The 72,089-nt window shown below is 33.5% G+C and overlaps 5 protein-coding genes, 2 long non-coding RNA genes and 1 pseudogene across 10 annotated transcripts; 3 read left to right on the top strand and 5 right to left on the bottom strand.

Annotated features, from left to right (window-relative positions):
• Nucleotides 1-8,934: 8,934 nt before the first annotated feature.
• LOC123883837 (ABA-responsive protein ABR17-like) lies at nt 8,935-10,419 on the bottom strand. Its single transcript, XM_045932779.1, has 2 exons — nt 10,127-10,419; nt 8,935-9,390 (listed from the first exon to the last, which is right to left on the bottom strand). Exons 1-2 carry the CDS (start codon nt 10,305-10,307, stop codon nt 9,098-9,100), a joined length of 474 nt encoding a protein of 157 aa, XP_045788735.1. The 5' UTR covers nt 10,308-10,419; the 3' UTR covers nt 8,935-9,097.
• A 10,153-nt stretch (nt 10,420-20,572) lies between these two features.
• On the bottom strand, nt 20,573-24,477 carry LOC123883838. Of its 3 annotated transcripts, none has more exons than XR_006800473.1 (8): nt 23,758-24,477; nt 23,538-23,647; nt 23,374-23,445; nt 22,605-22,706; nt 22,357-22,433; nt 21,884-21,960; nt 21,139-21,766; nt 20,573-20,738 (listed from the first exon to the last, which is right to left on the bottom strand). It is a non-coding gene; the product is annotated as an uncharacterized LOC123883838 (long non-coding RNA). The 3 variants fall into 3 exon arrangements; XR_006800474.1 differs by having other exon boundaries at nt 21,139-21,238; nt 23,758-24,474; XR_006800472.1 differs by having other exon boundaries at nt 21,139-21,238; nt 21,884-21,955; nt 23,758-24,473.
• A 53-nt stretch (nt 24,478-24,530) lies between these two features.
• LOC123886671 (uncharacterized mitochondrial protein AtMg00810-like) lies at nt 24,531-25,114 on the bottom strand. Its single transcript, XM_045935967.1, has 2 exons — nt 24,983-25,114; nt 24,531-24,860 (listed from the first exon to the last, which is right to left on the bottom strand). Exons 1-2 carry the CDS (start codon nt 25,112-25,114, stop codon nt 24,531-24,533), a joined length of 462 nt encoding a protein of 153 aa, XP_045791923.1.
• A 3,236-nt stretch (nt 25,115-28,350) lies between these two features.
• LOC123883839 lies at nt 28,351-31,339 on the top strand. 2 transcript variants are annotated; one of them, XR_006800475.1, is made up of 4 exons: nt 28,822-29,203; nt 29,309-29,450; nt 29,536-29,717; nt 30,503-31,242. It is a non-coding gene; the product is annotated as an uncharacterized LOC123883839 (long non-coding RNA). The 2 variants fall into 2 exon arrangements; XR_006800476.1 differs by having other exon boundaries at nt 28,351-29,203; nt 29,536-31,339.
• Nucleotides 31,340-40,732: 9,393 nt separating this feature from the next.
• LOC123883840 lies at nt 40,733-41,501 on the bottom strand. Its single transcript, XM_045932781.1, has 2 exons — nt 41,060-41,501; nt 40,733-40,870 (listed from the first exon to the last, which is right to left on the bottom strand). Coding segments are annotated over exons 1-2 (417 nt in total). The 5' UTR covers nt 41,476-41,501; the 3' UTR covers nt 40,733-40,869.
• Nucleotides 41,502-42,346: 845 nt separating this feature from the next.
• Nucleotides 42,347-44,262, bottom strand: LOC123886672. The gene is made up of 2 exons (XM_045935968.1): nt 43,062-44,262; nt 42,347-43,014 (listed from the first exon to the last, which is right to left on the bottom strand). The coding sequence occupies exons 1-2, from the start codon at nt 44,260-44,262 to the stop codon at nt 42,347-42,349; spliced, it is 1,869 nt and encodes a 622-aa protein (XP_045791924.1).
• Nucleotides 44,263-54,843: 10,581 nt separating this feature from the next.
• On the top strand, nt 54,844-56,408 carry LOC123883841 (40S ribosomal protein S21-2). The gene is made up of 3 exons (XM_045932782.1): nt 54,844-55,077; nt 55,201-55,333; nt 56,134-56,408. The coding sequence occupies exons 1-3, from the start codon at nt 55,028-55,030 to the stop codon at nt 56,194-56,196; spliced, it is 246 nt and encodes an 81-aa protein (XP_045788738.1). The 5' UTR covers nt 54,844-55,027; the 3' UTR covers nt 56,197-56,408.
• A 3-nt stretch (nt 56,409-56,411) lies between these two features.
• LOC123886673 lies at nt 56,412-62,215 on the top strand (annotated as a pseudogene).
• Nucleotides 62,216-72,089: the final 9,874 nt, after the last annotated feature.

The following is a 72,089-nucleotide window of genomic DNA, read 5'->3' on the forward strand; positions in this document are numbered from 1 at the left end:
GATCGGATGGGTCATCCCGAATCTATTATGATGTGAAATATAAAATAATTTTATATGAATTGAAGGGCCTGAAGTTTCTTCAATCTAATAATTTTTATGTGTTACTAGTTCCCGAAGGAAGTTGATAAATTAAGTAAATGAGCATCTTTTTATTTTTTAGAATATATATAAGGTGATATTTGTAAATCAATACACCGATCATGTGGACCGATTAGATTCCTAAAATTTTAATTGATGCATCAACTAAATGGTCACATGTATGTTTGTTATAAACTCACAACCAGAAGTTTGTGAGATTATTTTTAAGAGATCGTTTTATATATATTATTCTAGAAAATATTTGATAAATATCATATGTTAATTGAAATTTATACCAAACATCTTGTGAAATATGTTCATACAAACAAAAATAATGGACCTGAAGATTCATTCTAAGTTATAGTTGGGAACACTCAAACATGTATGTTGAGATATTGAATAGCATCATGCCAACAAATTATTATATACATAAGCTCTCCCCTAATTTATTTGAATTTTGGTTTATAAACCTAATTTCCCATATATGAACATTTTTGGATGTGTTGGGTACGTCTCAATTGCTCCAATATAATGCATTTAAATGGGTCGTAAAAGAATATTGGGAAAATATATTTGATATAACTCTTCATCCCTTATAAATTATATTGAGCCAATAATTAGGGACTTGTTTATAGCCCAGAAGGCTAATTTTCAAGTGATGAATTAATTTTCCCAATATTAGGGGAGGGAATAAGCAGCTAAAAATATGAACCAGAAGTTCAAATGAATCACTTGAAATAAATTATTATTATTATTATTATTATCTCATCTTGATCCTCATATAAAATAGCTTGAACCAAATGTTCAAAAGATAACTCATTTGCAAAGTTTATGAAATCAATCAATAGCTGCTAATGCTCCGATAAAAATGAATGTCCTTGTCGGACAATCTAATATTGCAAATGATTCTTAACCACGCTTGAAGCATGGTAAGAAAATCGGTTTCAAGGATAAATTCCTCAAATAAGATAAGGAGCTAAAAAAAGAAAGATGACCCAAGTGAGGATATGAAAATCTCAAAAGAGCATTTGACATAATTGATTTTTCAGTTCCAGAAGAACTTATTAGGTACCTAAAATTTATGAAAATAAAGAGATCTCAATAAATTATGTCATGAATGGAATACGATGAAACCGAGATGAAGTCAACGTTGACAATATTTTTGCACATAATAAAGCGCTATATATGTGATAAATGACAATGAGGATCATAAATCAAAGTCTATTAAGGATTATAGACAATAAAATGATTGACTAAATAGATAGACGCAATTGATACAAAATTAAACTAGCTTTGCAAAGCGAAATGTTTTTGGACCCGTAGTCCATTTCATCTGCAGATGAAAATAATTCGATATGAATAAGTTTTCAAGAGAAAAATAATGGAAATAAAATATTTAGAGTTTGAGTTCTTATTCAAGTATATTGATAAATGTCTATCATTGATTTTCAAGAAGCATATTCACTTGAAGTGAATTCAAAAAATTAATTAAGTTGCGTAGCATATGAAATACTCAATTCATGTGAAATATGTGTTTTAACGTATTTGACTGGCTCACTTGATAATGATGATCCCGGAAGGATTTAGTTATATTTGACAATGAATTTTTTATATCTGAGGCTTATATTGATGATAAAAATATCATTAAGACTCCTGAAGAGCTTATGAGATATTGTTATTTTTCTTACAAAATAAGTAATTGAATAATGCTTCGTGAATCATGAACCTTATATAAAACATGATTCTATATGAAATTGTTGAAAGTTCATCAATAGTGAACTACTAATTGGTCCTGAAGTACCATATATCAAATGTTAATATATTTGTTGAGAAATATCATTTGCTATAAATATTATCAGAACTCCTGAAGAGTTTCTGAAATTTGTAGATTAAAGAAATATGTTGGATGCGCAAAGTTTATTTGGAATCGCAAATTTATAATAAAATTATATAGCAAAAGTATTAAAACAGTTTGACATGGACAAATCTGTTGTGTACTAAAATAGTTGCGATGTCATTTGATCTGAGCAAAGATAGTGTAATGCATTAAGAAAAATGATGAACAATTTGAATTGGTCCTGAAGTATCATATCTTAATTCAATTAAGGACACTGATATATTTTACTATATATAGTTATACATGTCGTGGTATTTTATTCAACTAACACAGATATTGGAACAAAGTCAAGCATAATATTTATACCTTAAAGAAACACCAATATCATTCAATCATGTGAAGTTTTCAGTACTACATCAAGCAAGTTGAGAAGGCATTTTTGTCGAGGTCTGTAATTCAACACATACAAGAAACTTGTTGTTTTTATTACAAAAGGGTGGTTCATGCAACAATTCAATATGAAGATAATATCGGACACACTGCTAATTTGGAGAAGAACATAATAAAGAAGATATGACAGATCTTTCTACAAGTCAACTTCAAGTAAAACTTTTGATCAACTAGTACTGAAGATTATTTGGTTTTTCATCTCTATATAATTGTCTTTATGAGGGGGAGACACAAATATGCACTGCACTCTTTTTCCCTTCACCATGGTTTTATCCCACTGGGTTTTCCTGGTAAGGTTTTTAATGAGGCAGTTCACACACAAATGATGATGTACTCTTTTTCCTTCACTATGTTTTTTTTAGAGAAAGAATATCCTTCATGGACATTCAAGGGGGAGTGTTATGAATAATATGTAATGAATGTCCATTATTGTGTAGGTTTTCTTGTCCCCTAATTGTGTCCTATAAATAAGACCCCTTTGTTACAATGTAAAGCACACTTGTGAATAGAATAATAACAATGGTCTATTCCTTTCTCTTATCTCTTTCTCTTCTCCTTCTATATTCTTGCTATTCTTTAGAAATAGTTCATAACAATTAGTTTTTAAATTTTTGTTTAATTATGTTTGACATAAAAACAGTTTATATAATAATTTGCTTAAAAAAAATAGTTTATATAATAATAACATGGACTGGCAACATCAACAAAACCACCCATAACGTATTCGTGACTTCACGGTCTTGAATTTGAATAGCATTCTTGGCGTTAACATTAAAACAATAGATATGTTGATTGGTTATCTATTTTTAACCTAACAGAAAATTTTTTTACGAGATTTCATATTCAAAAGTTCAAAGTCTTTTTTTTAATAGCATCTCTAAAATTCAAATATTTAAGAATGTTTGTTTAGTGTCGCAATTTTTTTTCTTAGATTCTGCCCAATTTATGTAAAAAAAATTATATAATATATCAATCTATTTAGATTAAAAAAAATGGTTTAGATTATAGTGTGCCTAACAATTGTATCTTCATGGTGCAATTTAAAAAAAAGCTATTTAAAAAAAAAGTAAGATACTGGAGTTTAAAAATTAATAAAAAGTGCTCACTCACTGAATCTGGCTTGGTTTTGATTTTTGTTTTTGACCGCATGAATCTGGCTTGGTTTAGTGATAGAGTACTTAATTATTTGTTAAAGAAATATCTATTGGACATTTGTGAATTGTGAGTCATTGTGACACAATAATGAAAGTGAACTTGCCTATGAGACTTTGACACTAATCCTCAATTCCTCATATAAATATTTGATATTAAAGTAGCTAAGATGCATGATATAAGATTAGTAAAAACATAAGAAGGTAAAATCACTAGGTTTGATCTAGTGGTAAGATGTTTGGATAGTATGCTATAGCTCTAGGATTCGATCTCAGCTCATTGTAAAAAAAAAAAAAAAAACAGAAGAAGGTAGCTAGACGATAAGAGATTTGAATTTGAGATTATATATAGACTTCTTTTTTATTAACTCTTTAGTTTCTATCTGTCTATATCAAAGATAATATTTAATTTTAGACTATGGGTTTGATGAATTATTCCTCGTATAAATGTTTTTGTGTTTATGGAGTTTTCATATTTTTTTATATTTTTTTTTGTGTAAAAGAGGGTTTAAGCCCATGGAGTTTTCATATTTAATCATTTAAGGAATGAACAGTTTTAAAATAGTATTGTAAGATTATAAGATAGTATGTAGTATAAAAATAATTTAGTTTTAGTTTTAAAATCTCTTCTCTTCCTTCTATATTAAACACATAATTTAGTTTTAATTATATTTTCATAATTTGGCGATTAAAATTAGTATTTGCCAATTGCTTCGTAGAAATTATAAGATAGTACGTAGTACAAAAATAACTTATAAGATCTAAATTGACCCATCCCAATTTCACCCCATTTTTGGACGGATTTTAGACGGGGTTGGCCTATTTTGGCGGACGGGCCCGTTTTGCCATCTCTACATGTGCATAGATGTAAAAGTCTATTTCCCTGTGTTTAGAAATTTTCTCATCCCACCTATTCACTTTCTCGCCTACTCCCCTAGCGTGTATAAAAAAATCAAAAAATACGTTCCGAACGGTTTTTTTAGTGTAAAATTTACACTATAAAATTCGAAAAACATTTTCCGAATTGTTAAGGGATAGGAGAGAAAGTGAGTGTGTGGGATGAGAAAATTTTTGGTATTTAGAGACGTGGTCATACACTCATACTCACCCTATCCAGGAAACTAATCAAATCATGACCTTTTTTTTTGAGTGGATGAAATCATACAGCATAATACACGTCCGTCCATATTCATTCCTTAAATCACGCTCATTTTGTTTTTTATCATTATATGTAGTACCGACTAGTATCTTTTAATTTGTATAAAAAAACTAGTATTTTTAATTTATGTCCGCAAGTCTAGTTTAATAACGGGTAAAAAAATGTCAAAATTGTTAGGTCGAATATTATATCCGATATTCGAATCACGACTCTTTCATTTATGTATATAAATTTATAACGACTTTGTCATTTCGCCTATATGAAAAAACTATCTTTTAATTTTTTTTTTGCAAAGTACAAATCTTGTTTGATTTGTTTTGATGAGTATTTTCAAAATATCAAGTTTTTATAATTTTTACTAATAGAGTATTAAAGATATTAGTGATCAAAATTGTGCGTTGACATATGTGCATTAGTCAAAGTAGTTCTTATATTAATACCAAAAAAAAAAGTAGTTCTTATATTTTGGGATGGATGGAGTATTTGTTACTTGTATTTAATAAAGTATAATTAATACTTGATTTGTCTATATTAGTGTGGATTAAGTGCAGTCGACTTTTTCATGCAGTCGTTTTATAGCTGTTAATGGTTTAGATAAATACATTCAACAAATAAAGCTTTTAAATCATGATTGTCTAAACTTGATCGAACAGCTAAAAATGGTCCGACTGCACGATTGCATTGAAAATGTGACTACATAAAATCCAGGTCCGTATTGTTAAAGATTTGGGAAAAAATATGTATTTTTGTCACTCAGCTACCTAGTAAAAAAAAAATTAAAAAAAACGACACTTTTAAAATGTTGTTATAAAATACTTATGACATAGATTCTTATAAATAATTATTGTTGTCTTACCCAGTGAATTTAGCTTATTTGGTAGAGACATCACATTTTATTTACAGAGTCAAAATTTGAGCTCAAATAGTTTTTTTTTTTTTGGTTTAGTAACTTAATGACTAGAAATTTCACCTTTAAGGTTATAAGGGCGTGTCCAGAGTTTGAACCCTGACCCATACTTATATAATGCAATATTCCTACAAACTAAGCTAAACTCACGGAAATCCTAAACAGTCTATTTGTTCACCTTAAAGTTGAAATTCTAGCGTAACCAAAAAATAAAAAATAAAAAAAAAACGTATATATTTTTTTTATTTTTTTTTATAAAAAAAAACGTATATTATCAATATTTGGACCAGATGTGAGTGAGTCATTGTTAAGTTTAAAACAAACACACAACTGTTAATAAGTGTTAAGCAATATCTTTTTTTTTTTTTTTACAATGCTAAGCAATATCAGTAATATCATTATCATCTGTTGAATAAGATTTGTAAACTTTTTAAACTCAATGACTTATTAGATCTGAGAAGTCGTGGTCGATGAAGGGATGGGCAATTACATCAAAAGAAATCGAGGCTTGACTTAAAAATTAAAAAAACTGAAGACGGCCAAGTTTCAAAATTGGCAACCTATGTATATCGTTTTCATAATGCTTTCACATTCATTGTCATAGAAACGTAACGTCGATTCCGTTATTAAATTTGTATCTCTTAGTCTTACCTCATTATCGGACTGAAAACAATATATAGAGTTGAAGTCCATTTGATTTACATGATTTTTCTTACATAAAAGGGTCAATGTCTCAAAAAAAAAAAAATAATTAAGAAACTAAACAAAAGCTCCGAGATATGGAAATGCCGAAAATATTATAAAAAATGATATTTCAAAGTTTTTGATGAGGAGCCTCAAAAATATATAAATAAAAAATGTTGAAGGTTAGACTGAAATTAGCTAACTAAAATTAGCTGATTTGTTTCTTTGTCGTCAAATATGGTTAATATGAACTTGTCAATTCATATTCTTGATCAAATCAAAATCCTTCCGTTTACATTGCATTTTCTCGTGACCATGCCAACTTAACACCTTTGAATCACTCTCCACCTGAAGATGAGTAACCCCGTGTCTTTGAGCTAAATCTATTTTGATGTACATACTCCACATCTCCGCGTGAAGCGCATCATAAGAGCCAATTTTACGGGTAAAGCTACTCACACAAATGTCATTGTTGTCACGCAGAAGCCCTCAACATCATGAGAAATTAACTTAACTTTTACAAGCGCCATCACAATATTTGACAATATTTATGATTTATTATTTATATGGATGAGTCATCGTATGAAAATAATTGTTGACAAAATTATAAAAAAAAAATAATGATTGTTGACAGCGGTGAACATTTTCACACCAACATATATAATGAATTCAATGATCAATGTTGGACTTGAATTAGATCATGCATGGGTTCTTCAATTAACATGCTTATGATCTTTATGTTAATTAATGTCTAAGTGCTATAAATTATGAATTGTTATATTAAAGTAAATTGAGTTTCGTACGTTGAGATTCACAAGCCATATAAGAAGTGTATCCTTATACATTTTTGTGTGTTTGCTTGCGGACTATGTAGCATAGGTACTCCTAAAATGGTGAAGTACTCGTATCGGGTACGTATCAGTACCGAATACTCCATGGTACTCGTATGGTACGCACCGATTCCGTACCCATTTTTATTTGGTTGATTTATGATGATGAATACGGAAAAAACATATTGGCTGTTGAAAAATCTCTTAAAATATTAAATTTTTTATTAAATTTCAATTATCTCTCATTTTTTTGAAAATAGTTGAGAAGGTAGACAAAAAAAATTAAATCTTCAAAGCATGATCACTTAAAAATAATTTTTTTAATATTTTATACTAACATACCCGTACCTTAAATTTTCTAAAAATATCGTACCGCGTACCAGTACCGGTACCGGATACCGGTACCGTACCCGTACCTAGGCAACATAGCTTGCAGATATGTTTCTATTTAGGCAGTGTTTTCTCTTTTGGAAATGAATTCCTTGTTGAGAATCATGGAATGATAGGGATGAAGATCATACTCAAGCAAGATAGAGAGCACAAAAGTATTCATGAGGAAGATACTCATAGAAATTCATATTGAATGAATATAGATTGATAAAAAAATGAGTAAAATTTACAATGGAGTAGTTTATTTATAGGACTATTTGGTGTAACTATAACTCTCTAACTAACTTTCTAATATCCTAATCAACTTGTTAACCCATCAACTAACTCTAATTGATTAACTAAGGGTCTATATATTCTTAACACTCCCTAATACAATCCTAAGTTCTCTTATTTATAGAAGTTTGAAAACCGAATATCTTGCATGTATGCCACACGTAAGACACATGTCATTCGAAAACCATTTGCTCCAATTATCATTTGCTGTTTGAATTTGAATTTTGGTGGAACTTCCTCCTTTGCTTCTCTTTTCTCTTGTCTTTCAAATCACCCATTTTGATGAATTTTGGTCACTCTGACATACTCCAATTGCTTAAAGTGGAAAACACGAACCTCTTATATATTATTCATTTCACAACACAAGAATATGATGAGGATGATATTATGAAGACGAGTCTATTATTATAACTTCATATTTTTACAACTCGCCGGTAGAGTTTTTAAGAAAAAAGTCCATGTAGTTTCTTTCTTATATATATATATATATATATATATATATATATATATATATATATATGAGTCAGGATCCGTTGACACCAACTAGTTTGACACCAAATGTTACACCTCTTAATAACGTTTTAACCGATATAAATTTTATAAAATCCACCGTTGGATTGAAAGTTTATATCATATAGATCATTTATGTAAAATTTCAAATAAATCCAAAATCATTTGATATGTTATTGAGATACATCAAAATTAACGGTTTTTGTTTTTTTAAATGCCGTTAATCATTATGTGTCTCAATAGCATATCAAATAATTTTGGATTTGTCTAAAATTTTACACAAATGATCTATATGATGTAAACTTTCAATCCAACGGTGGATTTTATAAAATTTATATCGGTTAAAACGTTATTGAGAGGTGTAACATTTGGTGTCAAACTAGTTGGTGTCAACGGATCCTGACTCTATATATATATATATATATATATATTACGAGTTTGATTATTATTAATAAATTTGTTTAGTTTTGCTTTTGTAAAAAAAAAAAAATTAAAGTTATTTAGGTTCACCTTCTGCTTGTCAAACTCATTAAGAATTAGTTATTTATTTACTTGAAACAAGTGATAAATTTAGTTCTAATTAAAAGTTATTTATAAGATGAATAAAATAAAGTATCGATAAATATATCTCAATTGATAGAGTCATCCCGATATATATGTAAAAATTAATGTTCAAACACGGAATTCTCCATTTATTCATATAAAAGGTGAACCACTAGGGTAATTACCAAAAAGAAAAAATTACAATACAACCAAGCACCCAAAACAACACTCAATTATTATTCTCATGACACACCATATCCAAAATTAAACCAAGTATAGATTTAATCAATAATCAGGATTAGCCAAAACAAAACCCTCAATAGCCTTAAGAAGACCAGTTCCTTTGCCCTTAGTTTCCTCACGAACTGCATCAGATAAAGCTGCATCACCTTTAGTGTGGTATTTCACTGAAATCTTAACAATGGATCCACCATCAGAACCAGCCACAACACTTGTCTCAAATTCAACTTTCTCTAAGCTTTCGTCTAACCCTGTTCCTCCAACTAAACTGTAGTTGTATCCCAAGTTTGCCTCATCCACTGCTCCTACTTTGTGTAGAATAAAGCTGCTTTTGCCATCTGCAATAATACATACAACCATAATTGTTAGATTAATGGTTTATGTATTTTTATTAAATATCGTTAATCTCGCTCTATCTTAATAACATGTCAAATAATTTTAGATTTTTATAAAATTTAACATATATGATGATATATACGATATAAACTTTCAATCAAACGGTGAATTTTATAATATTTTTTTTCGTTATAACATTATCGGTGTAACATTACTCAAATGTTACACTAGTGTAATTTGATATGTAGTATCTCAATTACATTAGTTCCTCTCATAGCGTTTATTATAATTTATTTAGATCTTTCAACTTATTTTAATATGAAACTAGTTTGTTTATTGCCTCCTTTCATTTTCAAATTCTATTATTATAAAAATAATAGTCTAACATCAATGACTTCTTAACGTTCCTACTCAAAATTTCAAATAAAATTGAATTTGAATTAGTACTTTTTTCTAGATTTTTATTTTAGGTAAATATTAGTGATCAGTATATATATTAAGCTTGGAATTGTTTTTTCCTAATATCTTAAGTTTTGAAATTGAATCTAAAACTTTCTGCTTAAAACTCACAAAAAGTGCTCTAGATCATCAGCAAAGTACTACAATAAACTTTTGTTACACTTGAATTTAACTTTCTTCTTAATGAGTCATTTAATCAATTTTTTTATGGATTCTCTTAGTTAGAGATAATTAATCAAATTATTTAACCAATAAATTTTTCGATATGAACTTAATTACCTTCAACAGCGGTTAGTTTCTTGATGGTTCCAGGTCCACCATTTCCTTCAACAATTTCAACACCTTGGATAACCGGAATCACCTTTGGGACGATTTCATCGGCATCTTTTGCAAGAGCTTTGTATAGTTTAGGTGGAGCAACAGTTGAAACGAAATCATCTTCAAAAGCAAAAACACCCATGATGTATATTAAGATAACTAAAAAGGATTAATATGCAAGAAGAAAATGGGAGAAGAAGTTTATAATATGAATACAACTAAATTGGTATGTGATGCGTTTTTTGACATGGTGAGGGATGCTATTTATAGGATTTTGGTAGGACCTATCTAGTTTGTAAACCTCAATTTTTTGTAGCTCAAGTTGTTCAGTGAGGTTGTTGGTGAATGCTGATGCCGAAATTAGTCATATTTTAATATTATTATTTATTGGGTGAATTTTTTATTTTTTTTATATAATTTATTGGGTCAATGCTTGTATGTATATGCCGTATAATTTTGACAATATTTAATTGGGTTGATAAAGACAAAAATCTATGGTCTCATAAGACCTAGCTCAATTGATAAAAATGCCAAAATTATTAAGCCGGACGTCATGACTCGAGTTCGAACCCGAGATCTCACAATTATATATGAATTTAATTTCAGTAAATTACCATTTCATTTAAGACACAGTAAAAAGACAAAAATGTATGAAGACCATTCCACGACTCAAACTGTGGATTTCAGATTTTTTTTTTCTAATCGTCCCAAAAATAAAAAAAAATTACAACAGTATCCTACTTTTCTCCGAATGTGTTGTAAGTCTTGCTTTTTAATAATTTCGGTTGCGTCAGTACTTGCATAAGATGTTTACACTTTCACTTCCATTGCAGTGGAGAAAAACTTTAACCGGTGCATGGCCAGTATGTCCAGGTGCTGTAACACCCTTAATTTACTCTTTTATTTTTATTTTCAAAAAAAAGTTAATTTCATTTATTTAATAAGGATGTCACACTTACTCCAATTAACTAATTCCTCAAATGATTAAAAATCATGCAGCGGAAAATACAAAAATAATATAAGTTACAAAGTCCGAATTGAAATTACTGAATCAAGTGACATAGTTCAATTGTTATAAAAATTTAACAACATAATTAAATAAAAGTTTCTCCCAACAACATCCTAACAGAGCGACTCCAAATAAATAGCAAAGCAACAGCGATATGAACACACCATCTATGATTCGTATCCTACCTGAAAATCTACGGTTGCACACCGTAGGGCCAAGCCAGAAGGGGGAATGTAAAGGTGAGTCAAAATACATCAAGAAAGTAACTCAATTAAAACAACGCAATAACTAACAACATCATAAACAACAACAACAACAACAAGACCACCTAAGCGGATGGCCACGCACATTCATTAGTCAACCACAATCATCAATCGTTAATTAACTAAAGAGAAATAACAACAACATTTAAATAAATAAATATAATTAAAATGCATGCAATGCGCCTAGACTCGCTACATGCATGTGGTACCAATAGCAACGTCATTTCTAGTTTTACATCATAGAGGATCAACATCATTATAAGCAACGTCATTTTCAACTTCATTAGACAACGTCATTTTCAACATCATTTATACAACTTCAATAAGCAACGTCATTAGACATATGAATGAATGCATGTCATGTTATAATAAGCAACGTCAATAGGCAACATCATTTAACAACTTCGATAGACAACTTCATCATCATTATAACAACATCAATAAACAATGTCCATAAGCAACTACAACAATAACCATTACAACATCATAATTTCGGCACAACTCCAACATCATTAAAATAGATAATTCAACATCGTTATAACCACGCAACTCAGCATCATTATTCAACGAAACGGCAATTCAAACAACACAATTACTATCAACGAGCAACGACTTAAAACAACACCGATACACAACAATTATTAGCAACTTCGATTACAACACCAACTAAAACTTCATAACTCAATTAATCATTCACTCCTCTCCAAAACAATAACCTATTACTCCTCTTTAACAGTACTCATAACCCAAATCATCTTGATTTAGTTTACCGACGAAACGTATGAATTTTAAGTCAATTTAATTAATAAAAATTAAGAAATAAATTCAAATCTTAATAGCATATAAAACCAGGCAGATTGGGGTATACCAGAGGGTTCCAAAATATTTAAAATACCCTTCATAAAATTTTGGGAAATTTTCACAAGATTATAATATTTTTAATCACCTTTTTACTCCAAATAATTAATTAAAAATAGCTACGAGTGTCCAAAAATTACCAAAGAGGTACCAAAATTTCAAGAACATTATTTACTATTTTATAGAAAAAGAATAAAAATATTTCGAACTCTCCCGAGCTCTCACGCGCTCTCACGCGCCGGTGCTGCGAGTGGGCGAGGCCACTCGCGCACTCTTCATCATCTCTTTAACCCGTTTTTCTGCAGAACGGGTCGTGCGACCCACGGTTTAACCCGACTCATTCTCCCTCAATATTCATCGAAACTCGACGTATTATATATCGTTTTGATCGTCATTCAATTTAGAAAGGATATATGGTATTAGTTTTAATATTCGGTCATCGGAACGAACGTTTTAAATACGACAAAGGTTCATACGGGTTCTTGGTAAAAACTCCATTGAAGTTGTTTGAAAGCTTCGATATTTGATATTCTTTTGACTCATAAACATTCCAAAAAAATCCGTCCTAATTATCCTAGGACCTTACAACACCATAACAACACCTCTTTTAATCTATTAGAGTTAAAAAAAAATCCATTTTATTTACTTTTATTTCAAAAATAAAAACTCCAAACTACTCATTGATGAATTCAGAAATTCATCTATCCTCAATGACAATCACGAATTTAGTTTAACTACATCACACCAATTCAACCACTTAATAATAAGGCACAAAAATTCTGATTTAATCAAACAAACAACACGCCACAACATCAACAACAATAACAACACGTAAAACAACATAGGAAAAAGGAAGTATCAGACCAACAACTTAAAACACAACAAGTATGCCTATTGAATTCAGAGTTTCAAGAGTATAAAGCTCCCTTACCTCAAGCGCTTTCCTTCCAAGCAATTTTACTCTAAATTCGTGGTCATTATTAGAACCAGGATTTCGATCACTCTAAACATTGTTTTGACGATCCGACCGTTGAAAATGAAGAACCGTGTGTCGTGAACATGCTGACCAAAAATGAATGTGATCCGACGGTGAACGAAGGAGAAAATGAAATTCTACGGTGACAGCTTTATCAAAAATGAAAATAGACCATTATTGGGGTTTTCATGAAACCAATAGAAAATAGAATAGAGACACTCGTCAAAGAGAACTTACACCCATTGAACTGAAGGAGAATGAAGCTTATAATAAAGCATGATGATCACTTGAGATGAGAAAGGAGACTAGTTTTGAAAGAGACATCAAATAGCTAGTATGTGATACTATTAGCTAATGGAAGTATCACAAGTTGGGAATGGAAAGGGATCAAAGAAGGTTACAATTTGTCTTTTGAATTAGAATGTCATTCATAGCATATAAATGATAATAACTCCGAATTATTTCTCTTAATTTTGATTAATACTATCAAATCAAATGAGAGAGCTAGATTTCCATTTCCATTTAATTGTCAACAATGCAATGAAATTATTGGTCATTGAAGGCCACTAAAGCAGAGAAACTAGGCGTGAGCCTTTTGAGTGGAATCAAAATCATGAAACTATATATGCTACTATTCTAACATACTCCCTCCTCTATGCTCCCAACACCTCTTTATTTTATTTTCTAATTAGCAACGTCATTATTTTTATCTATCAATTATTTATTTATTCGTTACAAAATAATTAAATAAACATCATCAATCAACACCACATAAACATCGTCAATCAACACCACAACAAGTCAAACACCACAACAACTAAATAATTAAATAAAATGAATTCTAATTTTTGGGGCGTTACAGGTGCATGTGCGGAAGATTTGACGAAAATATATTTTGATTATGTTTCAAAATATAGGATATATGTTCTTAGTTTTAAAGGTTATATTTTTCTTTAGATAAAAATTGTTTTATGCATAAAAAAATAAGAATGAAAAAGAAAATAAGGATTTGCCACCAACAACTTGGTAAGGTTTTAGAGAGAAATAAAATGGGTTGTCTATTGGTATAATTTTAGGGTTAGGCAAAAGGTTATTGTATTCACCATGAGAAACATTATATCAAATTGAGTCTTTTGGCCACGAGAATTAGAGATTTAAGAAAATGGTAGAATTATGATTGAATGCTAATTCTTGTATTCGCCTTTGGAATCTCGTTGTAACTAAACTTATTTGATTACTGAAATAGGGAGCTATTCTCTCCTCCAGAGTAGGTCATCTTTGGACCGATAAACAAATTATAAATGTGTTTTTCTCTTGTTCTCTTTCTCCTTTGGCAGGTTATTTTTGCTTTGGATTATTATTATTATCTCTATTCCGGTTAAATTTGATTGCTTGATTTATTTGCTCCACACATCAAATATTTTACTGATGTGATTTTAATCGAATTCACAACATAAATTAACAAGTTGATTATTTAAATTATAATAAAAAGGAGTCAATTTACTCATTTTTTATTTTAACACTATAAAAAATTCTATATTCATCTTGAGAAGGGAGACTTCAGAAAAGGTGGCTAGATACTAAGTTTTCTGACAAAAAATTGTAATTTGGTGAATAATTCACACCAAAGAAAAAATATGTAAATCTTTTAAAGATATATTTTCCTAAAGAAAACTAAATTGATTGATTTTTTTATTTTATTTAATAGACTATATTTGTATTTCACAAATTTATGAGGTCAAGTTAACGAGTGCTTATATATAATTGAGTTAAAATGTTAATTTTATAAAAAAGGCAAAATATATTCATAAGTCCTTTAAATTTTACATTTGTATCAGATAGATCCTTTAGATTTTTTAAGTATTAGATAGGTACTATAAATTTTACGTTTATATCAGATAGGTCCTTTAAGTTTTTTAAGTATTAGATAATTCTTTTAAGTTTGTATCAAATAGATCCTATTTCTTAATGATCTATTTGATACAAACTTAAAACTTAAAGGATCTATCTGATACAAACATAAAATTTAAAGGATCACGTAAAACTTAAAGAATCTATTTGATACTTAAAAAATTTAAAGAATCTATCTAATACAAACGTAAAACTTAAAAGACTCATTTTGCTGATGAGAAAAATGAAACTTAATATTATTAATCTACTAACAAAAAGATAGGCCTTAAGTCATCGATCTACTTAATTATTTCTTCCAACAAAATATATTTTTCATTGTAAACATATTTTATTGTATAATATATGTTATGATCAAGAACGCCTATTCATCAAATAAGATAGATGATCTCACAGTCTTGTAGAATCAATGGATGGAAATGCTCGATTGATGGAGGTCTTTTTTTTTTTTTTGGACTCTATCCACTTTATGTTAAAAAAAAAAATTGATAAAATATCTATCTATCTATACTTTAGTTAACTAAAAAAGTTAGATTCATCTGAATTAATAGGATGCCTAACAAATTAGGTACTTGTTTCTACGTAAGATACAGGAGTTTAAAAATAAAAAGTCCTCAGCGTGGCTTTATTTTGTTTTTCTTTTGACTACATGAATTTGGCTTGGTTTAGTGATAGAGTACTTTTTGTTTTTAATTATAATATTGATATGGTTAATTTTTATCGTGAAAAATACAAAGTATGTTGTTTCCTTTTTAATAAATTTTTTTATTAATAAGTCAGAAGTTAAATTCTTTTTTTGTGGTCAAGTAGTCTAGTGGCTAGAAAATTCACCTTAAAAGTGAATAAGTGGAGTGTCATGGGTTCGAACCCGAGCTCATGCACATATAGTGCGATGTCCGTACCAACTGAGTTAAACTCACGAGGACGTCGGAAGTTAAATTCCAACCACATGTTTAAGGAGATCTAAATTTTAACTCACTTAAATCAATTTATTGTTGGTAGAGTACTTAAATACTTAATTATTTGTTAAGGAGAAATATCTATTGGACATTAATTTGTGAGTCACAAATTGTGAGACAATGGTGAAAGTGATATGCACATAAATGAATGATAGATTCATTTTGGTTAGAAAATGTGAATTAACCTATGAGGCTTTGACACTAATCCTTATATAAATGGTTGATAGTAAAGTAGCTAGGATGCATGATTAAATTAGTAAAAAATAAAAGTAGCTAGACGATAAGTGATTTGAGTTAATATATATATTTTTTTTTTTTGTAGAAATTTGAATGATTTAAACTCATTGTTTTTTTATGTATTTATTTGTGGACATGTATATTATTTATAAGTTTGTTAAGGTATTTTATGAAATAATAGTTTATGAAGATAAAAATTTTATTAACATAAAAATTTATTTATTTGCATAAATTATTTTTTATAAACTTAAAAATAAGTTAATTCAATCTGTATCAAAGAGAATATTTATAATTTTAGAGTCTGGGTTCGATCAATCATTACAATTGAAAAAATATTACTTGATTTATAGATACTATTTTTGTATTCAATTATTTACAGCATTTTTGTGTTTATTGAATTTTCATGTTTAGGTGTTTATGAAGTAAATAGTTCTAAAATAATAGTGTAAAATTATAGGATATATATTAGTACCAAAGTAATTTGGTTTTAAAATCTCTTCTCCTTTTTATAAACCAAATTTATAGTTAATTATAAAAAAAAAACTTCTTAAACAAAATAAATAGAGAATTAAAATCTTATTTTGAACGTAAGAGAATTAAAATCTTGTTGTCTACTTTTCCTTCTAATATAACCTCTTGTTTATATGTTCACAAATCGTAATTTAATTGATAGAAATATAGAAATTGTAAAATTGAATACTATAAGTACAGAAGACAAATCTGGTTATTCGAGGCATCTTATCTTTTGCAGCTCACTTTTGTGTATCTGGATGTGGGGAGGCCGAATCGGCACAACACTTATTCATCTCATGTAGCACATTTGGTTCTCTTTGGACTCTTGTTTGCACTTGGATTGACATCTCTCCGACAGCTTCTACTTCTATTCGGGATCACTTTGTTCAGTTTACTTCTTCAGCTGGTGGATCTAGAGTTCGACGGTCTTTTTTGCAGCTCATTTGGTTGGCCAGTGTTTGGGTAGTGTGGACAGAGAGAAACCATAGAGTGTTCGGTGGCTCACCTTGTACTTTGCATCAGATGTTGGACAAGATTAAGCTTATTTCTTATCGGTGGTTGAAGTCGACGAGTTTTACTTTAGTCTTAAACTACCATAACTGGTGGTCTAGTCCTTTGCTATGTTTGGGCCTTGTATGATTTGTAAACTTTTTAGTCTATTTTGACATGTTGTAAACTTTTTAGTCTATTTTGGCACATCATGTGCTGAGAAGGCTGTTTATTAATATATCTCATTTTAGCTTTTTCAAAAAAAAAAAATATTCTTTTCTTCGTCTATGTGAATTTTTAATAGCTTACATGTCGGTTCGATTGAACTAAATAGACCCTAATGTCTAAAGGGTGGGGTATGTCCCGGATGTAAGAGACTTGGCCATACTCACCGCCTAGGGGAACGTAATCTACTTTAAATGGTCGCGCTCACGCATAACGACAATAAAAATTTGTTTTATATAAAAATAATATAGACAACGAAATCACGACTTTTTTTTACTTAGATTTATACGGTATATTTTTTCTGATTCATATTATAAAAAAAAAAAATTAAATTTATTGGAAAATTAATGTATCTAAAATTTTTAATTTAAATGTAGTAGTTTTTCAATAAAGCTATCAAGCAAAAGTTTTCTTACAATAAAGACCGGAGAAAATAATAATATTTTATTTTTTTGTCATAGATGAAGTGGTAATTCACTGAAATTAAACTCACATATAATTGCGAGATCCCGGGACTAAATTCGGGTTACGACGTTCGACCTAATTATTTCGACATTTTTTTAGTTAAGCTAGGACTTATGGACAAAAAAATAATACTCTAATTACACGTCCATGTCCATTCCATAAATCACGCTGATAAATTTTTATCATTATATTATATAGAGGATGGATTAAATTACATCGGTGTAACATTTGAGTAATGTTACACCACTAAATAACATTTTAACGAATATAAATTATACAAAATTCACCGTTGGATTAAAAGTTTATATCGTATAGATCATCTATGTTAAATTTTATAAAAATCTAAAATCGTTTGATCGACCTCAATAACATATCAAATGATTTTAGATTTTTTTAAAATTTAACATAGATGATCCATTCGATATAAACTTTCAATTCAACGATGAATTTTATAAAATTTATATTTATTAAAGCGTTATTGAGCGGTGTAGCATTACTCAAATGTTACATTGATTTAATTTGATCCCTACCATATTATATGTATATTATACATGTAGTGCTACTTTCTTTTTGGAAAGTAGTATAGACATTGTTAATTTCTGTTCTAGATGCTTAAACAGATCGTGAATCACATAATTCTATTTCCATAAAGTAATCAAAACGTTAGTAAGCGGTTCGTAGTGCGGTTTGATTCGATTTTGAAAATAAAAGTCATCTAAATTGCAAGACAAAAATACATGTGGTTATGTTTAATTCAGTTGGTTTTTAAAAAGTCATCTAAACCAAACCAATATGGTTAGAGTTGATTCAATTTATGTAGTTTATTGCGATTTAAAAATATTACTTAGTATAGTTGCTTTGTATGTTGATAATTGATATGTTTAGGACAGACCCAATGAGGCCTAAAGTGTACTCTTAAAAAAATTTAATATTATTGATATGTTTAATAATAATATTTTTATTAAAATAAAAGTGATAGATGATACAGTTCTCATATATAATGTAACCAAAAAAAAAGTTCTCATATATAATAAATCTGATCAAACAAAAAAAATCAAGAATTGTTAATTTGTTTTATGGTTGATTCTTGATGGGAGATTTTTTTTCTCACAGTAAACTTCTTTTTGATTCTTTGGACTATTGACCTTATTACTTGTATGAGGCCTTTTTCACTAGCTAAAAATGTTGTTCTTATGGTCTAAAGCCCTTACATGAGTTGCTTGGACCAATTGAGTTCGAATTCGCAATTCTTAATGGTTAATTTGTGAATTTTATATCTGCTAGATTTTTTAGTATAACAAAAAAAAGTTATGTTATATAGTCTTATATTGATTTTTATTTTATTTTTTAAATTTGGTAGAAGTATTTGGCATTTCTTACAAACTATTTTTATAGGGTTGATCACCTAGATTTAATTGGTTTATTTTTTTTTTTTTTTTTATATTCACCGAAATTGAGGGAATGCCCAATGTGCTTGCTTAATTTCAAGAAATTGAGGGAACATAAATACCGATTTGGATTAGACATGGTTTCCCCATCACTAGCTGTATGTCTTAGCCGTCTGATTTGAACCAATAATCAAAATTGATTAGTTGTTTGTACTATGAACCATCTATTCTTAAATTAATAATATATCGCAAGGTCTTAAATAACAGTCGCGATCGTGGTTGCAATCGCGTTAAATTGGATGCTGCGTATGTTGTGTTATAGATTATAGCTGTTGCGGTGTGATTTATGTTAGGAGAAAGGGAAAAGTTTTCATTGCATTGATCAACATACAAGGTGCCCTTGTATAGGGATTACAATAAGAATCACAAAGACAAACACGGCCTAACAAATTAACTAACTTGTAACACAAGCTAAGCTGGCTCATGTGCTTAGGCCTAGCTTATGGGCGCCTAACATACAAGCAAGCTACAAAACTAAACAATTTTAGTCTAATCACTACAAGAAATTAGCCAGTTTGCGACGGTTCTGCAAGCAGTTAGCGGCGGTTTTGAACCGTCGCAAGAGTATGTTACGACAGTTGATGAAAGGTCGTGAATCCTAGCGTCGGTAGTACTATACAGCGACGGTTTAATGAACTGCCGCACAAACCGTCGCATTTTGTGTAGCGTCCATTTAAAACCGTGGCAACATTAGTTTAAACCGTCGCAAAATCGAAGGTGTTACGTAATTTATATCACCCTTTTGCGGCAGTTTAGAACCGTCGCCAGTGTGTAAATATTGATTTACCGACGGTTTTAAACCGTCGCAACTCTTTTTTTTAATTAAAAAAAATTATGCTTTTTTTTTTAGCTTATAGCTTTCCTTTTTTTTTTTTTTTTTAGTTTATAACTTTTCCTGTTATTAAGATTGAATTTGATATGAAGGAACAAGAGGATACTAAGGCCTTGATTGGATAAACAACTTTTTTTTAAACAACTAAATTAAGCACTTATAGCATAAATAAGTGCTTATTTATATACAATAATAAAACAAGTCAATTTGCCCCAAACCACTACATAAATCAAATCATCAAAACGTATTAATCATTAAGAAACTCCAATTCAAAATTTGTCTAAGCTATGACAAAATGGTTGAGTAGAGTTGGTGTTGACCGCTCTTACGCGGTGGAGTTGTTCAAAACTAGTAATGGTTGTGAAGTTTTGAAAAGCCGGTAATGACATCTCTGCAAAACTCCAAAAAGAGAAAAGTTAGAATAAAACAAATTATTTACACTCAAGATAGTATATAGTCTAAAAAATGTCCTCTGTTGAGCCTGCACTCAAGATACATGTAAACTATCAAATTGAAGAACATATAATTTACACTGTATATAAATTAGCAGCCCCATAAACATAAACATAAGAATACCTTGGATATGACATCCAAATTCATCATTACCGAAACAAAAATAGTAGTTAATTAATGCCAGCATGAAAACTTAGAATAGAACAAATTATATAAATGGATTGCAATGAATTAGAAACCAAAGATGTTACATTTAAGCATATGAATATTTCAAACCAAAAGAAGATACAATACTCGACATACATTCATGTGCAAAAATAGTTATGAGAAACAAAAACCTTGGTCAAGAGGAATGCATATTTCTCCTCAAAATCATGGTTAGATGCTTTCCAACTGTCTTTTCGTTCAGGTGATAGTCCATGCTATTCACAAAGCCATCTTGAAACTCAAACACATGGATCAGTTACTACAATGTGTGGATAAGTGTAGCTAACATTATGAACAGGGTATCAATCAGAAAGGTGTTCTTAGTTCAAGCTTTTGTGAATCTGAACAAGAATATTGGATTGGAATTAAAGGTTTAAGTAAAAGTACTAGATTGATAATATTAATATTAAACACAGTTGCATCTAGTAGAATTATTCTAAGTTGTTGAAAAAGGTCCTTAACATTCATTCACAATTCACTTTGCATTTCGACACTTTCACTTTCCAATCATTCTCATATAAAGATGTTATTCTCATTAGAGATTAGCCACCAAAGGAAATTAGTCAAACATGTTTGAGCATTTTGGTCATATTACTAATTTTCGTCAAAAGCTTATAGTAATGTCGGTTGATGTAATCAAAACATACAAATCTACCAAAACACTCACATGAATAAATAATTGGAATACCTAATTTGAATAATCAAAATATATACCTAATTACCAATTTATTAATCAGAAAGAACAAACATGTTCACAACCTGCCAAACCAGAAAACTTTGGTATTGTAAAACCAAAATGCAGCAAGCAAACCTTATTCATGATCAAGCCAGACTAATTAATAGCACAATAGCGTCAGGTAAAAAAGAGCAGCTTACCCAAAATGAAGCACTCCTTTCTCTGCATAAGTCATTGAATTCTTACGAGGTCCTATCTTTGTACTACCGCTGCTAAACTTAAGGAGTGAAATTAAAGTGAATGGAAGCTCAAAAAAAAGTATCATATGCAAAACAAAGAATCCTAGTTAGTGTTCATGTACTACAATTTAATGCAGCATGTGTGATTGCATATCCACTATTACTATTACTAATCCTTCAATGAGTACATAGACCAAGTATGACCAGCTATTGCAAATTTAGTTTCATTTCAGGGTCTGTGAAATATGATAAATCAGATGTTGCCAATTAGGAATTTGTGTCATATCCTAATTATTGGCAATGGTAATTAACATTTACAAAATTCACATTCATAAATTTTATCAGATGCTAATTATTGGCAAAAGTATAAATAATGGCATGTCATAGGATTAGGACTATTGTCTTCATGGTAGGAGCAGAGAGAGAAGTCAGACCTGTTTTGTGGTGACAATGTACATTGTACACTCTTGTGCTTGCAAATTTTAATGCATCAGTAACACCAGGATAGAATCTGGAGGTAAATCATCCACAAATTAACAATTTGAACTTTAAAATTCATAACAAGATATGTTTATTTAGTAAGAATGTGCAGATTAGCATGTAGAGCTCAAGATACTTGTGTAAGAACAAAATCTTATTTTAATGTAAGATACTTGACATTATTTTGTACTAAATAGAGTACCATTGAAGAACAACAGTTCGTGTAAAACCGCAGGCCCAAGATGAGATATTGAAGAACAACAGTTCGTGTAAAACCGCATGCCCAAGATGAGATCCTGTTACACTAGAGCAGTAAGTATATTCAGTCTTCAGTTGTTTCAAAAGCATAATTTAAAAATTCATAGCAGTAAAACTCTAGATCATGCAGGCTCATGAACAACTCAGTGTCCTAATAATCTAACATCTTAACATCCTCATCAAACTAACATACTTCAAAACAACACAAAAATGATCAAAACAAATGCAGAAGAGTCCAAAAGAAACTGAAACATGAAATTTTGCAAAAGCAAAGTATTGATCCACAAAGTTATTGAAAAAGGTCATTGACATTCATTATAGGTATAAATTAGTCACTTGATTGGAAAGTGAAAGTGTAGAAAAGCAAAACCAAATCCAAAATACCAACATCACTTTATCTTCTACTTGCTTCATATTTGGTTCAATGTCAATAACAATACTATAATGTTAACCCATATAGCTCTTATTAGATCAAAAACTTATAGTAATGTCAACTAATGTACCTGAGCTTATGAATCTCATTTGGTACAGACCCGGAAAATTAATTTTAAGCTCAAATAATGGTCAAGTAGTGATTGAGACTAATGAGAAATCACAAAGGAAAACCATTAATTTTCACTATTAATTAATAGGAACAAAACCCCTATCCATCAAAACACAAATACAAAACCAGAATTCAAAACAAGCAAATAAGCTTTAATTTAGATGCAAACCTCTGTGTAAAGTTCGAGCTTTGATCTATGTCAAACAACACGATTCTTTATTCCACTACCTTCCTCCAAAATCTATAAAAGAAATGAATAAATGATATCATAGGTTAGTGAGATAGAACACTGATTTAAGAAACTAAGATGCAAAGAATTTAAACCCTATCTACCTCAACATTGAAAAGCTCATTACAGTGTGAATTAATCATTTCATATTAGCTCTGTTCATATTAGCTTTGTCTCAACATTGCGGCCGTCGGAAAGTTTGAAATACCTAAGTCTTCATACTCAATCAAAACATACAACAAAGCAATAAATAAATTTTTCAAACCCCTAATTGTTCATACTCAATCAAAACATATAACAAATGAATAAATAAATTTGATATACCTAATTACCAACGAAGAATTTGAAGGTTAAATGAGTGATGAACCGTGAACGATTCCGAATGAGATAACTGAAACACAATTGAACAACTCTGAAGTTGAACGATGCTGAAATGAAGGATTTCTGAGAAGCTGAATCGAAGCTTTGTTGAAACTAGGGTTGAACGATTTTGAAACTCAATTGAACAATTCAAGTTGAATGATGCTGAAATGAAGGATTTCTGAGAAATTGAATCGAAGCTTTGTTGAAATGAAACTAGGGTTGAACGATTCTGAAACTCGATTGAACAATTCTGAAATGAAGGATTTCTGAGAATGATTTATTGTTGAAGGATCGAACGATTTGTGAATGGAAGCCATTAATGGTGCTTTTACATTGCTTAACATCCTCTCCTAATCTGAACTTGTTTAAAGTACAGATTACAAACACATCATCATCTAGTTACTTCAATCAAATAACACATTCCCAATTTAGCTCTCAAATTGCAGAATGTTTCTAGCTTCAATGCTTTGGTCATGATATCTGCTATCTGATCTTGTGATGAGCAGAAACTCATCTGCACAGTTCCATCTTTGTTCAAATCTCTGAGAAAATGATATCTGACATCTATATGTTTGCATCTACCATACATGACAAGATTTTTTGAAAGCTTGATTGAGGAAGTATTGTCACAAAAAATCACAGTTCCAGTCAATTGTGTCTGCTTATGTTGCTCTAAGATTCTTCTCAGCCATACACGTTGACAAGCACAAGATGCTGCAGCTACAAATTCAGCTTCAGTTGTGGATAAAGTGACAAATGACAATAGCTTGCTTCTTTGAAGACCAGTACACTGCTCCATTTCCATACATATACCCATAGCCATATGTACTCTTTCTATCATCTATGTCACCAGCATAATCAGAGTCTGTCCAACCTTTGAGCTCACTGTCATTGCTCTTTGTATACAAAATGCCAAGATTCAAGGTGCCTTGAAGGTATCTAAGCACTCTTTTAGCTGTAATCAAATGAATTTTTGTAGGCAGCTCCATATACCTTGCTATTAAACACACAGAGAATGCAACATCTGGTCTAGTAGCAAGTAGATACACAAGACTTCCAATCAACTGTTTGTACATAGTTGCATCAACAGTTCATCCATTTTGATCTTTTTTTATCGGATGTCCCCGAAGGGACTTCCATTTTCATCTTTTATGAGTTTATTACCAGGAACAATTGGACTACATACTTTGTTACAATTCTCCATTCCAAATATAAGAATTATATCCTGAGCATACTTCTGTTGATAGATAAAAATTCCACTATCACACTGTTTTACTTCAACCCCAAGAAAGTATCTCATCTTTCCAAAATCAGTCATTGCAAACTTTTTTTTCACAGATGCTTTAAAACTTTGAAACATTTCTTCATCATTTCCCGTGTATATGAGGTCATCTACATACAAACTGACTATTCCTTGATCAGTTGATTGACAAACAAGGTATGTTCATGAGGGCATTTCTCAAAATTTTCTTGAGCAAAGTAAGATTCAATCTTACTATACCAAGTTTTGGGAGCTTGTTTCAAGCCATATAGCGTCTTTTTGAGCTTGTATACCTTATATAAGAATCATAAATAATTCTTAAGACATTAAATTTTTTATCATTAAAACATCAATAAAATTTTGGAATATCTCTTCAACACTTCTTACCACTAATTAACCTGAGAAGTGAAAAAAAAAAAAAACTTAAATATCACATTGGTCCCTATATGTTCCCGTTTTTTTGGTTTTAGTCCCTGTATGTTTTTTTTTTAAAACAGTCCCTGCACATCCAATTCCTTTTGCTTTTCGTCCCTCCCCTCTCAAAAATACTGATGTGGCTAACGGCATGACATGTGGCATGCAGAAGTGGCAAATGAAGGACCAAAATAAAAAATATTTAATGAAGGACCAAAACCAAAAAACAAAATTACTAAAATATTTTTTTTATAAAAAAAGCAAATTTTTAACATTTTTTACTTTTAAAAAAACCAATTTATTTCAAATAAAAAACAAAATTTAAAATATATATAAGCGTGCTAAAACCATAAGCCTATAGTGTAAAAACTTGTTCACAGTGTGCTAAAATTGGTGTAGGACATGCTAAAAACTCTGGCTATAATGACAGTGTGCTCAAAATTGCACATCAACTTAGGCCCCGTTTGAATTAGCTTATTTTTGAGTTTATGCAACAACTTATGCAATTTTTATGTATTACTCCACCCGTTTCAAATTACTTACATTTTAGAAGAAAAAAAATAATATTAAGAAAGTGTATTTTTGCACCTTATTTTCCTATTATACATTTATTTTAATTCACCAATAGGGAGTATTATAAGTTTGTCAAGGTAGTTTATGATAAAATAGCTTGTAAATACAATTTTCACTAGTGTGAACTTATAAAATAGCATAAAAACTAATTTATATTGTATAAGCTATTTGAATAAGTTCAAAAATAAGCTAATCCAAACAGAGCCTTAATATTTCACAAACTAATAACAAGTGACCAAAGGCACTAAAAAGTTGTTAATAATATAACTTGTCTTACATAAAAAAAAATTATTTATTTTTAAAATAAAAAAACGCTAAAGTAAAAACAAATTTTTTTTTGTTTTTTTTTTATTTTAGGAATTTTAAACTTTATTTTTTGGTTTTGGTCCTTCATTTGCCACGTCAGCATGCCACATGTCCTGCCGTTAGCCACATCAGCATTTTTGAGAGGGGAGGGACGAAAACCAAAAGGAATTGGACATGTACGAACTGTTTAAAAAAAAAAAATATACAGGGACTAAAACCAAAAAACCGGGAACATACATGGACTAATGTGATATTTAAGCAAAAAAAAAACAATATAAATTTCCCCAAAAAAAACACAATAAATTAATTTTCTTCTTTTGCTCTTGCTCTTGTTTCCTTTTATTTTTTTATTTTTTTTTAACTTTTATTTCTTATTTTGGGCAAAGTTTTGTTCCCCTATCTTTGTATATAATATGAACATTTGACATAAGATTAGGGCTTACTAGGGAGACAACATAGTTCAGATGCCTACTATTTTCTTTGATGCAATTATGATCTTAGTTAAAAAATAAATAAAAATAAATGATAAAATATGATATTGATATATTTAGTGTGAAATTTATTTTGGAGAAATAATTTAAAGATAACTTTATCATCTCTAATTTATTTATTTATTTTACAATAAATAAGCGAAATCTTAACCCTAATACCAATACTTTCGACTCTTTATAAATGGGTGGTCGGATCTCTTTGACAATAGAAGTAGCGGCGCATCCCCTAATATCATTCATATCGCTCCCCCCACTCTCTAGATCTATGAGGGAGGAAACAAAACCAAGTTTATGGACTATTGTTCAGCTCTTTATCAAATGGAAACCATTACCATTGTCATAATATATCTCTACTCTTTCTCTGGCATATCAAAATAAATCTTCAACAACTATGATTATTTTGATTAGATGTGAGCAAAAAGGTAAGCATACAAAAAACACATGATTTTCATCTCAATTTAATTATTGGGAAAATAATATATATTCTCATTCGTATTTATCAATATTTTTGTCGAATTAATTGCTTTTATTTTGAGGATTACGGACTATTTTCAATTTGATCTTGACATTCTTATCATGATAGCATGGTTTACGGATCTCAGAAAGTAGTAATTATAATTTATAAGGAGTGCTTCTCTATTTTGATTTAGGAGTACATCTTTATACAAATTATGCATTGTAATATATATATATATATATATATATATATATATATATATATATATATATATATATATATATATATATTTGACATTGATAAACTTACTGCATTTCATTATCATATTTTTTGCAGCCAAAATGTGTACCCTCTGGTTGTTGTAGCAAATCCAAAAGAGCCTAATCAATTTGCAATTGCACTGTCAGATGAGCCCAATGAACCTGGAAGATATAGTGGTGAAGTTGCTGAAATCGCCATCCATTTATATGATTCATTTGAATCATTTTAGTATTTTTATTTTATTTATTGAGTTAAACAATTTCTTTTGATTTTCTTGGTGATCAGGTGTAACAACCCACTCTAATTATTAGAAGAGATAATAGTTATGATTTAATTGGAAACAAGCAGTAAAACCATTCTTTCATTGAACTACATATAGAACCTATTAGCCTTTTATTTTCTCTCTCACGCCAACTTCAAATTTACTCCTCTCCCAATATCCAATCACAAACTCCAAACATAAGAAGTAGAGCCCACCTCTCCCTTTAAAGACACACTTGGGATGGACAAAACTCGAAAGCCCAACGCAAACCTCAAAAAATTATTAAAAAAACCGAAACGGATCGGGTTCATATGCAAAACGAGTTCAAAAAGCCCAAAGTTCGGTTTCTTGTGGATTGTAGTGGTCGGGTTCGGTTTTGGATTTGCCAACCATGGGTAACCGAACAAACCCATGTTTAATATTTTATTTTTATTTTTTATTACTAATAATATCTATATGACGTGTTTGTATAACATTCACACAGATTCACTTTATTTTCTCTCTCATTCACACTTTGTTATCCCCAAACCCTAGCAGCAGCCGCTGTGCACTCATCCCTTCTCTGTTTTCTCTTTCAAGTTCAAGTCCCAAACTTTCTCTTCTAATTTCTTCTACTCTCATTTTTTGTTTGTGAATTCTTCTTGTTCCTCTCCAACAATTTTTTTTCTACTCTATGTCTCTCAAAACAACTCTATATATTTGCAGATCTAAATGTTTGTCATTGCTTTTGTTTGTTTGAATTTTTTACAGATCCGGATTTTTTAGTTTTTGATATGTTATTCTATTTTTCTAGAGAAGATTGGTTACTTTGTTTGATTTTTTTCTTTCTCATCTTTCTTCTTATTCATGACCCGTACAGACCAAACCGAATGATTCGATGAACCCGAAAAACCGCAGCCCGAAAAACCGAAATAAAATATCGGTCGATATGGACCTTGTAATAACACACGTGGTTTGGGTCGGATGGACATTTTGGGCCCACCCTGACCCATTGTCCACCCCTACAAACCACTACCAGTCTCCTTCATTATTCATTATTCATTTCCAAAGTTAGAAAACAACCTTTTACTCTTCTCTCTCACGCAAAAGCTTCAGCAACAACAACAAAATCATTTTACTCCATTTTGGAAGCTTTGAGCCTTGCGTGTGTCTCTACACACATGTTCTTCCATCTTAATCAATCTCCCAAAGAAGAAGCTTCACTCATCTCTTCCCTTGCAGCCATATCCAACAAATTTCCAAACTCTCACAAATAACCTATTTCTAGTCATGCATGTTTGAGATTGTTCTTTAGATTCAAGATTTGAAGTGATGTAATCTAAGTCCTAGCCACTGCATGTGTAGACCCCTCTTGGATTGAGATGTTTGTTCAAAAATCTAAGGTAAGATCAATAACTCCAATTTCATTCCTTTCCTTTCCAATGAAGCCTAAACTCATTCTTAAGTTTATGCTCATTTGGGTTATTTGCATGTGATCACCTTTTAAGAGTTAGAGAGAAGAATTAGCACTGAATAAGTATGTTAGAGCAGAAGAACATGGGCACAAGATGGAAGCTTGAAGTTTTGATTGTGGATTTTTGAAGAAATTTGGGTTAAACCCGTATTCAAGGACAGACCTTCCCTAAAAAGGTAATTGTTCTCTCTTTGTAACTCCGAATGATATGTTGTTTGTTTATGTGTATAGCTAACTCAAATATGGTCGTTATGATATCAGTTTTATAATTTTTGGACGAGGGATGAGGTTGGTAGCCATTTTTGAAGTTGGAAGTCAGTAGAAGGAATTGTGCAGAAAATCTGATTTTTTTTTTGTTTTTATGGGCTACGGGTTTGCATTTTGAGCGGCTCAAACGGATGATTATAAGCGTGTGAAACAGTTCGGAATTGCTATCAATTCAGGTGGGTTCCCTTAAGTTCAATTTCACCTTAATAGAGTAGTTCATAGTTTTCCCCAAATATTAAACTATGCATGACAACTTAAGTTTGGTTATGTTTAGGATTAAATTAGAATAACTCATTAACTGATTAATTAACCACTTAAATAAGCCCTGCATGTTGAATTGACTGTAATATGTGGAATTTAGTACGAAGTATAATTATATAAGCTGAATTGGACATAAACACTATGTTGAGTTATGCAGGATTCCGTGGTTGAATCGGCTCAACCAGAGCTTGCATTGATCCATAAGTTTCCTTGTGAAGCAAAAATGTGTCTTATGCGCCTCATGAGCCGGTTCATGCCTTGAATGAGCCTGTGCATAAGCGCATAATGTATTTTATTAAAATCTGGGAAATGTTGCATCGGTACAAACGTTGTGTGAACCGGCTTAAGCATGTCCTGGGTGAGTTTGAATTTCTACAAGGCAAACTTGTGTCGATGCATATAAGTCAAATATCTTGCTTTCTTAAAAACTGGATTATATGCATCGGTACATAGAACCCTTGAACCGGTGCAAACAAAATAATTTACTAAAAACCTTTTGGCTTATATATAGGAGGTATAATAACCGTTTTATTTCAACTGAAAATCCTCCATTATGAACATTATTTTATAAAAACTATAAGTGACTAGAATTCCACGATTACGGACTTTCGTACATGTATTAAAATCAGTTAGACAATTGAATCAGGATATTCAGGATTGTTAGAAATACCCTCGAGAAGGTTTTCTTTTCTTTGTGCAGGATAACCATTCAAGATTATGAACATTAGTTACCATGTCATGAGAATCATTTCAGAATCCGAGAAATTTAATAAGAACTGCAAGCTGAGGTGGAACCCGACGTATATTATTATCGGTAGTACGAGGACTAGGCACTCCGGGACCCGCTTGCCTCGAAGTGACCCTATGCGGATAATATTGACAAGATAATAATAAGCGGTACACCTTTACTGCTTTATATTATTATGTTATGAATTATGTCAAGATTAGTACTATTAGAAGTTCAGGATCAGGTTATGTTAGAAACTATTAGTTTTAGTTCCCCTGGTGTAGTCACCAGTAGTTGGGTAGTAGGAACTCACTGAGGCTTAGTAGTGTCATCCCACGCCCTTCAATTTTTTTTAGGTAAATAGGTTAACCTGAGCAAGGACCAGACAGGAACCGATGATCGACGTTGCGCTTGGATTATCGGATTAGAAGACTTTCGTTAAGCTGTTAAGTTGGGATACAATTTGTTAAGTTGTTAAGTTGAGATACAATTCTCTTTCGTTTGTATTGTACTGGATTTTCACATTGTTCTTGTGATATCTTGTAAATTCAATAAATTATTTTTGAATTTTAAGGTGCTCGGATTTCAATTATTAAATATTCTAGTCAATTTAGTTGGGGTTTCACATCAGGAGGCATTAAGACGCTTCCCTGGAATTGAAAATGTCTTCTCCAAGCTTTTTGTTTTTGTTGAAGAGGTCAAAATGGAATACAATCAGTCGAAACCCATATATAGCAATGGAGTCAACCACCAACAATGAAAATTTGAGACTAAAGTTACATTTGTCGAGTTCAATCACCAATAAGAAAATAATTTGACCTTATCTAGCATTTGGTGCAAAGAAGAAGCTGTGTTCCAGACACAAGCGAGCCAAATAAGCTGCATAAAGGACCGCCATGCTCGCTGACCACCTACTGGCTGAGTGAAAGAAATAAATAATGCGTCGATTCAACATCGCTGCATCCAGATACACAATAGCAAACGTCGGCTGAAATGATTCCTCAAGTAACCAAGTTTTTCTTCGTTGGAAACCTATCCCTCAAAAGTCTGCATGCAAGAATCGAAACCTTAAAGGAACCTGTCTGTGCCATATAAGACCGTGACCGTCATCTAAATTGACCATATCCTAAGAAATCAATAACTGATACGCGCCACGAACAGAGTAATCGTGATTAGGGTCTGGCACCCACTGCCACCTGTCTGAAATATGATCCTACAAAGAGATAGTAGGTAGTAAGGCCTGACACTATCCTAACTTCTCCTCCTCCCACAACTGCCTCCTCCAAACCCACGTTTGACTACCAGCCCCCTACCCTAACAAAGACATCTCTGCTACTAAAGCTGCTTTATTCTCCGCTAAGTCAAACATGCCTAAAACTCACCCACAAAAAACTATCCCCTAGCCATGGATCAGTCCAAAACAAGGTATCAGACCCATCCCCAACCTTCTTCGAAACACTCTCTTGAAACAACCCTACACCATCAGCACCCTCCAAGATTCTCACAATCTCCCTCCACCACGCAGACCCTCTCCTCTCTCCATCTTTCACTCTTTCTCTCTCGACCCAATACCTAGCTGCCAGCACTCGGAACCCATTTTCCGAAAAGAGCTAAGTTAAACTCCCTCAATTGTCTAACCTCTAACCCTACATACTCCTTACGTAAACAAATAGTTTTCCAACTGATCCAAGGGATTTTCCTACGATCCTCACTCCCCCCCCCCCAAGAAAATATTAATCAGAAAAGATTCAATAGAAGAGATTATACTTGAGGGATCCTTGAAGAAGGAAAGAGCATAGACAAGTAGAGAGGTTAAGACATACTTGAGTAAGATCAGACGACCGCCAAAAAAAGGGAAGCGACTCTTCCATCCATATGACATGTTCTTTATATGAGCTATCATCGGTTCCCAAAAAGCCAAACGACGCGGATCACCACCAATAGAAACCTAGATAAAGGAAAGACACATTTCCCACTCTACAGCACAGAGCCTATGCGGCCTCATGTAACTAGGAATCAGGGATATTAACCCTTACCTGCAAACTCTTGTTGAAATTAACCTTCAAAATCAACATAGACTCGAACACCACCAAGACGGCTTAAAGCGCATGGACATTCACCCAGGTTTTAGACCCGACCAGCAGCGTATCATCGGCAAACTGAAGGTGTGAGACCGAAACCCGAAACATGATTTTGTTCTCCAACATTATACCCCGTAAACAAATTACTCTCAACCATAGCATGCATCATCACATTCAAACCTTCGGCTGTTAGAAGAAAAAGAAAATGAGAAAGTGGATCCCCTTGTCTTAAACCCCTCTCAAGAGGGAACTCATCAGTGGGACTACCGTTAACCAAGATTGACGTTGTCGTCGTGCTAACACATTCTCTAATCCATTTTCGCCACAACGTCGAAAAAGACATATGTCCCATAACATTATCCAGATAGCCCAGTCCATCGAATCATAGGATTTCTCGAAATCCACCTTTAATAACAACAATTCCTTGTTATACCTACGCGCCTCATCAACCACCTCATTCGCAATGAGGATTCCATCGAGGATTTGCACATCCTTTACGAATGCACTTTGCGACTCAAAAATGACACTACCAATACTGGATGGAAAATTGAAGGTGTAAAACGAGACTTGGCTGATATATGTGATACGTACTATTCACATAAAACCGTTGGAACGAAGAATTTGCGATCTGTCAATGAAGTGGTGAATCACTTACTTCCTGAAAGATACCCCAAGTTACATTGCAAGAAGGGAAAATTAAAGGGCAATGAAGTTAAGGATGAAAACAGTAATCTTGAATCGAGGGGAAAAAGGAAGAGAAGAAGGAGAAAATAATGTTAAAGAAGTCTCAAGAAAAAGAAAGAATAATGTTTTTGTAATCGGTTCTTCTTCTTCTTCTCTAAAGACCGAGGATACGTCAATAATTCTAAGAGAAGTCTCAGTTGAATCATTAGAAGTTAAAGAAGTCTCAAGAAAACGAAAGAATAGTGTTTTTCTTGGTTCTTAAAAGAACGAGGAGAAGTCAATAATTCTAAGAGAAGTCTTAGCTGAATCATCAGAAGTACAAATTGTCATTCCTTCTAATGATGAAAGATTGGAAGACATGTTAAACAATTGTGTTGATGATAATGATAAATGCATAGTAGTTGTGGACAACAAAATGGACGAAGATTTGGATGAAATTATAGAAGAATTTCCTGAATATGCATAGTGTTTAGAAATAAACTGGAAAACTAGAGCAAATAAGCACCGGAGTGGATCAAAATTTAGTGTTGTTGTTAACCAACAAATAATGAATACATTTATTCATTTAGAATTTCTTGGAAGATCATGATCTGGTCTAGTTCTTTCTTCTATTTTTTTTTTTATCGGTTGTAGTTCTATAAATTTAATGATTGAAATTTCATTGTGCTTTTAAATTTTAAAAAAAATTGTGAAACTTTTAAGGTTGAATGCTTTTTATTGTAAAACTTTGTTTGGTCGGATAGTCATTGAACAAGAAAAGGTTGAAGTAGTTGATTAAAATAGATTCTATTTTAATCAATTAATTCCACATTTTCTTGTTCAATGACTATCCGACCAAACATAGTTTTCCAATAAAAACCATTCAACCTTAAAAGTTTCACAATTTTTTTAAAAAAATTTAAAAGCACGATGAAATTTCATTCATTAAATTTATAGAACTACAACCGATCAAAAAAACAAAAAAAAAACAGAAGAAACAACTACAATTGATCATGATCTTCCAAGAAATTCTAAATGAATAAATGTATTCATTATTTGTTGGTTAACAACAACACTAAATTTAGATCCACCGTAGTCCTTATTTGCTCTAGTTTTCCAGTTTGTTTCTCAACACTATGTTTATTGTAATTGTTCTCCTTCTCGGTCTTTTGAGAAAACTAGTTAAAGAACTGGTTTGCTAAATCATCATATTCAGGAAATTCTTCTATAATTTCATCCAAACTTTGGTCCATTTTGTTGTGCACAGCTACTATGCATTTATCATTATCATCAGCACAATTGTATAACATGTCTTCCAATCTTTGATCATCAGAAGGAATGACAATTTGTACTTCTGATGATTCAGCTGAGACTTCTCTTAGAATTGTTTACTTCTCCTCGTTCTTTTGATAAGAAGAGGAACCAAGAAACACTGTTCTTTCGTTTTCTTGAGACTTCTTTAACTTCTAATGATTCAAGTGAGACTTCTCTTAAAATTATTGACTTCTTCTCAGTCTTTTGAGAAGAAGAACCGATTAGAAAAATACAATTCTTTCTTTTTCTTGAGACTTCTTTAACATTATTTTCTCTTTTTCTTCTCTTCCTTTTTCCCCTCGATTCAAGATTACTGTTTTCATCCTTAACTTCATTGCCCTTTATTTTTCCCTTCTTGCAATGTAACTTGGGGTATCCTTCATGTAGTAAGTGATTCACCACTTCATTGATAGATCACAATTTCTTTGTTCCAAGGGCTTTATGCGAATAGTACGTATCACATATATCAGACAAGTCTCGTTTTACACCTTCAATTTTCCATCCAGTAAGCTTAGAGAAGACATTTTCAATTCTAGGGAAGCGTCTTAACGCCTCATGATCACCACGAAAATCAAAAGAAATTGTTTAACTCAATAATTGAAATAAAAATACTAAAATGATGCAATTGAATTATATATAAATGGATGGCCATTTCAGCAACTTCGCCACCATCTTTCGGACTTGCAGCACAAGCAAGCAGAAAATAGAAGATCAAGTAGAACAAGAAGCATGCCAGCAAGGCTACAAGAATGTGAGATAACTCCAGATGATGGAGTTACAAATGAAGCTGACCTTGTTCATTTGATCTTTCTAGTTGATGTTGAACTAGTGAATGTGATTGAAGCATTGAAAAATCCAAAATGGACTAGTGCCATGGAGGAAGAGCTGGAATCCATAGAGAAAAATGGAACTTAGTCTTTACCTGATTTACCACCAAATAAGAAGGCTGTTGTTGTGAAGTGGGTGTACAAAACCAAAATGAGTACTCAAGGTGAAATAACAAGGCATAAAGCCAGATTAGTGGCAAATGGTTTTCTTCAAAAGGAAGGCATTGACTATGATGAAGTGTATGTGTAACGATCCGAATTTTTAAAAATTAAATAACTAAAAAGAAAGACTTTATTTCCTTAAAAAGTATGACTAAATTTTTATTCTATAAAGTAGAATAACTATCAGAGTTTACAAGTAATATAACATTATAGACTCTAGGACTCCTCCCAAGTATCACAATCAGAGCGGGCTTCTCGAACTCGAAAAACTCGACAACCTGTAAATATTGCGATTTCACAATCGCAGGGCCAAGCCGGACAACACAACAACAAATGGGTGAGAATATATTCATACAAGATAGTGGTATATTAACACAACAAGAATAGGGAATAAGAAAACATAAACACATAAAAGAGTTGAGGCACTCCTGGACCAAAACACAATTTAGCATATATGAGGACACCGACTAAATAGACAAGCGCGTCAGTTAGCAAATAGCTAATTAAAAACACAACAAGACTCGGCATTCAAATTCATGGCATCCCAATGTCATTAAAAATGTTAGCTCAACTTAATTCCCAACATCATTAAAACTGTTTCTCAACGTAATTCCCAACATTGTTTCTCAACGTAATTCCCAACATCGTTTCCCAACGTAATTTCATCACCGATTAATTCGTCATCGATTAAGCTCATCGCCGATTAAACTCAACACCAAATAATATCAATTTTATAGTACTCAACACAATTCTCAATAATAGACTGAAACGAGACACTAGTAAACTGCCTTATATATTTATAGTTGTTTTCTCTATATGATATACCACCGATAGAAATTGGCAAAATCCATTTAAATTCAAGTTTGACAGTATATGCACTAACATATAATTAACTTATATAAGTTCACAACAATAAAAATATGTGTATAAGCCGAATCATGAAGATAGAAATTAATATATGATAAAATCACCATATACACCATAGTTAATTAATTAATTTGCAATTTATACCACACTCCTTACAAGATCGAAAACACCAGAAGGCAGTACGTAACACAACAAAATATGAATTTTAAAAACAAATTATAATCAAAGCGCACAAAATATGGAAAAGCGAAGGAGGGCAAGGTCCCCTCGACTACTCTCATGGTTAACACTAGCCCTATACGTGAACTCACTCACCCACTTACCTTAGATTTTTGCAGAATTTCTTTAAACTCAACGAATGCCCTTGCTTACTTGCTCTCTTTTCGCTTCACTGCTCTATTATGAATATTTTTAGTTAACCCAATTTGTGTCTCAAGTCTCTCTATTTATAAGGGAATGTCTTCTATCACTAGTAGAAAAAAGCTATTTTACATCTGGCGAAAACCACTTTTTACATCTGAACAATTTCAGATGTAGGCGCACGAGACTTAGTAAGTATACACGTTTTACATCTGGCGTAGTCAGATGTAAAAAAACACTTTTTACCTCTGACCAAGGCGAAATTCAAATATTATTTTTTTAAAATTAAATTGGACTTTTTACATCTGACCAAGTCTACCTGATGTGAAATCTTAACTTTATTTTTTTTCTTTTTTTGAAAAACCTGCGTTTTTTTTTTTATATATACTTTAAATCTTTTTTTTTATTAAAAAAATCTAACCCACAATGCCAACAATATAACATAACTTGCATCAAGAACATAATACTAAAATTCAACATCCATAGCCAAATTCAAATTCAACATTCAACATTCAACATATATATAGTAATAATGTCATTAAAGTACAACCACATTGTAATCCAAAATACAAAACATCATAATAATTAATACTAATCCATCCAAAATACAAATTAAAACATCATCATAACTAGTCCATTGTAACTTCACACAAACCTAGCTAGCTCCTAATCTTTCTCGTCGGCATCATCATAATCTACCTCGGGATTATATAGTTGAAGAAAACAAGTTGCCCAGCGGTCTCGCAAATCATACAACTCCTCCTCTGTTAATGCCGTGGGATCATTGAACACCTACAATATGTAAATAACATAATTCATATGTAAACTACAACATGTTATGAACCAGCAAGCACGCACGCAGGATTAATCAAGAATTTAGGTGCTTCAAGCGCACTGATTTGATCAAAGCCATAGCCAATTGTTTGCCAATGCAAACTATAAGAACTAACTGTCAAGTAGTTTCTATAGAAATAGATTCAGCTACACACTATCCACAGCTTCTGCTTAGCAATGGAAGTATCTTCAAGCAAAGGTATGTCCTAAGAGTCCTCATATTTAGCTACACACTCTTTCTAGAGATGGTAATCACCGATTTTATAGTTAAGTCCAATTCAAAATTTTAAGTCATAACTCTCAGACACATCTGAGTCGTCCGACCAACTTTACCAAACAGCAGCAAAAAAAACAAGCACAGCAGCAAGCTTGTTTACTGGTTTGTAACAAGGCTCATGCACAGCAGCAAAAAAAATAAGCACAGCAGCAAAAAAAACAAGCACATGTGCCTATATACAAATGTCTATATAATTGACATCAGGTAGACTATATATCATCATTCATTCACTACTAAGTATACAACAATATGCACGTACAGCAACCTATATATCATCATTCATTCACTACTACATATGCACGATAAAGAAAAATACGATACCTCCATATTCTTTGTAATACTAGCAGAGACAATGTCAATCATATTCTTCATTACATAATATCCACAGTCATTGCTGTTAGGCTGTACTCTTGTCTACATATAAATGACATTTAGTTAATACATGTTAATACATATATATATATGCCAAAAAAAAAATACGAATCAATCATTATGTGTTATTAACGTAAATAAATATTAAAATTTACGCCACACTTACTTTGGGAAAAATCCATGAAGTCTTCTTTCTATTACCAAATGTTGCTAATTGATGAACTTTAAAAGCACTACAAAAATTTAAAAATCAACAATGCTTTAATAGGCAGTAAGTGGATAAACAAAGGCAAACTAAATAACGTAATAACTTACTTTGTAAAAACACTCTTCGCTGCTTCAGGTATCTTATGGTGTAATGAACAAAGGCAAACTATTACATTGTCCTTAGGACACATAATTATTAATTGCCAATGCCCGCTGTACACATGAAAGAACAATTATTAGTGATTATGCTATCAAAATAAATAAGAAAATACATGTAGCTTATCAATGACATAAGCTATACATATATATATATATATACTTACTCCCAAAGATGTGGTGCTAAGTAGCACACTTTGTTTAGATCACGCAACTGATTTTGTATGTATTGTTTAACCGCCTTTTGAAATGAGACTGGCTTTGATGCAAAACTCAATTGACATGGGTCCAAAAATGCAAATAAATCTGAGTTTTTTGTGTCTAAGGAAAGACGATGCATATACCTGAATAGTAAAGAGAGGAAAAACATAAGACTTTTACATAAGACGATGCATATACCTGAATAGCAGTAACAAAAATGTACTTACGTGCACCAAAGCTGTAGAATTGAATAGTCAAGCCATCTATCACCCACCAATAAGTCTTTCATATACTTTGGCGACATCTTAAAATTGGTGACAAACTTATCATGTTCTAATTGTATGGGCAAATATGTTTTCCTTTTCACAATCATGCATAACAATTTTTGAACCGAGTCTGTGTCATTATCTAAGTCCTCCTTCATGTTTGCTGGTGCAACAGAGCAACTAGCTTTCATACTGTCAAAGTTCCCTGCAATATCTATTGGAGAACAATTGTCAACCTGTTGCTTTGTTGGGGAGGCGTTTTGAGAGAAACCGGCAGACTTAAGTGTATCCAGCATTGCCTTTTGCATCATTTGACGCTCTACAGCCATCTTCTCTTCAAATTCAGCTCTAATTTTTGTTTCTAGTTGTGAGAGCTGCTCGGTGACATCCGTATATGGTGATGAACGTAAAGCCCTTCCAAAATAATTGGTAATTGTAGCACCTCGTCCAACACCACGAACTTGGCCACCATGCTCAGCTGTTCCAAGGGCAGCTGTAAGAATATCATCACGTCCCATTGGAACAAAGCTGCCCTTTTCCGTCTCTTCAACTAGAGAATCCTACAAAATGCAAAAAATGCACTTTGAAAGTAATTACAAATAAACATTCAGATGGCTTGACTATGCGTGTAAATATCAAAAGTTTACTTACAATTTTGTCGGCAACAACTTTTGTAGTCGTTGATGTGTACGAACCATCTGGTTTTTGTCGTGCCCTCTTCCAGCCCTCATAACGTGGGGGTGGAGATGGAGTACGATCACCGCTGTCTCTCGACCTCTTTTCAGCCATCATAGTCTCCATAAGCAAATCATACCCTCCACGCGATAATCTATGTGGGTGGACATTGTTGGCCACTTTTTCTTTACCCTTTTGACTTTTTTCCTATTATAATGTCAATTCATTACTATTAGCAATCTGATTGTAATAACCACCAAACAATATGTAATATTTTCCCCAAATTGAAAACTACGACAGCAAGCACGCAGATTGCAGATCATATTTTTACTAAATTACAGCAAGCACACAGATTGCAGGCAGATTGCAGGCAGACAGATTATAGAAAGCACGCAGATTATATTTTTACTAAATATATTACTAAGAACATTACTACTAACCTTAAATTCAGGGGTATGCCGGGACGCCAAAAACTGTTTCCATATACCTTCTTTAATAAAAGAATACCTCACATATGGAGGTTCACGATCTTCTTTGGGGTTTGAAACATATTCTCTCGTGAGTTGCGTCTTAAAACCTCTCCATCTGTCTCCCGCATAAGATAACAATGCATTCCTCAAAGGATCTTTATCCGGATCTTTATGAATTACTGGTACAACAAAATAACTCTACATATATACATTAAAATTTTGTTAGTTTTTTTTTCCACATAATAACAAAACTACCAGATCAGCAGGGAACCCGAAATGAAGGCAAATACATATCACTTGATACAAAAATTAAAGGATAAATGATAAGTTTAAAATACCTGAAGATCACTCAACATTTTGTCTTTTTCATTTATGTCTACGTCCTTCCACTCATCTTTCAAAATACTACAACTACTTCGAGCAAGATATGACAAATAACTCTTGAATGTTTTTGCATGAGCACCGGTAGGATTCCATGTTTTTGGATCAAATGTGACAGATAGGAGTTGACCCGATTGATGAACTTTGGTAAGTTTTCTCATCATAGTAGCACCTCTTCCTCTCTTTTTTTGGCTTGAAGAAGCCGTGACGGTTGAATCAGCCATGTATCTGCTTACACAAAAAGAAAACGTTGATCAGGATCAAATGAAGCTCAAAAAAATGCAAATGGCAAAAGCAAATGTGTAATTAAATCAAAATTCACAAACATACTAATTATTAATTATTACAAAAAAAAAAAACACAACTTATGAAAAAACACAAATGTATAAACTTGTTAAATCAAATACACAAACGTACTAGTCCTGCCATATCCCTTCTTGATGATCCGAACGAATAGCTTGCACGTCATCCTCTTCATTTTCTTCAACGAAGGTAGGCACATTTGTTGAGAATGGAAGAGTTTCGGAAATATCAAGAATCACATCTTGATTTTCATCACTACCTTGCACATTTTTTCCTTGTAAAACCACCGACCACCTACTGTTAGGCGAAGGATCTTTAACATAAAACACTTGTTTTGCTTGGGATGCGATGATGAAAGGTTCGTCGGTATAAGCTAACTTGCAAAGATCGACCAATGTAAATCCTAATTCATCGATTCGCACACCACTGTTAATATTAATCCACTTGCATTTAAATAGAGGCACTTTAAACATAACGTAATCAACCTCCCAAATCTCTTCAATCACCCCATAGTAGGGCGAAGATGCCATAACCGGGTTTTTATCCTTGGAACTAGAGAAATGCATGGACTCAGCCACAACCATAACCCCACTATTTTGCATGGTACTACGATCATCCTTTAGTTTTGTATAAAAGGAGGTTCTATTTATATCAAATGCACTCCAAGTTATTATGTTACGTTTAGGCTCATAGGACAACCACTTTATTGTATTAGAATCACTACCATCATAAGCAACCTTTTCTTTGAACCACTCAGAAAAACTCTTATTATGTTCTATTAACAATCCTTTTTCATTCATTCTTAGGTACTTTATCTTTAAGATGTTTTTGTGATCAGATAAGTAAGGTTCAACCTCATCCGTGTTATTCAATATATACAAATGTGCCTGAAGAATTACCTGAGCACTCATGCTCTTGACATTTAAACCTTGTATACCCCTACCTCCACATCTTCCATCGTGACGAGACTTAGGAACCCCTATAGCATCCGCTTCTAACAAATAGTTTGAACAAAACTCAATAGCTTCTTCTGCAATGTACCTCTCAACGATCGATGCTTCCGGACGGTGCGGGTTTTTTGTATACCCTTTTAGGATCTTCATATATCGCTCAATTGGATACATCCACCTTAAATAAATGGGTCCGCACAATCTAATCTCTCGTACTAGATGAACAATTAAGTGAACCATAATGTCAAAAAATGAAGGAGGGAAATACATCTCCAATTGACACAAGATAACTGCAGCCTCATTTTCCAACTCGTTTAACTTCAATGGATCAATGGCTTTACAACATATTGCATTGAAGAATAAGCACAACCTACTTATAGTTTTCCTAACATTGTCAGGCAATATCCCACGAATAGCCACGGGTAGGAGTTGTTGCATCAACACATGACAATCATGAGACTTTCATTGATACAAGCTTCTTGACATTTGATGAGTAACCATGCGGCACTTTGATACTTTGTAAACACTCACAAAAACTTGTTTTCTCTTTTTTAGACAAAGTGTAACATGCTGGTGGCAAATATGTCTTGTTATTTATTTGTTGTGGTAATAGCTCTTTTCGTATACCCATCAAATCCATATCAAGACGAGCATTTATACCATCCTTTGTCTTGCCTGCAATGTTGAGAAGTGTTCCGATTACACTATCACATACATTTTTCTCCACGTGCATCACATCAATACAATGTCTTACATCAAGACTGGACCAATATGGAAGATCAAAGAACACCGACCTCTTTTTCCATGCAATTTTCACATCAGGCTTTTTTTCCACATCAGACTTTTTTTTGCCCTTTCCAACGTCCTTTGCAACGTCCTTTCCAAAGACAACATTAATATCACGTTGTAGTTCATAAACTTGCTCTCCAGTTAAGGGCTCCGGAGCAACACCATCCTCCGGGTGATCATTGAAAGCTTTTCGCAATCTACGATATGGATGATAACGGTTTAGAAATCTCTGATGCCCAAGATACACAGTCTTCTTTCCCTTTTTCAATTGCTTGAAATTTGTGTCTTTTGAACATATAGGACACGCTAGGTGCCCTTTAACGCTATACCCTGACAAATTGCCATATGTCGGAAAGTCGTTGATGGTGCAAAACAACATTGCACGCATATTGAATGTTCTCCAGAATACGCATCAAAAACATCAACTCCTTCCTCCCACAACACTCTTAAATCATCAATTAGGGGACTTAGATAAACATCTATGTCATTTCCGGGTTGTCTTGGGCCTGAAATCATCATCGATAACATAATATATTTACGCTTCATGCACAACCAAGGAGATAGGTTGTAAATCATGAGCAGAACAGGCCATGAACTATGGTTAGTACTTTGATTGCCAAACGGATTCATTCCATCAGTAGCAAGTCCAAGTCTAAGGTTTCTCGACTCCTTGCCAAAATTTGGAAACAAAGAATCGATTTTCTTCCATTGCAAAGAATCAGCTACATGGCGAATTTGTCCATCACATTTTCTCTCTTCTACATGCCATCTAAGATTCTTTGCGTCATTTGCATTAGCAAACAATCTCTTGAACCTTGGAATTATTGGTAGGTACCATACAACTTTCGCGGGAGAACCCTTTTTCGTCACCACATCATCACTAGAATCACCATCTTTCTTTTTGTAGCGTGACGCCATGCACTTCGGACAATGATCAGAGTTTACAAACTCTTTTCTGTATAATATGCAATCATTAGGACATGCATGTATCCTTTCATACTCCAAACCCATCGGACACAATACTTTCTTCGCCTCGTAACACCGGTTTGGTATTACGTTACCTTCAGGAAGCATTTGTGTCAACAATTCAAGCAATTCGCTAAAACTTTTGTCGGTCCACCCATTCTTTGCCTTCAGATTAAACAACTTTAACACCGCTGACAAACGTGTAAAATTTGTGCATCCCGGGTACAAAGGTGTATCCTTGTCGCTGCACAAAGTATCATGCACATGAGCCCTCTTAACGTTTTCGCTTTGGGACACATTTCGCTTTGTTACTTCTTCACCGTGCCATATCCATTTTGTATAATTTTGACAAATCCCATTGCAAATGAGATGACTAAAGATTTGGTCCTTATGAATTTCTTTTTTATTTCCACAAAGAACACATGGACATCGAAAATGTACATTACTTTTAGGGGGAAGATTTTTTTCGTCATTACTTTCGGGAGTCGAAAGGTTTTTTTTAGCATTACTTTCGGGAGATGGAAGATTGATTTCAGCAAATCGAAGAAATTCAATCACTCCCTGTTCAAACTCAGCACTTAATCTATTAGCTTTCATCCAACTCTGATCCATACCTATGTTGTGAAATTAAGTTAAAACATGGTAACACCAATTAAAGTATTGGTTTCGTACCCGATGGGAAACCAATCACTTAAATGAATCACTTAAACTTTACCACTAAACTTTAACACAAACACAAAGAATAAGAGCTAAAACCAAATCAGGTAACAGTTCAGTAGAAACAAAATAAACCACAAACACAAAGAAACAGTTCAGTAGAAACAAAATCAAGTAACAAACCACAAAGAGCTAAGAGCTAAAACCAAGTAACAAACCACAAACACAAAGAAATCTGGTAACACAAAGAAAATCAATTGAACAGATTCTTCTCTAGTTGTTTCCAAGTTGTTAGATGTGAATACTTTGAGTTCATTATGATTTGCTATTTTCAGATGCAATGGAAGTTCTTATAATTCGCTGATTTCAGCTTTTGTCAGAAATAATGTATCAGATTTTAAAGTCTCTTTGGTTTTACTACAATGTGTCAATACACATAACTTTGACTGATCTCCTTTGATTGGATTGTTCTTATTCTTCTATATATAAAAAATGGTTCAGTTTAGTTTACCATGTATCTTTTAAATTTACAGCTTGTTATGTAATGAATAGTGATTATGTTTAAGCTCAAGATAGTAGTTGCTCAATGCTCAGCCATATATAAACTTGTTATATGTTTGACAGTGAGATAAGATCTATAATCAAACCAGTTCTCTATGTTCACATTTCTTTCTCTTCTCCACACTTAACTCACTCACTTTCACTGTTTCCATTTCAGTGTTCCACTTACCAAGACATGTGTTCCTTTCTTCAATTTTCTCGATTAAATCTGCGTCTCATGTTTACCGTTCCATTTTTAATCACTTAAACTTTACCACTAAACTTTAACACAAACACAAAGAATAAGAGCTAAACTTTACCACTAAACTTTAACACAAACACAAAGAATAAGAGCTAAAACCAAATCACGTAACAGTTCAGTAGAAACAAAATAAACCACAAACACAAAGAAACAGTTCAGTAGAAACAAAATCAAGTAACAAACCACAAAGAGCTAAGAGCTAAAACCTTCGATTCGTGAGAAACAAGAGTACGTACCTGAATCGATGTGAAAGAGAAAGACAAGCTTCAATTCGTGAGAGTAGAGGCCGGAGAAAGGAGGACAACCTTCGATTCGTGAGAGTAGAGGCTGGAGAAAGAAAGACAACCTTCGATTTGGAGTTAGGGTTCGTGAGGGTAGAGGACGACTGCGCGAGTGAGAGAGAGAGAACGACTGCTGAGATAAGGCGGTGGTGGTGTGTTGATTAAAGGACGGCGCTGAGGGTTCAATCTCATCGCCGGTGGAGGACAGCGCTGATGAGGGTTTGCATCGCGAGAGAGAGGGATTGGATTGTATCGATTTCTTTTTTTTGTGTCAGTTCGTTTTTTTTGTCTTGCGAGAGAGAGAGATATACATTACCTCTATTCCAAAAATATTATTTTATTTTTTTTATTCAACCTGACTTTTTATATCTGAGCCTAAATATGGCCAGATATATATGTATTTTAGAGAATTTTCACCATAATTACAAGATTGCCACCGCGTTTAGTTATGCATCCGGTATATTGAAGTCAGATGTAAAAAGTCTTGTCTATATATTTTTTACATCTGTGGATATTGAGACCAGATGAAAAGACTACTCCATATAGCGTTTTACATCTGACATATGTTCGTCAGATGTAAAATGCTTAAGTAATATGTCATATTTCTACTAGTGTATGTTACTTTCTCTCCAAGGTAGAATATCTCTCTTGATTTGTTTCTATCATAAAACCCTAAGGGCCCGTTTGGTGCGCAGGATAGGATATACAACATAATAATGATAGGATAGGATATCAGCAAGATAATAATTATCCTCAGTTATCCTATCCTGTGTTTGGTAAAATACATACTTGCTCATACCAATATGATAAAATACATAAGATATTTAAATGACAAAATTACCCTTATAAAACAATTGTTATTTTTTAAAAATTATATTGTAATACTTTGAATTTTATAAATAAAAATATAAATAAGTAATTGATGACAGCCAATTATATGATGTTTTTAGTAATAGATTAGAGTAGTTTTTATAGTAATTAAAGACCAAAAGCAAGCAAATATCGGGAAAATTGAAGACACAAGGACCAGAAACAAGAAAAGTGGAAAAAGCAGCAAAAAATGGCAAAAATGGAATAAAGCAGCGCACCATCGTACCCACGATGAGTTTCAGCGTGACGCGATGAGAAGACGGATAAAATTGAAGAAAATCTGCTGAAAATCTTTACCATCGTGGCATGATGGCTTGTCATCGTGGCACGATGATGACTTGAAAAATAAGCAGAAAATCCTGATCAAATCTTCCATCGCACCACGACAGGATCCATCGTGGCCACGATGAGGCGAAATTACACGCCATCGTGGCCATGATGGATGCGCAGAAAAAGTTCAAACCCAGCTGTAAAACTATAAATAGAGCATTCTTCCTCCACTATTATACATTCACAAACATTCCAAAATTCAATACTTTGAATATTCACTCTAGAGTAGGAGAACTCTAAGGAGAGGCAAGGAGGCCAAGAACTCCAAGGCCAATAAGGTTATTTTCTTTCTGTCTTTGTAATTTATTTTTCCCAAGTTAGGTGGAGCCGAAAAACTCCCTTACAAATACTTGGTTGTACTATTTATATTAGTTATTTATATAAATTTAGTTATTTCTATTTTAAACTCTTTCAATTGTCTGGTATTAGTTATTTTAATCTTGATCACATTAGAATAAAATCTAAGGACCTAGTCGATATCACATAGGAAACGAAGCTAGTAATCCCGTGTGCTAAGACCTACATGAGAGCATTAAATTCAGTATCTGCGGTCTTAGTATAGTATTGAAAAAGAACGTTAATTTCTACCTTGCAGAGTATGCTTGTGGGTAGGTGACTAGTTTTAGGCAAACGTGACAACTTATAATTTAGGGGTCCCCAGGATGATGTATAACAACCCAACTCTAAATAATAATAGAGTTAAAATTGAGATTTCAACTGCAAGATAAAATTAAGAATTTATTGAGTAATTGGAAATTATTCTTTTAAGAGTACAGTGTTGGTTTGTAGTAAGTTTGTAATAAGTAATAACCCAACACTTTATTACTAAATGGATGCTGTAATGGTAGAATTGTTATAATAAGAATGAAAGATTAATGAAGGGCAAAAGTGGAAAAATGTTGGTAAGGATATATAAAGACAATTCAGCCAAAATAAAACCCTTTTCATTCTTTTGCACAAAACAAAAATCTGATAATCCTCATCTTTCTCTTTGTACTCTCACGCCCTCTTTCTCTCTTCTCACCACAACCATCAACTTCACTCCATCTTGAATCAATCACCACATGCAAACTATTTTCTATCATCCTTGGGTTATTAATAGGTAAGATTTGTTGTGTCACTCCTCACCCAATCTTTCTCCCTCATGCTCAAAATCCTTTTACCTAAATTCTCAAAGAACAGCCGCTGCATGTTAGAGATCTTACTTGGGTTGAGTTTATTGTTCAGAAGCTTGAGGTAAGAAGGAAAAAGCTCACTTTCCCTTTCCAAACTGTCAATGAGTTTTTCTTCATTTAATCCAATTATCCAAATACCTATTCTTCATCTCTTACTCGAAATTGGTCATTTCATGTGTTGTCTTTACCCCTTAAAGCACTCTCTGAAGTTGATTGTTGGCGGTTGTGCTGCAGCAACAGTTGGATTGTTAAGCTAAAAACAGATTTTGTTTGTTAATATATCTCATTTTGGTTTGTTAAAAAAAATCTAATAATATATTGACACATGATGTAATCTCTATTATATACATTATAAGATTCTCACGGAGCTCTCGTGCATTCTCAATAAAAATTGCTTAGGTGACAAGGTGTTATTCAATATGAATGAAAGAGAGAAAGTAAATTTTGTAACAAAAAAAGAAAAAAAGAGAAAGTAAATTGGGTGGAAACAATATGTGGTATCTGTTGGCGCAGCTGAAACTTGGCACAAAACTCTTTAAGCTCACACAGGCTTGGCAAGCAGGCAAGAACACACGCGCGCGCTGCACTGTCACTTGGCCTCGCCAATGAGCACAGATGCAGGATCTACTGTTCTTGCTGCAACAATGGCGTTTGAATGGAAAGAATGAAAAGCTTTTGTGTAATTGAAGAAGATGATGATTATAGGGGAAAATAGCTCAGTTTTTATTCATCCACTTGGGGGAAAAATTAGTTAGTTACACACACTAATATGAGCCAAGCTCTTTTTATACTAGATCACCACAAAGTTGGTGATTCTCTTAGGCTCTAACCAACTAATAACCTCCTAACAAACTCTAACAACCTAGGTAGAACAAAACCTAACTGACTCTAACAAACTCACTAACAAAACTAACTAACTTGCTTTAGAAGCAATTAGTTACACTTTCACTTTGTTGCTTGCACACCAAGCCAACTCATCAACAATATGAATTAGCTTATTAGAATCATTTAGATTTAACACTTCCCCTTAATTCATGTTGTCCACTGTCTCAATTCCTATTTCACTTCTCAATTTTTCAAACACCTGTACTGTTACAGCCTTGGTTAACAAGTCTGCAACTTGCTCTTCACTTCTGCAATACATTAGAGCCAAGTTACCATTGCTTACCTGCTCTCTTAAGTAATGGAACCTCAGCTCTATATGCTTGCTTCTTCCATGAGCAATAGGGTTCTTTGCAAGATTGATAGCAGACACATTATCAATCCTCAAAGTAACTGTTTCACACCTGTCTTGACTGATCTCTTCAATTAGGTTTTTCAACCAAATGGCTTGACAAGTGCTGAGTGATGCTGCTATATACTCTGCTTCACAGGAGGATAGGGCCACTACAAGTTCCTTCTTTGAACACCATGATATTGGTGATCCACCATAGAAAAACATATAACCAGTAGTTGATTTTCTATCTTCATGATCACCACACCAATTTGAATCTGTGTAACCTACTAGCTTGCATTCTTTGTCTCTGTCACTTGCAGGGAACATAATACCATAGTTTATGGTCCCGTTTACATATCTAAGTATCCTTTTTACTGCAATCAAGTGTGAACCTTTAGGCCTTTCCATGAACCTGCTAGCAATCCCTACACTGTAAGCCAAGTCAGGCCTTGTATTGCACAAATACCTCAGAGAACCAATCAGCTTTCTATAGAATGTAGGGTCTACATCCTCTTCTTCTGCACACTTTGTTAGCTGTGACCTTGGCTCAGCAGGTGACAATGCAACATTGCATTTGTCCATCTCAAACTTCTTCAAAATCTCTGATGCATATCTAGTCTGGTGCATTAAGATTCCTTGCTCATTCCTCAGAAACTCAATGCCTAGAAAATATGTCATGAGGCCTAAATCTGTCATTTCAAACTCTTCCTTCAAGTCACCTTTGAACTCACTGATATAAGATTCATTGCTTCCTGTGATAAGCAAATCATCTACATATAGACAAATTATAATAACTCCCTTTGCAGCATCTTTCTTGACATACACTCCATGTTCTGTGACACATTTCTTAAACCCTATTTCATTTAAGAACTTGTCAATCCTTTTGTTCCAGGCTCTTGGAGCTTGTTTCAGACCATAGAGTGCTTTCTTAAGCTTGTACACCTTAAGCTCTTGACCTTTCACTTCATAACCAGGTGGCTGGGCAACATACACTTCCTCTTCTATAGGACCATTCAGAAATGCTGACTTCACATCCATTTGATACATTGGCCAATCATTTAGGTTAGCAATAGCAGTTACTAACCTAATTGTTTCCATTCTAGTAACAGGTGCAAACACTTCATCATAGTCAATACCTTCTTTCTGAAGAAATCCCTTTGCCACTAGTCTTGCTTTATATCTGGTTATCTCACCCTTTGAGTTTACTTTCAGCTTGTAAACCCACTTCACATCTATTGCCTTCTTTCTCTGTGGAAGATCCACCAGCTCCCATGTTTGATTGCTTTCAATTGAATCCAATTCTTCTTTCATAGCACATCTCCACTTTTCACTTTGTAGAGCACTATGCACATCAATTGGTTCAGATTCAGCCATGAATGCTAAATGGATCAACTCACCATCATTGTTCACTTGACCATCTGAGTTCATTTCACACTCTTGTAATCTTGCTGGTAGAACTCAAGGCCTATTTGATCTTCTCACCTCAGGCACTAGCTCATTTACTTGTTCTTCACTAACTTCTTCAATCATCACACTAATTGACTTCTTTCTGTCATTAGTGTTCCAGTCCCATTCCTTGAGTTCATCAATTATTACATCTCCACTGATCACCACATTGTTGTTGATTGGATCATAGAGTTTGTAACCTCCAGTTGAGTGATAACCAACCAATATCATCATTGTTGACTTATCATCCAGCTTCTTTCTCAATTGATCTGGTGTGTGTCTAAAAGCTAGTGAACCAAACACTCTCATATGATTCACATTTGGCTTGTGTCCTGACCAACATTCTTCTGGTGTGATACCCTTCAATCTCTTTGTAGGGCATCTGTTCAATGTATAGGTAGTAGTAGACACTGCTTCACCCCATAACTCCTTAGGTAAATGCTTCCCCTTCAGCATACACCTCACCATATCCATTATTGTTCTATTCTTCCTTTCAGCAGTCCCATTTTGCTGTGGAGTATATGGTGGGACTATGTCATGCACAATGCCTTCATTGTCATAGAATTTTGCAAATTCATGTGATACATACTCTCCACCCCCATCTGTTCTTAGGGTTTTGAGTCTCTTACCACTTTGTCTCTCAACTGTAGCTTTAAATTTCTTAAAAATTTCAAACACATCACTTTTCTTACTTATCAAGTAAGTCCATAGTTTTCTGCTAAAGTCATCTATGAAACTTACAAAGTACCTGTTACCTCCATTTGAATTCACTTGCATTGGACCACATACATCTGAATACACCACTTCAAGTACACTATTGGTTCTACTTGCTGCATGCTTGCTGAAGCTCCCTCTGTGCTGCTTTGACTGTACACACTCTTCACAAATCTCTTCAGGAATTTGCAGGCTTGGCATGCCTGTCACCATCTTTGATTTTTGCAGCAAGCTGAGGTCCTTGAAATTCAAGTGCCCCATTCTATAGTGCCATCTCCATTCTTCTCTACTTGATGCAGTCATCAAGCACTTGTGATTCAGAACATTGAGCCCAATCTTGAATGTCCTATTCTTTGACATTTCAGTTTTTAACATCAAGTTACCTTTAGTGTTGTACACTTTCAGCAACCTATTCTCCATTACAATTCTATAATCCTTTTCTAGCAATTGGCCTATGCTGAGTAGATTACATTTCATACCTGGTATGTACAATACACCAGAAATCACTGAACACTTGCCATCCTTTCTTTTGATGGTTACATCACCAATAGCTTGTACTGCAAGGCTGCTATTGTCTACAAACTTTACATTGTGATTCTGAGTAGCTTTTAGGCTTGTGAACCAGTCTTTCCTCCCTGTCATGTGTGTTGTACATCCAGTATCAAGATACCATTTCTCTTGAAGGTCACTTTCATCTTTTGTAGTTACAAGAAGCATCACTGAGCCTTCATCATCATCATCTTTAGCCATTTTGGCTTCAGCATCACTTGATTCCTCTCTGAATCTACATTCATCTGCAAAATGACCATAATTTTGGCAATTATAGCATTGAATGTGTTTCTTGTCAAACTTTCCTCTTCCACCTCTGCCACCTCTTCCTCCTCTTCCACCTCTTCCACCTCCATTGTAACCACCTCTACCACCATTGAACTGTTTCTTCTGATTTCCACCTCCTTTGGTATCTTGATTTTCTTTTCCATTTCCATTCTGATAACTATCTTTTCCCTTATTGCCTTGCCATTTACCCTTTCCTTTCTTATTCTTATTACCCTGCTGAACTTGTAATGCTATCTCACCATTGGATTTATCAGAATTTCTCTGATTCATCCTTTGTTCATGTGCTTCTAAAGAACCTTGTAGTTCCTCAACTTTGATACTGTCAAGATCCTTAGATTCTTCTATAGCAGCTACTACATAGTCAAACTTAGGAGTTAAAGATCTCAATATCTTTTCTACTCTCATTGTACCAGACACAATTTCTCCACAAGCTTTCATTTCATTAACTAATTTTGCAATTTTGGTGAAGAATTCACTTACAGTTTCTTTCTCTTCCATTTGTAGCTGTGCAAACTTGCTTCTTAGGGTTTGTAACTTCACTTTCTTCACCTTCTGATCTCCAGCATAAGCTGTAGCCAAGATATCCCAAGCTTGCTTAGCTGATTCACAATCTCCAACCTTTTCAAAGATATCGGGGCTTACACTTTGATGAATTATGAACAATGCCTTGTAGTCTTTCTTCTTCAATTCTTTGTGTTGTGTTCTTTGGACCTCTGTTGCACCTTCTGAGAGTGGTTCCACACCACTAATCACTTGTTCCATCACATCTTGATAATTGAACAAAACTTTCATCTGTTTGCTCCAATTATCATAATTCTTTCCATCCAAAATTGGTAGATTCGCAGGGAATTGACCATTGTTAAAGGTTGCCATGGTTAAAGCACGAACCAGGCTCTTGATGCCAGATGTTGGCGCAGCTGAAACTTGGCACAAAACTCTTTAAGCTCACACAGGCTTGGCAAGCAGGCAAGAACACACGCGCGCGTTGCACTGTCACTTGGCCTCGCCAATGAGCACAGATGCAGGATCTACTGTTCTTGCTGCAACAATGGCGTTTGAATGGAAAGAATGAAAAGCTTTTGTGTAATTGAAGAAGATGATGATTATAGGGGAAAATAGCTCAGTTTTTATTCATCCACTTGGGGGAAAAATTAGTTAGTTACACACACTAATATGAGCCAAGCTCTTTTTATACTAGATCACCACAAAGTTGGTGATTCTCTTAAGCTCTAACCAACTAATAACCTCCTAACAAACTCTAACAACCTAGGTAGAACAAAACCTAAATGACTCTAACAAACTCACTAACAAAACTAACTAACTTGCTTTAGAAGTAATTAGTTACACTTTCACTTTGTTGCTTGCACACCAAGCCAACTCATCAACAATATGAATTAGCTTATTAGAATCATTTAGATTTAACAGTATCTGGATTTGCTACAGTTATAAAACCACACAGTTTTGACGTAGTTTCAATCTCGGCCATTGCTTGTTGATCAGTCAGTTCTGATCAAATCAGCTGTAAAATCCATCAAAACAATCACAACCATACATAACAGATCGGACGGTCCACATTCAGAACTGCGTGAAAACTGTATGGAATATTACAGCGTGAAATCTGCTTCCCAATATGTGTACATACTATTCCCTTAGAATGATCAAGCTTATATAGCTCAAAAATTCAAAAATTAGTTACAAACTCATAAGCTCATGCTGCACCTATATATGGCAGGCCAAGCTAGTTCAGCTATGCGCCTATGTGTTGCGCTCATTTGAGCTTGTCAGCTTGCCCCTATCACGCGCCTAATGCAAGCTCTAACTAACAAAACTAACAACATCTAACTAACGTAATGGCTAAGAACATGTTCCTAACATACTAATTGTGTAACTAACATGTTCCTTGTTTCTTTCCTGCCATGGATCATCCATGAACAACATGACTGATCATTCATGATCAACCTAGACAACAAATTCTCACTCCTAATGGTGGTAAATGGTAATCCTCTCAACGCAAAGGCAAAGCAAATTCTTGACTTGTATGCTCCGCTTCAGGTTTAGCAATTGAGTGTTCCACGGTCTCAAATGCAGACCAACATACATAGTTTATTTGTTCATGTTTATAAAAAACAATGGGAATCAACACATAATGCTAATTCTATGTGAAATTCTTCAAATGAGTATTGTGATTTTTCTTTCTAAATGAAAATAAAAAAGAAAATACTAATTTCCAATCATGATCTGCTTCCAAACTCATTCATGGAATTTGTACTTCAAAGTTCAAACTTGTTGTCCAATTTCACCCAAAACCAATAGATGAATGAAGTAGTAAACATATTAAAAATTGACATAATAATATCCACGGGAAACCAACATTAGTCCATAATAAGAGACTCAAAAATTGATTCAATCCTATATTAAACCTCAACCAACATACCAATAGTAGTCCATAATAAGAGAATTGATTATTGCTAAGGAAAAAAATCCACGCGGAAACCACTTATTTATACATTATAAAAGAGAAAAAAGTTATAAAGTGTGATTCTAGATAAAAATTAACACTTAAAACCGTCCTATTTCCAATAAATAAAAAGATAAAAATTCATAAGTCCTAGCTCAACCGACAAAAAATGCCGAAATTGTTAGGTCGAATGTCAAAACCGGGGATCGAACCCCAACTCTCTCACCTGTGTGTGAGTTTACGATGACTTTTTCATTTCAATAACTCTAAAAGTTAATATTTTCATTTTTAAAATTTAAAGTAAATTTTCCCAAAGTAGCATTAAGAAAAAGAAAAAACAAGACTCCATAAGAGAGTAATAGCAAAAAGGAGGTGCAATAAGTAAAACCTCCGAAGAATAATAGACCAGGTTAACATTAGCCCATATTATGAACTGGTCCATCAGCAAAAACCCGACCCAAAATCAAAATTATTTCTAGGGTTTTGAGATTCAAAAATCTCTTGCATTTTCTTCACTGCGCCTCTTCTCTTCATCTAGTTCCTAACCGTTTTCGCATCTTCTTCAATTCCTTTCTCAAATAAAACTTCAAGATGCAGAACGAAGAAGGACAAATCACCGAGCTCTACATTCCTAGGAAGTGGTATAAGCTTTTGATAATCAATAATCACTTTTTTTTTATTGATTTGAAAAATTAGGGTTTAGTTGTTTATTTGTTGTTTCGTTTATGGAAGTTGATTTTTTTTTTTTTTTTTCTCTTTTGCAGTTCTGCTACAAACAGATTGATTACTGCTAAGGATCATGCTTCTGTTCAGATCAACATAGGTCATTTGGATGAGAGCGGTATTTACAATGGCACCTTCTCTACTTTTGCTCTCTGTGGCTTCACTCGCGCTCAGGTATTAATTTGGATTTTCATGGTTATTATTACTTGATTTGTGTTGGTTTAGGAGAATTAATTGATTAGGGTTTTTGTATAGTATGGTATGGTATTCCACTATTCCCAAATGTTATTTGATTATGTTGATTTAATAGTTAATTTGTTGTGTTTTTTAATTAAGCACTATACATGTTTATGATTATGTATTTAACTTTCTTATGTATAGAATCTGAAAATCTGAATTAGCTTATTTTCAAAGGGTTGAATCTGTTTTTCCTCTTTGCTATTTTATCTGTTTTGTGAAAACATTTTATTGGTTGCAAGGATACCTGGTTTACGCCAAATATAAATAAAATAATTGTGTTGAATTTTTGAAATGATTTGGTTTTAGTTGTTTAGACCAAAACTGGACGTTGAAGTGTGGGAATGGTTTAGAAAATTGACAGAAATGTTATAGCATGAATGAAATTCTGAGTAAAAGTTAACTAATTTATGCAACTGATACTAACTGTTTTTTGTCAAGGAGGTTATTTGGGATTAAATAATTTATACAACCGATGCCAACTTGGTTTTTCGACTTGGGAGTGTATTTGAAAGTAAAGAGTGAAAGTAACTAACATGGCATTTTGTAAAAAAAAATGCTATCGACTAAAACTTATCAAATTATTATAGCAGTGTTGGTTCATTAGAAACAGACATTCATGCTTTTAGTTTCTTGTGCGTGGCTTTAATAATGTTCATTTTTAGTTGTAATTATTGTATTTATTCTGACCTTGAGCATACTTTGATGTTCTATTGTTTACCTTTTTCTATTTTTAGGGAGATGCCGACAGTGGAATTGATCGCTTGTGGCAGAAAAAGAAAACTGAACTTAAGCAATAGATGACATGATCCTTGTTATGTGTTCTTTTTTTTTTTGACAGATTATGGATTGAGTTCAACTCTTGTTAGAGATAATGGATGATTTTTATCTATGTATTGCAATACTTGTTTTTAATTTCATTTGGTACCATCAAGGCATTCAACTAAACTAAAGTTGCTTTTTAACTAAGGGCTTCATAAAAATGGTTGATTTAGTTGTTTTTTTCTCGTTACACATGTCGTTTGTTTATGTTGGTTTCGCAGCTTTAGTTTCTGTGTCATGGTGCAAAATATTTGATGTTTCTTTTGTTTGCTATGTTTCTTTTTATTGAAAATGTGTTATATATATAATATGTGATGAATAGGCGGCCGCTTTCAACTTTGAATTTTGAACTAAACCATTTCAAACCAGCTTTTAAATTTTCAAAAGTATTTTAGGACATAAATTTTCAAAAGTATTTTAGGACATAACTTACCTAAATTTATTTGATAAATGTTATGTGTTGTTCATTAAATAATCCAAGTTATTCTTGACTATCGTTGGTAAAATCGTAATTTCTTTTAGTGATTGGAAAGTCAATTCAAAGGAAAGAAATAGAGAAACTAGAAACTAAATCCAACACTCACTTTATATGGTTAAAATTAATGATTGTCTTAAGTCTCAAATTAAGTTGTGTGACAGTGTTTCACCCTAATTAGAAAGTGAGTTTTGAAGAAAATGTTGAAAAAACGAGTTATGTGCATTTTTTCAAAGGAAAAATTCCAATTTACCTTCTTGACCTACTTTGATGTAGTTCATCAAAACTGCAAGAGAATGCTATAGCTAAAGTCGAATTAGAGACTAGCACAACACCTTAGGTCCATTTATTTTTTTGGTACAAACCTTGGGTGCATTTAGAACGAGCATTAATAGTAGTTAACAATATATTTCTTCAATAATGATTGTTTCATGAGAACAAAAATATTGAATTACTATAAAAAAAAATTTTAATTAATTGAAGGGGTTTTCTAATGGGATAATTGAAGGTATTTTCAAAATAATATTATCAAATATGTTGGTTTGAGTTTAAATTCGGGTAAAATGAGAAAAAAAAAATGCTAATCTAACATAATCGTTTAAGAAAAGCAAACAAACATGTTGTGTGTATGGTTATTATATTTTGGATCATCAAATTGATTATATTTGGGAGAGCAGAGGGAGAGTGATATTTTTTTATTCTTTTTTTCCTAATAAGAATTTAGGGTGATGGGTCCCATTTACTTTTTTTTAGGAGCAACTCAAACTCAAAATCTCTTATATCCGAAATCAATATTTTTACCACTTGATCAAATCCTTAATATTATGCTTAATCATAACTATATTTATCACATTCTTTATATTTCTAAAATTAACCTATGAGCTCAAATTACACAATAAACTTGCCACATGGACTTTTCTGTGGTGCGAAATGTTTTTTTATTATTTTACATGAATCAATTCAATATGACACTAGACTTCTTAAATCGTTAGAGTTGTCTCTTGATGAATAAAATTTAAAAACTTTTGTTTATAGATAATGGTTATGGGAGAGAAGAGACTCAATCTGTCATCATTAAGTAAAACAAGCTTGAACTGCTTTGCTAGGATGAGCTTGAACTAATTATGCCTTGTTCTTGTCAAAATGATTTAGATGATAGAACTACTGCTGTGTACATTGTTACTCTTAGACAAGTCCCTACTTCTCACTATCAGGATGAGTTGAGCAGACTTTATAACCACTTCAGACATAGTGCTTCTGGGAGAACCGGACATCACAAACCAAGGTACATCATCGCTTTCACGATCTTACTTTCTATTTGTTAAAATGTTTGTTTAGTAGTTAATATCTAAATAATCCATGGACAAGTTGTTTAAAAAACTTATCATGATTTTTGTAACATTCTAACTTTTTGGTACTTTGTACCATCCTTATTTCTTGACTTGTGATGTGAGATTATTTGTGAAAGTGAATGTTTGGTTTTTTTTCTCAGACATCAAAATGTTACAAAAGCAGATAAGAAACGCAGTTTTAACATTGCGCAAGTTCATGATTCGTTGTTGAAGAAGGTGTTTAAAGGGGAAAAGTATCTGAAACTCTGGAGCTATCATTACTTGATCAATGGATTTGCTGTACTTGTTAGCCAACAGCAGGTATGAACTATATATGTTACTTTTCATTTTGTATCATGATTTTTTCCTTACACCGTGAAAGAAATATGTGCTTGGTTTGGTTCCATATGTGATTTGATAAACTGCTTAAGTTAATTTTGAAATCACTTATAAAGGCAGAGAAGCTATCAAAGAGAAGAGAAGTGTCCAATGTGGTTTTGGATTTTTCTGTAAGAACTGCAACCACGCACACTCCACAGTTTCTTGGTCTGCAGCAGGGAGCTTTGGTTTCAATCGGTGGATTTGAAACTGCTGGAGAAGGAATCACTATTGCATTTGTTGACACTGGCATTGATCCTACACACCCAAGTTTCGCTGATGATAAATCTGAACATCCATTCAACTTTCCTGCTCGTTTTTCTGGCACCTGCGAGGTTACTCCGGATTTTCCATCTGGTTCTTGCAATAGGAAGCTTGTTGGGGCCCGTCATTTTGCAGCATCTGTTATAACCAGAGGAATGTTTGATTCAAATGAGGACTATGCTTCTCCCTTTGACGGTGATGGCCATGGCACGTGAGTATTTTGGCACTTGCTCCATTCTTTAAACTGTGCCTATCTTCTATATGGGCATGCTTTTCCACCAAATGTCCATTCTGACGTATCCTTAATATACAGGAACACAGCTTCTATTGCAGCTGGAAACCATGGAATTCCAGTGGTTGTTGCTGGGTATCATTTTGGTAATGCTAGTGGAATGGCTCCTCGCTCACAGTAATTATTCTTTAACTTTAGTAAAAAATTCTTATGCAACTATTATATAATCGTTGTGCCTGTTATAATCTGTTTATGCCAGCATGATTGATTTTTTTATTTATTTTAGATTTATGAATGTGTTCCATTTCACTCTTTTGCAGCATTGCTGTTTACAAGGCACTATACAAGGGATTTGGAGGATTTGCTGCAGATGTTGTTGCAGCTTTTGATCAGGTACATATATAGATAGACAGACAAGTGACTCATTGTTGTTCATGCCATTTATGTGTCTGCAGCAATACATGATAATTTTATTTGTGGCCAATTGTTGACACTAAATTTAAACCATTTGCCAATCCTATTGCATTTGCTTTTCTTTTGTTAATTTGAGCTCATATTTATTTATTTTTTAATTTTGATTAAGGGCATGCACAGTCTTGAATCAAAGAGTTACTGTAACCGTTAAGTATTGATAATTTGCTTCCATGAGGTCCCTTCAAAATCTGTTAACTAAACTGCATCCACAATTTTACATTTCTGGTAAGGCTTAATATATTATGATTAATTTAATTGTTTACAGGCAGCTCAAGATAGGGTTGATATAATATGCCTGTCAATCACTCCTAATATGCGTCCTCCCGGTATTGCAACTTTCTTCAATCCAATAGACATGGCATTGTTGTCAGCTATAAAAGCTGGTATCTTTGTTGTGCAAGCTGCTGGAAATACTGGACCATCGTCTATGAGCATGTCCTCCTTTAGTCCGTGGATTTTTACTATTGGTGCCACCTCTCATGATCGACTTTATACCAACTCGCTATCTCTTGGAAATAATGTGACTATACTCGGAGTTGGACTTTATTTAGACTAATGCTGCACGTGTATAAGCCTGAGCATGCTTCCCTATTCACGATCACTTGTTAATATATTGTTGAAGTTCCTCCATGAATGATGAAATGAGTCAATTGTTAATGTATGCAAATAATTTTTTTAGTATATCAGTGTTGCTATTGAGATTTATTATAACCAAGTTCTTAAAAGTTTTCTTTTATTACTATCCCAGCTAGCACATCTGAGAATACAATGTACAAATTGATTCATGCACATCATGCTTTGAACGATGACACAACAATTGCTGATGATATGTATGTTGGTGAGTGTCAAGATGCAAGTAAGTTCAATAAAGATTTGGTCCAAGGAAACCTCCTAATGTGTAGTTATACAATGCGGTTTGTTCTCGGTCTCTCCAGCATCAACAAGGCCTTAGAAACAGCCATGAATCTTAGTGCTGCTGGTGTTGTTTTCCCCATGTATCCTTCTGTCAACGGTTTTGAACTTAACCCAATTCCAATGAAAATTCTCGGCATAATAATTGCATTAGCAACTGATTCCAAGGTGCACATTTATATTGTCCCATTTTTCATATTGCCTTTTATTTTACTATACCGTAAATGTATATAGCATTTTAGTTGTTCTCATTATGTATATGTTGTTTTCAACTGGACAGATATTACTAGAATACTACAATTCTTCGATAGAAAAAGACGGTACTTCAGAAAAAATTGTTAAACTTGGGGCTTTTGCTAGCATTAATGGCGGACTAACGGCGAGCTATAGTAATGTTGCCCCTAGTGTTATGTATTACTCTGCAAGAGGACCAGATCCAGAAGACAGTCTTCCTCATGAATCTGACATTTTGAAACCCATTCTGGTAGCTCCTGGAAGTTTAATATGGGCTGCTTGGAGTTCTGATGTCACTGATTCAGATGAATTTCTAGGTTTGTAAATACATAAACAAACTTTTACTATAAAGCAAAGAGAAATGCTGGCAAAGCAATCTTTTATTGGCTGAAATTCACAAAGGTTCCACTAATTTATGTCGGTCTCATTGCATGAATTTCAGCCAATAACATAAAGAGAGTTAGAAAGAGTGTTAGAGTGTTTGCCGGCACTTCTCAAAAACAAAATGCAACCTAGTTAAACATGCCGTTGGTTCTTTTAAGTAAACATAACATCTTTATTAGGAAATGTGAATATATCTGATCAATATTTTCTACCATCAGGTGAAAATTCTGCAATGATGTCTGGCACAAGCATGGCTGCACCTCATGTTGCTGGTCTTGCTGCACTAATCAAGCAAAAGTTTCCCGATTTCAGTCCTGCTGCCATTGGATCTTCACTTTCCACCATGGCATCTCTGGATGACAACAGTGGGAAGCCAATAATGGCTCAGCGGACATATCCCTCCCCGGACCTAAACAAATCTCCAGCAACTCCCTTTGACATGGGAAGTGGTTTTGTAAATGCTACGGCAGCATTAAACCCAGGATTGTTTTTTGATTCAAGTAAGTCACTTAATGAACTTCTGAATCATTATACTTATAATGTCTGTGGAAGTTCTAATAATTCAGAAATTTAATCAATGATTGTGTGTAGAATAAGAGGGCTTGATAATTTATTTAACTGCAACAACTATATATATAAGCTTATTTAATTGTTTATTTGGCATGTAGTTTCTTTGTAGGTTATGATGATTACATGTCTTTTCTATGTGGTATCAATGGTTCAGCCTCTGCAGTGCTAGACTACACTGGTCAGAATTGTTGGATTCATAACTCGACTGTATATGGCTCTGATCTAAACTTGCTCTCAATCACTATAGCAAGGTTGGACCAATCTAGAGTAGTGCAGAGAACAGTACAAAACATTGCTGGAAATGAAACTTATAGTGTTGGTTGGAGTTCTCCATATGGAGTTTCAGTGAAAGTATCTCCAACTCGCTTCTCTATCGCCAATGGAGAGAGACAAGTCTTATCTGTGATCTTCAATGCAACAGGCAACAGGTCTACTGCCAGCTATGGAAGGATTGGATTGTTTGGTAATCAAGGTCACATAGTCAACATTCCTGTGTCAGTCATCGTTAAAATCTCACTATGAGATAATTAGCATGGTTAGCGCAAATTATAAATATAAATTTGTTAAATACATCTAAATGCTACACAACCTGAGGGGATGGAAAAGCGTGCATGTGTACCGAATTGAAATGTTTGATGCGGATTCCATTGCATTTGCTTACTTGTTTCGGTACAGATTCAGGCTACATCCAGCTCAAGTTGTGTTGACAGGGACACTAAACGTCATATCAGTGATAATTGTTGCCTAAATTTACCAAGAACAAGAAATCCAAAATGCAAGTCATCTAATAGTGACACACTTGACATTTTATTATCAGTAACCAGTTCTAGATGCCTTTAAGGATTGCTCTTAGTCAGTCACATTTCTTAAGCTGAACTTCCTTTGAGTGGTAAGATGATTCAATTGTATGATGTATGAAACTATATTTAGCTATATCACTGATTCAATTGTTAATTCAAGTAAGCCATGAACTTCTGAATTTTTATAATGTCTATGGAATTTCTAACATTTCAGAAATTTCAACAATGGTTGCAGTATAGGTTAGATAACATTGTGTGTAAAATAAGCTTATTTGAATTGTGTATGACATGTATTTCTCTAATGTTTTCTCAAGTTTCCTGCTTTCGACCCTTAATTCCCTGATATATATCGTAAGATTTACTAATGAATTATTAATAATTTCGCAGTAAGATTGGCAAGAGAATAATATTTAAAATTTTAAATGTTTAATAAGATACATTTTCTAAATTTGTATAGAGCACACAAAATCTCATAAATCGCCTTTATTGTATGAAACGGAGTTTAACCATACTATCTAAAGATAGTGGTAGAAATGCATATCAATTTTTACCATATATTTCAACACCTGACCTCAAATTTCAACTTTTGCATTATTTATCAAATAGTAGCTTTTAGTAGGACTCCTAATATCAGATTTTTTCATGAGAGAGTCCCTGGCAGCTTTTAGTTGGCGAACAGCAACTCTAATGCCAATGCGGTCATCTGGATTATCTAAAGTGCAAGACATGCCTACTCCCATAATTGCATCCACACAATGGATTAGTAGATTGGTATCTTCTCTAGCAGGATCATCATGAAAAATGAGAGATAGTAGCTGAGGGTCAATGACTTGTACAGTCTTGAAGTTATAATTAGTCTCATTTAATTATAAGCTACGAAAAGTTATAATCAAGTATCAATCATAATTCACAAGATATTGAAGTCAATTACATTTAAAATCATCGGACAATCAACATATACAACAAGTCTAACACGCATAGACAATTATCACAAATTTCAAACATATGTGTCACATATCAAATATCAAATAATGTACACATAACCTAATGCAAATCTAATGCTTCAACTTCATGCTATGTCATCCTAGACATTTCTAATGCATGTGGTACCATCTTCTTTATTAGAGTATCTCACCTCTAATATCATTCTTTATCAGATAAATATAATCCGATATCCTTCTTTATTGGAATATCTGAAGGTGTGAAAACACAAGAAGGGGGGGGGTTGAATTGTGTTTTAGCCAAGTTAAAACTTTTTCAAGTTCTTAACTCAACTTCGTTAGCAGCGGATAAATAACACAAACAAAAGCAAGATAGAGAGAGAGATCACACAAGCAATTTATACTGGTTCCTCTCACAAAACGAGAGTAGTCCAGTCCCCTTGCACTTCCAAGGGATTTCACTATAATCACACAAGATTACACCTGCTCAAGCACACAAGCAAGAGACTTCTCAACAATGCTCAAGCACACAAGCTTAAGACTTCACACTTAAGCACACAAGCTTAAGACTTCACACTTAAGCACACAAGCTTAAGTTTCCTCAAATAATAGTAAAGTAATATAACAATATACAAATGCTCTTAGATGAACCTAAAGAGAGCAAATACAAAGAGTACAGAGTATTTGACTAAAGTGCAAAAACACTTAACAGATGTTCAGAGCTTGTATATCACAGAGTTCAGAGTTTGTTCAGCGCACGTTCAATCCTTAATAATTGTATATATGTTGCAGCTTATCCTTCTAGTATATATATCACCAGAAAAGAGTCGTTGCAAAAAGAACCGTTGGAGTTGATAATCTTTTGTCTTCAAGCAGTCTGTCTTGATGCAGTTTGGTTGTATCTAAAACTAAGAAAGAGTTTCAGGTACTTTGACTACAGCAGAGAAGACTTTCCTTATTCAGCTAACAAAACTGAAGACCACGTTCTCAAGTTAGAACAGACAAACAGAGGGTAGCTGAACTGATCAGGCTTGAAAGGTCCTTTTCTTCATTGGTAGAAGAGTTGACTTGCAAAGGGAATCTTCACAGATATCAAAATGATCTTCAGAGGTTGATGACGCTTTAGTCACTCAAGAAGTTCTGAAGACTTCATCCTCTGAAGGTTGTAACTTCTGAAGTCCAACATCTTCTGAGCGCTTGTGAACTTCTGAATTCACATCCTCTGAACTTCATATGATGCTTATATCTGCGCACTTAAAATAAATTTTTAGTCCTTCCAATTGTTAATTAATACTTTGTTATCATCAAAACCTTTATAGATTTAGGGGCAAACATTTTTAAATCAATTTTGTTCCAACAATCTCCCCCTTTTTGATGATGACAAACATCAGTATTAATTGACAATTGTTGTTAAATTAACTTATCATGTTTCTCTTAGGTTTATGAGGTTTGCAAGCTCCCCCTAAGATTGATATTCCATAAAGTCTGAACTTTATGTTTTATCCATGATATTTTAATTTAGTATAAGATTAAGATGGTTTGAAATAAAACAAATTTCATATCTTTCTTCAGAGTGAGAGGTTTGCAAGCTCTCCCCCTAAGTCTCATAAGACTAAGTTAAAATTGCACTCTTAACTTATCCTTACTTATGAAATTTATTTCAGTTTCAACTAACTTAGTCTCCACCTTGAAATACGTAAAACAACTTAAAAGTAACAACTTTTAACATAACGGATAAAAGCGAGATAAAAGTGGTTTCAGTTTTGAACTTATCACTTATCAATTAATGCGTAACTACTCCCCCTTTTGTCATTATCAAAAAGTAAAAACAAAGTTATATAACCAAGACAGTCAAAGAAGAAGAGTGGTTGTGACAAAGGTGAATTAATTTCAAAAACGAAAACCAACGCGCTCAAAGGTTTATAAAAAGGTGAACGAGTTAACATGCCTTCTTCACGTAAAAACAAGAGTAAACAAGTGAAACAAGAGAGATTAGGAATAATGAAAAGATTTAGTTTACGCATCGCAGAGTTTAAGAGAAAGAAGAACGAAGAGAAACGCGAAAACGATGAAAAAAATAAAGAAGACAACAAGAAACCACAAGACGCTGAGATAATAATCATCTCATCAGATTCTGAAGCTGAAGAGAATGAAGATGATGCTGACTATGTTGAGTTCTTGGCTAGCTATGTTCCAGAAGAGGAACAAGAAGAAGAAGAACAAGAGCAAAACCCGGATCCCATAGAAATTTCATCAGATGATGCTGAGGAGAAATCAGAGATTTCTTCTGAGTTTTATCCATCTGAATAGGATTAGGTTGTCTTTTTCTTTTTCTTTTTACCAATGTACTCAACATTGTTAGATCATTAATAAAAAAATTTCGTTTTAAAAAGCATCTTGTGTTCTTATGTTCTTATTTATCAAGAAAATATAAATATCAAGTGAACATGAAAGAAGTAAGCAAGCAAAACATAAACAAAACAACTTGAAATAGATAAACCAGAAAAAGTGTTCAGAAGATAAACAAGAAAATAAAAAGAAAGCTTAAAACAGGTGCATAGAATCCTAGGGTTTCTTAAGAAAGGCTAAAAGTTGGTCAAATTTGTCGTTCAAAGATCCCACGTTGGAAACCAGACCATCCACTTTGGATTCCAAGTTGAGGTGAGCTGTCCTTTGCCTTTCCAAACCTTCTTGCTGCTCCCTCAGAGCTTCTTGAAAGATCTGCAACTGATCAGCCACAACAGGAGCTTGATCTTGAACCAAAGGCGCTTGTTCTTCAATCAAAGGTGCCTTGCCTTTATCAGAGGGTTCACCTTCCTCTGGGTAATCAATCATCAGCACATCTTCTTGATTCTGAAAAGCAATCACATCATCCTCTGAAATGTCCTCTGGTTGCAACTCAGTTGCCAACTGGGCAACTCTTGCAGCAGCTTCTTCTAACCTTTCAGACTCAGACCTCTGAGCTTCAAGACTCTGAAACAGCTTAGAGTCTATCCAGATGACTTTGAAAGCGTTCAGACGTTGTTCAGCAGCAGCAAGTGCTTCCAGCTTAGCACGTTCAGATTCAGCATGATTGAAAGTTGTAATCCTCTTCAATGCAGCCCTAGCCATACTTTCCCTCATGAAGTTTATAACATCCTGATCTCTCTTACCAACTACAGCCTTAATCTCTTCAGCAGCATCATCCAAAGCAGTGCAAATCCTTGCCTTAATGCTTGACACTTCTAGGTCCACATCAGAAGGACAAACTAAAAACCTGTCCTTTAACATAGATAATCTAACCAAGTCATCATGAAACTGAGTGGATAGATTACTAAAAGGGTTAGATGTTGAGGGTGAAGGATTGGGAATGGTAGAGAGATTAGGTGTTTCAGTAGCAGGGTTGTCAATAAACACAACTTCTGCCTCTGAAGACTTGGGAGCACAGGTGTGAATACGCTCAGGAGAAGCATGTTCAGCACTTGGGTTAGGATGGGGTTCAGGGGTTGGTTCAGATGATGAGATGTCAGAAGTTGATTCAGGGTAAATATGTTCAGGAGATGGTTCAGGAGATTTATGTTCAGGGGTTGGTTCAGGATGTTTAAGTTGTGATGATGGTTCAGCAGGTTTAATTGGAGATGGTTGTTTTGTGGTTGAAGCTTGTTCAGGGTTAGGAATAAGTGATTTAGGTTCAGATGGTGATGAAGGTTTTTGGGTGAAAGTTTGATTATTGAGAGGGTCTGGACTAAGATGTTTCTCTAGTTCAGACAAAGGATTGTCAGAGGTTGGAATATCAGAGGTTGGTAAAACAGTTCTGAGAGGTTTGGTGTAACCTATTCCAATCTCATTTTCATTAAAGATGAACTTAGTAGATTTACCTTTAGGAGTAGGAGCAGGTCTTTTCCTCAAGCGTGTAACCAGAGTCTCTTCATCAGATTCAGTCTCATCTTCTGACTCAGATTCTTCAGATGAACTGTCTACCTCAACAACAGCAGGCTCTTTTGAAGCTTCTTCAGTAGCCTTGGCAGCAGATTCTTCATGTTTTCTCTTAGTCCTTTGCTCAGCCATAGATTGTTCAACTTTAACTTTCTTTTGAGCCAAAAGATCTGGCTTAGGTAGATCATCTTGAGCTTCAGCCTTTCTCTTTTGCTTCCTAGAAGGGTTATACTGGTTTGCAGGAGCCTTTGGAACCATACTCCTATCAACAACAAATCCTTCTTGCCTGAGCACTTCCAAATAGTCCTGAATTACATGCTCAGCATCAGCTTCAGAAATAACAGGGTAGCCTTCAACGTACAGACGATTTTCAAGCCTAACAGACAATTCTTTAGGAGGAGCAACAGGCTTAGATGCAATCAAACGCATCTTGGATAGAAAACTAGCATTCAGAATCTCTGGATAAAACTTCTTCTGAACTAGTTCTGGGTGGAACTTCTGCAGGTTCTGAATCACGTGACCTTGATATAGTAGATCTGACAACAACCTGGGATAAACTATAGTAGTTTTCCTCTGAGACTTACTTGCAAAAATTGCTTCACAAATCCGTTCAAAAAAGTAATCTCCAAGATTAACTCTCTTCCTTGTCAGAAGGAAATATAACAGATGACGATGCGTCCAGGAGATTGTATCAGTCCCTCCAACTCTTGGACTGATAGAAGCAAGGATTATCTTGAACAAAACTCTGCACTCGTCAGTCAATCCTTTGACTTTCCCTTTCAGCTTGAAGTCAGTGCAGATGAGATGCAGAAGATCATCTCTATATCTGGTATCCTTTTCAAAAGCATCTAACTCTATCCCAGAGTTAGGTAGACCAAGAAGAGCATTGAAATGAATTGGTGAGAAAGCCATATTCATCCCACAGATGTTAGACCTAATCTGAACACCTGTAAATTCCAGCAAGCCCATTTCCTTCCTAGTTTTACCCTTCAGACTAGGATTCCTCTCAATAGCAGCAATCTCTTCCTTCTTTGCTTCATGTTTATCAAACACTCTTGCTTTCATCCAAAATTTCTTAAGCAAGTCTAGGTAGATAGGACCGTTAAGCATGTCGAAGTACTTATCCCATCTTTGTGATGTAAAGTACTGCTTAACTTCAAAACCATTTGCAGAAAGACTATCAAAATCCACAATCTTCTCAGACAGAAAGCAAAGTTCAGATTCAGGAAACTCCATCTCGTTCCCAACAATCTGAAGATTCTTGAACATAAACGGTGGAATCTTTGTTGAAGAAGATGACGAAGGTCCGGCCATTGTTGGAGATTAGGGTAGGGTTTGAAAACTAACGAGAGAGAAAGAAATTTTGTTGGAGGTTTAGAGAGAAAAAGAAAGTGTAGGTTGTGAGAGTGAGAAGTGTGCAAGTGTATTGTGTAAGTTTTATTTAAATGAGTACAGTTAACATGAAAATAGCAAATTTGGGAAGTTACGCTAATTGACAGAAAGTTGAATACCAAAAATCATCATTAACCACCCACTACCTGACACACGTAGACCACGTGCAGAAATTTACTCGGTAACTGCTATTTTAATGGACAACTGTTCAGCAGCGAATGCTAAACGTTTCCACTTAAATAGTTCAGAGCCTCTGAGTTATTTAAAATTCTCTATCAGAGTTAGGTACTTCAGAGCTTGTGTTTCAGATGATCTGAATCATAAGTTCTGATATACATAACTTCTTACACTTTAAAAGCCCAAAAAAAAAAATTTTCATTCAGAGATTGAAAACATGTTCAGATGTTTCTTTATAAAATCAAATCTTTCAACAGGTAAGGCTTTAGTAAATATGTCAGCCCATTGATTTTCAGTATCAACAAACTTAATATCTATAATGCCTCTCTGAACATAATCTCTGATAAAATGGTGTTTAATTTCAATATGTTTGGCTCTAGAGTGTAGGATAGGATTTTTAGATAAGTGAATGGCTGCAGTATTATCACAATATAAAGGAATATTGTTACTGCTTACTTGATAATCTTCCAACTGATACTTTAGCCAGAGTAGTTGTGTACAACACTTAGCTGCTGAAATGTATTCTGCTTCTGCTGTAGACAAAGCTATAGTAGTTTGTCTCTTACTAGCCCAGGAGATAAGGTTTTCACCAACAAATTGACAATTGCCACTTGTGGATTTTCTTTCAATTTTATCTCCAGCATAGTCAGCATCACAGAATCCATTTAGCACATAATCATTGGATTTCTTATAGAGAAGTCCAAGATTAGTTGTTCCTTTCAGATACCTAAAGATTCTCTTTACAGCAGTAAGATGAGACTCTCTAGGATCTGACTGGAATCTTGCACATAAGCATACACTGAATAAAATATCTGGTCTAGAGGCTGTCAGATAGAGTAAGGAACCAATCATACCTCTGTAGACCTTTTGATCTACTTTTCCTTCATCATCTGACTTGCTCATGTTGGTAGTTGAGTGCATAGGAGTGTTCATTATCTTGCAGTCATCTAGATTGAACTTCTTCAGAAGTTCCTTGGTATATTTTGATTGATGAACATAAGTTCCTTCCTTCTTCTGATTGATTTGAATTCCAAGAAAGAATTTCAATTCTCCCATCATGCTCATTTCAAATTCATCCTGCATTATCTTAGAAAAATTCTTGCACAAGGAAGCATTAGTTGAACCAAAAATAATATCATCAACATAAATTTGAATGATTAAAATGTCTTCTTTGGTTGTTTTTCTAAAGAGTGTGCAGTCAACCTTTCCTTTTTCAAAACCTTTTTCAAGAAGGAAATTACTGAGTCTATCATACCAAGCTCTTGGAGCTTGTTTCAGACCATACAGTGATTTCTTCAATTTAAAAACATGTTCTGGGTTTGAGACATCTTCAAAACCAGGAGGTTGCTTAACATACACTTCTTCAGAAATAAAACCATTTAAGAAGGCACTTTTAACATCCATCTGATACAATGTTATTCCATGATTAACAGCATAAGATAGAAGTAACCTGATTGCTTCAAGTCTAGCAACTGGTGCAAAGGTTTCAGTATAGTCAATCCCCTCTTGTTGACTATAACCTTGTGCAACCAATCTAGCCTTGTTCCTTACCACTTCACCTTGTTCATTCAGCTTGTTTCTGAATACCCATTTTGTTCCAATAATGTTCTTGTGTGAAGGCTTAGGCACTAGAGTCCACACATCATTCCTTTGAAATTGATTCAGCTCTTCTTGCATTGCTACAATCCAAGCATCATCTTTCAGAGCTTCATCAATCTTTGAAGGTTCCATCATTGAGATAAGACCAACTAAAGATTCCTCATTTCTTAGTTGAGATCTTGTCTTCCTTGGACTATCCTTGTTGCCTAATATCAGTTCCTCTGGATGTGATGATTTGTATTTGAAAGTATTTCTTGGGGGCTCATCATCTTCAGACTCATCAACATCAGGTTCAGCAGTTGCTTCAGTTCTTTGTTGTTCAGAGTCTGTAGGAACTGTTGTATTCAGAGGTTCTTCAGAGAATGGATGTTCTGAATAGTTTGGAATATCTGAATATTGATCCTCTGATACCTGAAATCTAGACAAACCTTCCACAAGCTCTGACACTTGGTCAGGCTCTTTGTCATCAAATTTGACATGCATAGTTTCTTCCACAGTATGTGTTTCAGAAATATACAGTCTGTATGCTTTTGAGCGTTCAGAGTATCCTATAAAAATACCCTTATAACCTCTAGCATCAAATTTCTTTAGATGGACTTTGTTATTTAAGATGTAACACGTACATCCAAACTGATGAAAATAAGAAATATCAGGTTTTCTTCCTTTGAACAATTCATAAGCAGTTTTGTTCAACTTAGATCTGATATAGATTCTATTTTGAACATAACATGCTGTGTTTACAGCTTCTGCCCATAAGAACTTTGCTACATTAGTTTCATGCATCATGGTTCTGGCCATTTCTTGCAGAGTTCTATTCTTCCTTTCAACAACCCCATTTTGTTGAGGAGTTCTAGGAGAAGAGAATTCATGCAGAATGCCATATTTTTCACAAAAGTTTTCAAAAGGTTCATTTTCAAATTCTCCACCATGATCACTTCTAACTTTTAAAATGGTGTAGCCTTTTTCATTTTGAATTTGTTTACAGAAGATGCTAAACTCATCATAAGCTTCATCTTTTGTTCTTAGGAATTTTACCCAAGTCCATCTACTGTAATCATCGACAATTACTAATCCATACTTCTTTCCATTGATAGAGGCAGTTTGAACTGGCCCAAAAAGATCGATGTGAAGAAGTTCCAATGGTCTTGAGGTAGAGACAATGTTCTTAGGTTTAAAAGAAGATTTTGTAATCTTTCCTTTTTGACATGAACCACAAAGTGTGTTTGAGTGATATTTGATTTTAGGTAAACCTCTGACAAGGTCAAGCTTGCTAAGCTTAGAGATTAACCTCCAGTTAGCATGGCCTAACCTCTTATGCCAGATCCATTTTTCTTCACTCAAGGTCAAAAGACACATCACTTTTTGTTCATTCAAATCAGAAAGATTAATTTTATAAACATTGTTCTTTCTCAGACCTTTGAATATAATGGAGTTATCAGATTGTTTAGATACAGTACATGATTCCTTATTAAAGACAACTACATAACCATTGTCGCAAAATTGACTTATGCTCAATAAGTTATGTTTGAGTCCATCTACTAACCAAACATCATTAATAGATAGGGAAGAATTACCTACTGTACCTGTACCTATTATCTTTCCTTTTTGATTGCCTCCAAAGCCAACAGATCCTCCTTCTTTCATAGTCAGCTTAGAAAATAGTTGTTTGTCACCAGTCATATGCCTTGAACATCCACTATCCAAATACCATGAATGATTCATGATACTTCTTTGAGTGGCAGGCTGTATGAGAAACAACTTTAATCATTGCGATAGAACTCTTCATCAAGGTT

Source organism: Trifolium pratense, linkage group LG5, assembly GCF_020283565.1.
Source record: "Trifolium pratense cultivar HEN17-A07 linkage group LG5, ARS_RC_1.1, whole genome shotgun sequence".
In the NCBI taxonomy this organism is placed as follows: domain Eukaryota; kingdom Viridiplantae; phylum Streptophyta; class Magnoliopsida; order Fabales; family Fabaceae; genus Trifolium; species Trifolium pratense.

Excerpts from the sequence above, each read along its gene's own strand:
- LOC123883837 (XM_045932779.1), bottom strand. The coding sequence starts at position 10,307 with ATGGGTGTTTTTGCTTTTGAAGATGATTTCGTTTCAACTGTTGCTCCA. Across the intron at positions 9,391-10,126 it reads GAAACTAACCGCTGTTGAAG|ATGGCAAAAGCAGCTTTATT; the intron begins GTAATTAAGTTC and ends GTATTATTGCAG.
- LOC123886671 (XM_045935967.1), bottom strand. The coding sequence starts at position 25,114 with ATGACTGATTTTGGAAAGATGAGATACTTTCTTGGGGTTGAAGTAAAA. Across the intron at positions 24,861-24,982 it reads GAATGGAGAATTGTAACAAA|TTGATTGGAAGTCTTGTGTA; the intron begins GTATGTAGTCCA and ends ATGTACAAACAG.
- LOC123883840 (XM_045932781.1), bottom strand. The coding sequence starts at position 41,475 with ATGGCATCTTCGCCCTACTATGGGGTGATTGAAGAGATTTGGGAGGTT.
- LOC123886672 (XM_045935968.1), bottom strand. The coding sequence starts at position 44,262 with ATGGATCAGAGTTGGATGAAAGCTAATAGATTAAGTGCTGAGTTTGAA. Across the intron at positions 43,015-43,061 it reads ACATTCAATATGCGTGCAAT|GGTATAGCGTTAAAGGGCAC; the intron begins GTTGTTTTGCAC and ends GCAATTTGTCAG.
- LOC123883841 (XM_045932782.1), top strand. The coding sequence starts at position 55,028 with ATGCAGAACGAAGAAGGACAAATCACCGAGCTCTACATTCCTAGGAAG. Across the intron at positions 55,078-55,200 it reads CTCTACATTCCTAGGAAGTG|TTCTGCTACAAACAGATTGA; the intron begins GTATAAGCTTTT and ends TCTCTTTTGCAG. Across the intron at positions 55,334-56,133 it reads GTGGCTTCACTCGCGCTCAG|GGAGATGCCGACAGTGGAAT; the intron begins GTATTAATTTGG and ends TTCTATTTTTAG.